General features: G+C 55.3%; 1 protein-coding gene and 2 long non-coding RNA genes across 12 annotated transcripts in view; 1 reads left to right on the forward strand and 2 right to left on the reverse strand.

The window, feature by feature from the left end:
* The window catches only part of LOC106034313 (protocadherin gamma-C5-like), a 184,988-nt gene extending 159,972 nt beyond the window's left edge, over positions 1–25,016 (forward strand). For 5 of the 9 annotated variants that reach the window (XM_066977057.1, XM_066977063.1, XM_066977062.1 and 2 more), the window contains exons 2-4: positions 8,416–8,474; positions 18,279–18,367; positions 22,751–25,016. In XM_066977057.1, the coding sequence (XP_066833158.1) occupies positions 8,416–8,474; positions 18,279–18,367; positions 22,751–22,983 (381 nt within the window). In that variant the 3' untranslated portion in view covers positions 22,984–25,016. The other 4 variants (XM_066977058.1, XM_066977065.1, XM_066977061.1 and 1 more) reach the window with 4 other exon arrangements.
* A 2,715-nt stretch (positions 25,017–27,731) lies between these two features.
* Positions 27,732–59,548, reverse strand: LOC106034431 (uncharacterized). Its single transcript, XR_007163617.2, has 4 exons — positions 59,031–59,548; positions 56,557–56,833; positions 29,937–30,125; positions 27,732–28,065 (listed from the first exon to the last, which is right to left on the reverse strand). It is a non-coding gene; the product is annotated as an uncharacterized lncRNA (long non-coding RNA).
* LOC106034430 (uncharacterized) lies at positions 41,802–49,979 on the reverse strand. Of its 2 annotated transcripts, none has more exons than XR_001206059.3 (4): positions 49,352–49,979; positions 43,733–43,794; positions 43,412–43,601; positions 41,802–41,975 (listed from the first exon to the last, which is right to left on the reverse strand). It is a non-coding gene; the product is annotated as an uncharacterized lncRNA (long non-coding RNA). The 2 variants fall into 2 exon arrangements; XR_001206058.3 differs by having other exon boundaries at positions 41,802–41,980; positions 49,352–49,972.
* Positions 59,549–61,650: the final 2,102 nt, after the last annotated feature.

Below are 61,650 nucleotides of genomic sequence, written 5' to 3' on the forward strand. Positions count from 1 at the left end.
TCCACCACCGTCACCATCAGCGTGGCCCTGGAGGAGGAGGCCTTGGAGGAGAGCTACAAGCCTCGGGATTTCCTGGCTGGTGCCAAGGAGAAACCGGACCTGACCCTCTACCTGATCATCGCACTGGCAGCCGTTAGCACCGTGGCACTTGCCACCGTCACCCTCCTCGCCGCCCGGTGCCTGCGGCGCAGGGGCCGTGCTGCCGCCTCACCCTGCTGCTGCTGGCTGAGCGAGTCGCCGTCCCGGGACTTCTTCAAGCACTCCAGCCCGAAGCTGCAGCTCAGCTCCGACGGCACCCTCAAGTACATGGAGGTCACCCTGCGGCCCACCGACTCCCAGACCCAGTGCTACGGCACCTGCTTCTCGCCCGGCTCCGACCGGAGCGACTTCACCTTCCTACGCCCCTGCCCGCCCCCCGGCACCCTCCCGAGGGAAACCGGGGCTTTCCTCTCCGCTACCGGCACCCTGCAGGACCCCGGCCAGGTGAGCGCCCCGGGGCCGGGGGAAGGCGGTGCCGGGCCGGGGCCGGACGGCGCCGACCCCCGGGGCCGCTCCCCCGGGGCTCGGCGGGGCGGGGGCCGCCTTTGTCCCCCCGCCCCGACGTGAGGGGCGCGGGGGGGGGCGGCGGCCGCCGTCGCTCGGGTTCGCGCCGCTCGGCAGCCGTTGCGCGCCGCGATTGGTGCCGGTGTTGCTGTCCTGGGGAAAGAGCGCGGCGATTGGCGGAGCGCCGAGGCACTCGGAGCCAATGGCGGGGCGGCTGCGCGGCGCCCCCCCCGTCGAGCCGCGGCCGCCCCAAACAATGAATGGGAGCGGTGAGCGCTGAGCACGGCGCCGCAGCGCGGGCGGCCTCCGCCGAGGGCATCGCTCCCCGGCCGCCGGCCAGGATGCTGGGGGCAGGGAAGGCCGGCCGGTGCCTGGGGCTGCCCCGCGTCTTCTCTTTCTGTTTGTTCTTGCACAGCTCCTCTGCCCAGATCCGCTACACCATCCCGGAGGAGCTCACCCGGGGCGCCTTCGTGGGCAATGTCGCGAAGGACCTGGGCACCGATGTGGCGAAACTGGCGGCAGCTAATCTGCAGGTACTGTCCGATTCGGATTCCCAGTACTTCTCGGTCAATGTGAACACCGGGGTTATAATGGTCAGTGAGCGGATAGACCGGGAGCAGCTCTGCGGGCAGAACGCCCGCTGCTTCCTCCACCTGAAACTCGCCATTGAGAACCCAGTGGAGTTTTACCGCATCGAGGTGGAGATCCTGGATATCAACGACAACCCGCCGGAGTTCCCCAGCGATGACGTGTCCTTGCGCATCTACGAGCTGGCGTCCCTGGGTGCCCGCTTCCCCATCCAACCTGCCCAGGACCCTGACGTGGGCACCAACACCTTGCAGACCTACCACCTGAGCGCCAACGAGAATTTCAACCTCAATGTGAAGGCGCGCACAGACGGTGGGAAGTTCCCCGAGCTAGTGCTGGAGAGAGCCCTGGACCGGGAACTCAGAGCTTTCCACCACCTTGTCCTGACCGCTGAGGACGGGGGCTCCCCTCCCAAGTCCAGTAAGATGCACATCACTATTCAGGTCCTGGATGCCAATGACAACCACCCGGTCTTTGACAGACCATCATATGGAGCCCGCTTGGTGGAGAACTCGCCGCTCGGCACCCTCGTGGTGAAGCTAAATGCCACCGATGTGGATGAAGGGCCCAATGGAGACATCCGCTACTCCCTCAGCAGCCACAACTCAGCTGCCTTACGCCAGATCTTTGCCATTGATGAGCAAACTGGGGAGATCCGTGTCCAGGGCAATCTGGACTTTGAGGAGGCAACGGTGTATGAGATCGAAGTGGAAGCCAAGGACATGGGGTCGCCTACAATGGAAGAGCACTGCAGCGTGGTGGTGGAAATCACTGATGTGAACGACAATGCCCCCGAGGTCATTCTTACCTCCTTCTCCAGCTCCCTGAGTGAGGATGCACCACCAGGCACAGTGGTGGCTGTCATACACGTCAGAGACAGGGACTCCGGTGAGCAGGGCAAGGTCCAATGTCATGTGTCTCCAGATCTTCCCTTCCAGCTGCGCAAGGACTACGAGCACCAGTACTCACTGCTAACCAGCAGCCGGTTGGACCGGGAGCACGTTGCCTACTACAACGTCACTGTCTCAGCCTCGGATCTGGGCAGTCCCCCACTCTCCCGACACACCATCTTGCCCATTGCCCTGGCAGATGTCAATGACAACGCGCCCCATTTTGAGCAAGCGTCCTATGAAGTGCTGGTGGCAGAAAACAACCCGGTGGGCAGCGTGCTGGTTACCATTTCTGCTGTTGACCCTGACTCAGAGCAGAACTCCCGCCTCTCCTACTCCATCCTGCGAGCTGGTGGGACAGATCCAGGCCTGGATCCAACTCGCTACCTCTCCATACACCCCACAAGTGGCCAGGTCTCCGCTAAACTCCCCTTTGACTATGAGCAAACCACCTATCTCCAGTTCCACGTAGAGGTCTCTGATGGTGGCTCCCCGGCCCTGAGGAACAGGACACTGGTTCACGTTTTTATTGCGGACCAGAATGACAACGCCCCGCGGGTGCATTTCCCCAGGGTCGGGGAGGACTCCACCACCCAGTTGCGAATCTCCCCCTCCACTGCCCCTCCTGCTCTCATCACCAAGGTGGTGGCCATAGATGCGGACTCGGGGCGCAATGCCTGGCTCTCCTACCACCTCGTGGAAGCCACTGAGCCGGGGCTCTTCAGCGTGGCCCTGCGTTCTGGGGAGATCCGGATCACCCGGGCCCTGCAGGAGACGGATGCTTCTGCACACGAACTGCTGGTGGTGGTCCGGGACGCCGGGGAGCCCCCACTCTCCACAGCCGTCACACTGGTGGTGGTGGTGGAGGAGCGGGGTCCTGAGGCCCTGCAGGGCTCTGAGGCTCAGGGCGCAGACGGTGGGGGCTTGCCCACCATCACGCTTTATCTGATTGTTTCCCTGGTGCTCATCTCCACTGTCTCACTGGTGGGACTGGCGGTGCTGGGCGTGCGGTGTCTGCGGCGGGGCCCTGCGCCCACTGCCCAGGGCTGCTACGTGGAGAGCGTGGCCACGCTTCAGCCCCCTCCCAGCCACGTTTTTGGGCACTTGCACTACGAGCCCAAGCAGGGGGACACGGTGATGGGCGTCCAGGTGACAGCCACGGCACCTCCAGCCCCGCGTTACCGCTCCTGCTTTTCGCCCGTCTCTGACATCAGCGAATTCGTGTTTGTGAAACCCTCCGTGGGTGCAGCCGGTGCGAACCCGCCGGAGCCCAGCGAGGTGAGCTCGGGAGCGGGCAGCGCCGTCCCCAGCCCCACGGCAGCCCCGGCACCTGCGGGGCTTGGATCTCCCCCCACCCCCCAGCTCGGGACGCGGCCCCCCCGGCCGCCTGGGGCGGGGGGGGGGGAGCTTTGCCGGCCGGTGCCCGCTCTCAGCTGCCGGGAGTCCCCGGTTCCCGGTGCCGGGAATCCCCGGCGCCCTCCCGGCGCGGCGGGGGCGGAGTGGAGGCGGCGGCGGGAGCGGGCGGGGGGGGGAGGCAGCTCCGTGCGTATTTTGGGGAAGGCGGTGGAGGAGGGAGAGGAGGAGGGAGAGAGGGAGGAGGAGGAGGAGGGGGCTGTTGAAAGACGTAGAATTGTCACTCGGTCCATCCCCTCCGCTCGCCGACTTTGTGCGCCTTCTGTGTGCCGGGGAGCCGCTCAGCCGGCCGGGCTGCAGCCGCCCCCCCCGTCCCCTTCCTCCCCCCCTTCCTCCCTTCCTCCCTCTCTCCCTCCCTTCCTCCCTTCCTCCCTCCCTGCCCCGCTCCCGTGGCTCCGGCGGCGGCTTCGCCCCGGCGCAGCGCGCTCGGATCCAGCCCGGGCGCGGGGGGCTCCGCGGCGGCGGCGGCGGCTCCCGGGACCGGCAGCGGGGGGAGGCTGCTCGGAGCCGCTTCCTGCCGGCTCGCACAGCCGGCTCGGCATGCCGAGGGGCCGGGCTCTGCCATGGCAGCTCCCGCTGCTGCTCGCAGCCTTCTCCAGCCTGCAGCCGCCCGGCAGCGCCCAGCTCCGTTACTCCGTGCCCGAGGACCGAGAGCCGGGCTCGCCGGTGGGCGACGTGGCCAAGGACCTGGGGGTGGAGGTGCGGAGTCTGGCAGCCCGCAACCTGCGCCTGGTGAGCGAGGGTGAGCGGCGGCACTTCCAGGTGGACCTGGCGGCGGGCGTGCTGCTCCTCGACAGCCGGCTGGACCGCGAGGCGTTGTGCGGGCAGAACCCCGCGTGCTCGCTGCACCTCCAGATCGTCCTGGAGAACCCCCTCCAGCTCCACCGCGTCGAGGTGGACGTCCTCGATGTGAACGACAACGCGCCGCAGTTCCCCAAGCCGGTGGTGGCCTTGGAGATCACTGAGGTGGCCAACCCCGGGACTCGGCTGCCGCTGGAGGTGGCGGAAGACCCGGATATGGGCTCCAACTCTATCTCCACCTATGAGCTCAGCCCCAGCGAGCATTTTGCCCTGAGTATCAACGTGAGAGGGGATGGCGTTAAAATGCCCGAGATCGTACTCGAAAAAGCACTGGATAGAGAGAAAGTGGCTGTTCATCACCTAACACTGACAGCCCTGGATGGAGGGAATCCGGTGAAATCTGGCACTGCTAAGGTCACCATCCACGTCCTGGATGCAAATGACAATCCTCCTGTTTGTGACCCGCCCATATCCAAGGTATATCTGGAGGAGAATGTGCCGGTGGGCACTCTGGTCACCAAGCTGAATGTCACCGACCTGGATGAGGGTCCCAACGGGGATGTGGAGTATTCTTTCAAAACCAGCAATAACGCACCTGGTAAATTCACCAGGCTGTTCACCTTAGATGCCCGGACAGGGGAGATCAGAACCAAAGCCCCGCTGGATTACGAGGAATCCAGTGCTTACGAGATTGCGGTTCGAGCCCGGGACAAGGGGTCCCCGGCCATGGAAGGACACTGCCACCTGCGAGTGGAATTAATTGATATCAATGATAACAGCCCAGAGATTGTCCTGACCTCGCTCTCCAGCCCAGTGCAGGAGGACGCAACCCCAGGGACGGTCATAGCCCTTATTGGTGTCAAGGACAGTGATTCTGGTGACAACGGGCAGGTCCGTCTGCAGATAGCAAAAGAGCTCCCATTTAAACTGGTGTCGTCTTTCAAAGAGCATTTCTCACTGGTCACAAATGGTCCCCTTGATCGGGAGAAGGCCAGTGGATACAACATCACTGTGAGGGCTACAGATTCAGGGTCCCCACCCAGGGCCACACAAAAAACCTTCTATCTCCAAATTGCTGACATTAATGATAATGCACCAAACTTCTCCACCCCTTTTGATACAGCTCATGTTCAGGAAAACTCTCTTCCTGGAACATCTGTCTTTTCAGTGTCGGCATCTGATCCTGACGAGGGTAGTAATGCCAGGCTGTCTTACTCCATCCTGGACAGTGGCATGCAAGACATACCTATCTCGAGCTATTTTCGAATAGACCCAGACAACGGTACCATCTACACCGTGCGGGCTCTGGACTATGAGCAGGACAAGATGTTCCAGGTGCCCGTGGAGGTGAAAGATGCTGGGTCTCCTGCTCTGAGCAGCACTGCTGTGGTCCATGTGTTCATCCTGGATCAGAATGACAACGCCCCCACCATTGTCTACCCGTCTGTTCCCAAGGGCTCTGCCTTTCACCAAACCATCCCCTCTTTGGCAGAACCCGGCTATCTGGTTACCAAAATTGTAGCTGTGGATGCCGATAGTGGCCATAATGCCTGGCTGTCCTACCAGCTGCAAGAGACCGCTGAAGCTGTGCCTTTCCTCGTGGAACGCCGCTCAGGAGAGATAAGGGTTGCAGAGGCTCTCAGGGAGACAGAAGTCCCCCACCGGCTGGTGGTCGAAGTGAGGGACAATGGGACACCGTCCCTCTCGGCCTCTGTGGTGATAGTCATTTCTCCAGAGGAAGACGGAGTGCAGGACTTTGCCAAGTCCTTGGACCTCCCCAAAACATCTCCTAAGGATACCAACCTAACACTTTACCTCATCATCTCCCTGGTGTCCATTTCCCTCGTGTCCTGTGTGATGTTCGCCGTGGCGGCTGCCCGGTGTCTGAGAGCGGGCTCTGCCGGCTGGACCCTTGTGGGCTGCTGCCGAGGGTCTGCCCGCAAGCCCACCTCCCATTTCCGTGGGCAGCTGAAGCCAGATGGCTTCATCAAGTACCTGGACGTGGGAGGAGCGGGCCTGACCTCCCAGGCACAGAATTACACCTCTTGTTTCTCCCCCATGTCTGAGCAGAGCGATTTCCTCTTTGTGAAACCTTTCAGCCATTCTAGCACTGCGGAGACCATGGCTGCCTACGAGCAGGTGGCCAGCACCTTAGCAAGTCCCTGTGATGGGGTAAGAGGTGGGGGGGTTCTCACTGTTCTTGCTACATGCAGCCATCAGCGTGATGCGAGCTGCCTGGCTGCTCTCTGGCTATCCTGCTGCTGCAGGAGGTGGCTGCAGGGCACGAGTGTGACTGTCCCCTCCTGGGAGGTGGCAGGGGAAAGGTTTGGCTCTGCTGGAGGTGGGGGAAGGGGCTGGGTATCGCCGTGAAATCAAAGCCTGAGAGCTTTGTCTTGGCCCCGTCCATGCTCTTTTCTTTTTAAAGTGATTCCTGGCACGTTTGGGAAAGTGGGGCTGTGGGTGCTTAACTCCCTTATTCTGTTTAAGCCCTTTATTCTCTCCACTGTATGGAAGTAGAGCCAGGAAGAGGTGACCTGAAAGCAAAGTTGCTCGGTGTTTCTTTTGCTCTGTTTTAGAGGTGCTTTGTGGATGTTTCTCACTTCTTGACTCTCAAATGTTATTAATTACTGATGGTGCTCTGGCGAGGGATTACTTTCCAGCCTGGTAGTTTCAAGCGAGAGGTTGAATTCCCTGCTCGGCACTGAAATCAGTGTCATTTTTTGCAAAGATCCTGGTGACCTTACATGCCCTTGGACTTGCAGAGACCTGGGCAGCGGCGTGCTGTGAAAACTTTAGCTCTGTGTATTCGGATGTCTAAATACAGATATAAGTGACTGCATTTAGCTGTAGCTTTTTTAACTTTGGGATATAAAAAGTAAAGTCACTTTGTGTCGTAAATGCCTGCCCTAAATTTGAAAGTAGTAATTGTAACAGGAATTCAAAAAATAGATTGGGAAGGGCTTATCTAGTGTGTGGGGGGGTGTGTGTCAGTGTGTGCAAAAACATGTGGATCTAAAATCTGGAGGGCAAGTGTTCAAACAGGGTGATTTGCATGCAGCACGGGTAGCGGTGGAGCCTTTATTCTAGGGGACTCAGTAATTTATTCTAATGTATTCTTTCATGAGAATCATCAAAGCTGTGGCAAAATTAGTAAAATCACATCTGCTGAAGAAAAATCTAGGTCAGCTGTACCCGTTTTCACTTTGCCTTAGTAATTGCATGTACAAGCAGAATAATCCTATAAAACTGATGTTCCACTTTATAGGCTGTGATCTGCTCCTTCCTAAGGTAACTGAGAGAAATGTTGTCCTTTCCAGGTAGTGTATTATCATTCTGGAGTTAATTAAGAAGATTACGATTTTCGGAAGTATGCGTCTTCCAGACAGCAAACAGTTCTGCTATTTAGTGCTCTTCACAAAGGCGTGATTCAAACAAGAATATGCAGGCCTGCTTCGTGTCCTTCCTTATTTACAAAATGCCCATTGTCTGATGCTAAAATAACAGGAGCAGTAAGTGATACAAGGCTTACTAATGAAGTTGCAAAGTATGCTGCTGTGTCTGAAGTTTATTGTGCCTCCTAAACAAATAATGTCATTTTTTTTGCTGTCGGAAGTTCATTCTTTTCTCTGAGGACAGAAAAATATTGTAATGCTCCAAGGCTACAGCATCTAGGAAAAGTCATTCAAATACAATGTGTGAAATCAAGATCTCAGGCAGGCCTTGTTAAGGACAGAAGAAGGACAGATTAGGAAGGTCTGTTATCATTTCACCTTCTGGCATTAAAAGCATCTTTCTAGATATCAATTAGCTCTGCCTCCCCCACTCCTCCAAGCTCATTACTTTGGTATGATTCCTCCTGCTGGATTGATGCCCTTATCAGTTTATTTCATGCTTCATTTCTTTCACAGCCTGGTTTCCTGAGCTGCTCCGGAAGATTATTTGCTGAATAGTTTTTGTCATGCTTTTTTAGAATTCATGCTGGTTCAGAAATACTCAGAAGAAAAAGGTGGGGGGGGGAGGGGGGGAGAAGCAGCTTTTTTTTTTCCTGTTGTTCTAATTGATTTGTTTTACTTCAAAAGAATACGCTGATATTCCAGGCTGAAATAATCCAGGATTGGTTCCCTTTCATTTTCAAAGGCAAGAATAGACGTATTAAAACTCTTTTCTATTTTCTCTGCAGCAAGCTCAGCCTAACACAGACTGGCGCTTCTCTCAGACCCAGAGACCTGGAACGAGTGGGTAAGTGCATCTTTCTCCATGTATGTGTTGGGCGAAGGTTTTGTTCCTTTCCGTGTTGCTCTCAGTGCTGGGAAGTCCTCATCGGGCAGCTCTGAGGATGGGGTTTCCCTGTTGCTGGTAGAATTGCCCAGCCAAAGGGCCAGAAATAAGGGATGTTTCTGTGTCAGCTCTGTTTGATGGTGATGTGAAAGCTCTTTGCAAAGGAGTCTTGTGTTGGTGTTTACAAGAACAGTTAGGAATGGTGGGGAGATGGAGCTGTGAGAAGGTTAAAGGACTGGAAAACATGCTTCACATAGACAGGCTTGTTATCTGAAGCACATTTTTGAGCATTTGGTCTTGATTTCTGCAGATTCAGAGTCCAGTATCATGATTTCTACCCCTGCTTGGAGGCCAGGGGAAATCACTGTGAGTCCTTTTACCAGCCGAGCTGCTGAAGTGTGTTGCTTGCTCTGGCTTGAGCATCTCATGTCCTACTGCTGCGTGAGCCTCTATGGCAGCCAGAGATTGTGTGGATAGGCCCTAGGTCCCCAAAGGCCCTGCTAGAGAAAAGTGCCCCTGCCCCATCTAACTGAGCTTCATTTTGTTTGGGTGTTTGGAACCTGTCCTGCATTCCTTGGGAAGCACCATCCCCAGCACAGGGTGGTTCCTTGCTTTGTCTGGGTGCAGAGCCATTTGCGCTCTTCCCCCTAGAGCTGGGCAATGGGGCAGAGTCACTAAGGAAGGCGAAATTAAATCTAAGGGGTCAGGAGACTAACAGGAAGGAGCCTGGAAGGAGACCCGAGCTCTGGTCTCACTCTCAAAACCGTGGCTGAGTTTTTGCTGATTTGTGCATAATGTCAAAAAGATAACAAGCCCTGGCAGTAGAGCAGAGACTGGCCTCCCAAATGAGCACCCGTCCCCCGATCTCTTTCTCTTGCCTCTGGCCCAGAAAAGTTTGCTCTTTGTGGTCCACGGGGAGAAAGCAATGATGGAAAATGTTGAGCAGGTGCCCTTCACCTCTCATGTCTTCCCTCCTAGTGCTTAGGCATGGGCAGAGGTCCTCCTCAAGGAGGGAGCTTCCTGGAGGGCCGTCAGGGTAGGAAAGGACTTACCTTGGGGGACCACCTTCCTCTGCAAATCCCCCAGCCACAGATTATTGCGTATGAGGAGACTGGCTCCAGGATAACTCCTATGCTAAAAGGTTACAGCAGCAGGAAGAAATTTGGGTGCTGTGCTGCCTTGGCTGGCTGGCTCAGGCCCCATGTGGCTGCAGAGGAGTCACCACATCCCCGTGCTCCGTGGTTCCTGGTGGCCTCCTGGGCAGCTCCCAGGGAGGATGTGACCATGCCATAGTGCCATCCGTCGGGTCCTAGATTTCGGTGTCGGAGCTTGCAGTTAAACACTGGCAGCAGCTGGTTGTGTCTGAGTCTTTCCCTGGCTCGGCTCGATCTTTTAGCTTAGCAGAAAGTTAAGAGACTGCTGATAGTTGTAATGAGCATTGCAGCAATTAAACTTTGTCATTAGCCTCTCCTGGCCGACAAAGGTAAAATGGATTGAGGATTTGATGTAAAGCTAAATGTATTCCTACTAGAAACTGAGCATGGGCTTTAAAACAAGGCTATTGCTAGTAAAGTTTTCTCAGAGCTCTGTTGAATCCCCAGCACTGAAAACTTTTTAATCAAGAAAAATCTTCCTAGCCATTTATGCTCTAGTTCAAATGACAATTAACTGGAAAACCCTGTTAACACAGAAGCACCCAAGAGCCACTGTAATAGTTTTGCTGTGAGAAGAGGGCAAATGAGCCCTGTCAGAACAGCATTACTGCTCCCCTTTCCAGCATCACGTCAGAGCTCAAGGCACGGCACTGGTGCAGTGCAGACCTACCTGTATCAGGGACCTTTTCTCAGGTCATGGGACAGTGGCCTTCACCCCCCAGACTTAAATCAGAAGAGCTGTTCTTAGTCTAAACCTGTGTTAAAACGTCAAACAGTAGGAGAAAAATTATCCTACGCTCAGTGCCCAGGCTGATCAAATAGTCACATCCTAGGGAGCAGGCTGCTCCCCCCGTGCCGTTCCCATGCTCTGCCATGCATTTCCATGTCTGGTGTGTGAACCCCCAGCTACTGAGGAGAGTGCAAGGGCAGCTGCCCCATCCCTGCCCACTGTTGCTGTCCCTGGTGTCAGCCTGTGTGCAGGCAGGTCACCTCCTGCTGACACATGTCCCTCTCTGACACCCATTTGCTTGGGGAGCACAGGCAGCTGGAAAAAAAAAAAAAGAAAAAAAAAAGAGAAAAAAAAAGAGATGTGCTCTTAGCTGCATTTGCCTGCTCCAAATTAAATAGCAATAAAGGCGAGGCAGCTTAGGCTGAAGTTTGAATTGGTCCCGGCGGGAGCCCGGCACTGACCCTAAGCTGGAAAGCAGGCTAAAAACCCATGTTGTGATTTCTCCTGTGCTGTCTCCATGTCAGTTGGAAGAGGGAACAATGCTGTCTTTTCTCAGCATAGCCTTGCCACCAAAACAAATCCCATGTGCCTCCGAGCACCTGGAATCAGCTGAAGCTCAGGGTGAGGTCAGTAAAGCAGGGACCATCTCCTGATCTCGTACATCACTGCATTCAGAACACATCGTTATGGGACAACAGAGAGGGATTGTTCCTTTGTGATCTGAAACATGGGCAAGCTCTGGTTGCACATGCTCAGAAAATAGAGGTCAGACAGCATCCTTTAAAAACGCGGTAAGGAGTCAGTCCTGTAGCTGAGTAGAGCAATTCTCTATTAATCTCATTTGGGAGAAAATGGAGGATAAATTGATTTGTATAATCATGTTTTTATTTTATTTTCTAAAAAAAAAAAAAAAAAAAGAAAGAAATGCACCTGTGCTGTCTCTGGGCAAATGTTAATGAATACAGAATAATACTGAGCAGCAAAAGCAATTCCCAAACAAATCAGACCAGTGGCTGTAGTGGGGATTACAGTGCTGAACGGTCCAAGCAGTGCAGGCGTGGAGCCTGGCAGCACCGCAGGGCATCCCCTGGGGCTGGCAGCGCGGGATGTCCCTGAGCATGGAGTGTGGGGGACAGCACAAGGGCTGGGACTGGTACAGGGGTAAGAAAAATCAGCCCTGTGCATCCGTGGTACTTTCCCAACAAGCATCTTTGTTGGCTGGATCTCTGTGCACCAGTGCGTTCAGCAAAGCACTGGCCTCTGGTCAGGGTCTGCCACCTGCAGCAGGGGAAGGCTCTGGGTTGCAGAAGAGGTGGGGAATCCTCCTGTGATGGGACGATGGGGACAAGCCCAGAGAGACCATGGGGGGGCCTCGCCAGGGGGTGGGGGGCAGTGTGAGAGCCCTGCGTGGTGCTGGGGAAGGGAGAAGCAAAGCTGCAAAGGAGAGTGGAGGGCTTTAACCCTGAATCTCCCCGTGCCACTGGTTTCCAGTGCTCCCCCTCCCAGGCTGGACATGAAATGTGGATGCTTGCTTCACTTGCCTGTTAAACAGCACCAGCAGCACCTCAGCTGCCCCTAGGGGGGTTTGCAGCTGGCTGTGGAGATGCTGCAGCAGTGCTGATGGCAGAGCTGCAAAGGATAGGAGGGGCTCTTTCTTTCTTTCTTTCTTTCTTTCTTTCTTTCTTTCTTTCTTTCTTTCTTTCTTTCTTTCTTTCTTTCTTTCTTTCTTTTTCTTTCTTTCTTTCTTTCTTTCTTTCTTTCTTTTTCTTTTTCTTTCTTTCTTTCTTCCTTCCTTCCTTCTTTCTCTCTCTCTCTCTCTCTTTCTCTTTCTCTTTCTCTTTCTCTCTTTCTCTCTTTCTCTTTCTCTTTCTCTCTCTCTCTCTCTCTCTCTCTCTCTCTCTCTCTTTCTCTCTCTCTTTCTCTCTTTCTCTCTTTCTCTCTTTTGACTAAAGGGAGCCTGCCTGGGAAAGGTGGGGGGACCACAATGGAAAAAAAGTGTCCCAAGAATATTCCCTAAAGCTCACAGAAGCTCACTTTCCCCAGTGTCTGCAGAGCCTGCAGGTGCTGCCAAAGGCTGGCAACAGAAGGAGGGAGCTTCTGGTGTGTGGTCAGGGTGTGCCTTCATCACCCCAGCACGGCAGGACAGGGAGGTGACACGCACGTTGTCCCACAAACAGAAGGACAGCGATAGGCAAGCTGGTGGGGTGGCACAGCCAGTAACTGAGCCCTTCTCCATCAGAAGACAACAGCGAGGGGCTTGCTTTGCTGATTTCCATGCAAGTGGCAGAAGAGTAGCATATCGGAAACTTCCACCTGGCCTTTGGATCTGGTTGAAACCACGCAGCAGGTTCCAGAAGCTGGGGTGGTGGAATGAGCGGATGGACAGCATGGGGGAAGCAAGCTGAAAAAGCAAGCAGGACATGGTGTTTGAGGCGGTATCGTCCAGAGAACGTGTGCCTAACGGGCATGGGTGTCACAGCGGTTTCTGGGGGTGGCCTCTGGCACTTTTAGGAAGTTTTAGGAAACTGGGTCTGATCTGCGGGTATCTATCCTGAAGGCACCCAGGGGTTGAGGCCACCAGCTGTGACAGTGGTGTTCACTTCTGGGTAGGAGGTTTCACAGGTCCTGCAGGTGAATCAAAGATGTGTGGCAGCCTTGGGGCCAGATTTGCTGCTGCTTCTGGCTGTTTTTCATCCTTCTGCCTGTGCAGACACTGGAGCCTTGAGTGATTCCTCAGCGCCTCCTGCAGCACGCAGACCATGGGGCTGCTCTCGGCCTCTTGGCTGCTAGGGCCGGCATGGGGCTGCAGAGCTCAGACACCAGCTTGTGCCACATCCTGGGCTGCCCAGGAGAGGAGCTGCATTTTGGTGACTGTTTGAGGTTGCTGTGCAGTCCTTGCCCCCCACCCCTGGCTGTCTGTTGCTCAGCAAACACCTGGGAGGAAGCCACGTAAGCCCAGCAGGGGCCGGGCAGTTGTGTTTGCGAAGTGAGGTGTTGCTCTGGTGGGTGTTGAAGCAGGAACGGTTGAAGACCACGGAGCTGCTCCCAGCTTTACATGGGACTGTGGTTTCCTATTGATTGCCATGGTGACAACGCTGCTTTAATGCATTACAAGGCTGCTCAGAGCCTGTCTTGGCTCCAAGCGGTCTGTGATGCTGCTGGGTGCTGGGATGGGGATGGGAGGGAGAGACCCCGCAGGAGCTGGCCTGGTGCTGGGGGCAGGAGTGGTCCTGCCAGGTGGGACAGGAGGTGGGGAGCCCTGCGTGGGGACAGGGACATATCGCATTAATGGGACGTGTTCCTCTCTCTGGACAGTCCCCAGCGCATCAGGAGTTACGTCATCACAGCGTTATGTATAGAAATGTTATTTTAGGGAATTTAGCAGGTGTGACATGTATTAGTTTAATTTTTCTCTCTCCATCTGCTTCCTGCGCAGCTGAGCACGTGCCACGCTTGGCTGCAGAGGCTCCGGGATCCGACAAACAGGCGCAAGAACATTTCCAAAGAATTTCTCTAAATAGCTTCCCCAGCATCTTTGTGGCACGGGGTGGGGTGACAGGACAGGGGGGGTGATGGGCTGCGTAGCATGGGCACTGCTCTCGGGGGGGGGGTCTGGAAGAGCCGTCATGGTGAGGGGCTCCCCCTGTCCCCCATTCTCCACTCGCAGAGACATCGTGGCCTTTGTTCTGCCCCCACAAAGCAGAGCAGCATCCCAGCGCCTTGGCCAGCATCCCCCTCGCTCCGTCAGGCTGCGAGCCTCCCCCCCACCTTACTGCTAAAATTTGGCGAGCCCCTTTGCAAAGTCAGGGTCTGAAATCTGTGCCTTGCTCAAGCCCTCCCCAGCGCCTGTAATTGCATTACGGAAGAGGCAGGGAATGTGCAGAGCATGGGGGAAGGGCGGGCGGCATCCTCTGCTAGAGGAGAAGGAAAAAAGGAATTGCAGCAAGTTTTGAGCTGGTGCTGTAATTTGGGAGGGCTCTGGCTCGGGCAGTGGGACCGCTGGAGGACTGGGCTGCAGGGAGGGGGATGCTGGCCCTGGGGCACAGCCGTGTCCCCAGCACACCTCCAGAGCTGGCTGTGACAGATCCTTTCCCTGCTGCTTGTCACTGTGCCAGCGTGAAAACGCTGGAGGCTGAGATTTTATTTCTGGTGCTGCCTCTGGCTGGGGCTGGGTGTGGGAGGCAGCTTGGGGGGTGGGGGGCTGGAAGGGAGACAGACGGAGCGGGGAAAGCCAGCAGTGCAAGGGGAGGGGGACAGGCTGGGGTGCAGGCTGGGAGCATCAGGGCTGCTTGGGAATGGGGCTGGGGGAAGGGGCTTGGAGAAACTGCCCAGCCCTGGAGGCAGGGAGAGGGATGCTGCAGCTGGTCCTGCCCCTGCAGGGAGGTGATGGGAGGCTAGGGAAGCACCCAGAGACAGGGAGTGAAAGGGGAAGGGGCTGGGGAGTGAGGTGGACCCCAGTCATGTTCTCCCCCCCCCCCCAGCAGGGAAGCCTGGGGGTGGCTGGGGCTGTGGGGTGGGACCAGCACTGGCACGGGGGCTGCTGCTGGGAGAGCTGGAAAACCCCAAAGGTGAGAGGTGGCTGAGGGTGGCACCATCCTGCCAGGCACCCCCGGGGAGACAGAGCCTCATCCTTGGGATATGGGGCACCCAGCGGCCGCTTGAGCCTTGGCAGCACCCTTCTGGCACAAATCAACTTCTCCATTTTCCTGTGGCACTGCTACAGCCTGGCTTTCCAGCTGCAGAATGAGGAAAACAGTTTTTTTTTCAGAATTTCACTGGGCAGTTGTGCAAATAAATGTTTGTGAGGCATTTGGATGCCATAGTAACAAGCTCCATAGAAACCCTGCAAGGAAATGAATAATTCTGTACTGGAAGTGAAAGTTAAATGGGGACAACATGTTGGTCAGGGGAAGCAGAAAACAGCCGGTCAGCAAAGCACCCGGGTCCACCCCATGCATGGCTTGGACAGATGCTTGTGGAAAGCCCCTGCCCTGCTGTGTAATTAGCCAGCCGTGTGATGTGGAGCCGTATCAAAGGCTGCAGGAGAGACCTTTCATTTTGGCATTTTGTAACATCCACGCGTCTCGTTTGGCCGGGTTTGATGATGGCCGGATCGACCTGGCTGTGTACGCGCACCTGTGGGCGCCCACGTCCCCATGTGCTTCCCGTGCTCCATGTGTCCACTACGCTCTGATCCCCCTCGGATGCAGCATCAATGGGTTCCTCTTTGTCTCAAATGCAGGCTTGCTTCCTTCCCTCCAGTCCTAGTGCTGGATGCCTTCCCAAAAACAAAAGCCAGCTATTTTCTGAGCTTTGAAGCGTGGAATAGAATTAAACAGGAAAAAAAAAAATCTGTCCTCTGTAGGATGGGTTTTTATAAAAAGCCTATTGAGTCAACACCATTTGTATTAAAAACTGCAAGTCCTTGCAGTCATTTCCATAGGAACCAGGCTCCAGTTCCGGGCAGCGTCCCTGCGGCAGGCGGGGGGAGCGGGATGCTCGCTGCTGAGCTGTGCACCAGCCATTCACGGCCCCGTCCTATAGCCCTGGCAGACGGCCAGCTGTGGTCATCAGCTGTGTGCCTGGCTGGTTGGTTTGTTTTTTTTTTCAGTGCGAGAAGTTATTTTAGGGTGTTTTTAGATTACTGCATTTATTTCTCCTCTGCTTCTGAATTCTGAATGATTGCGCTCATAAGTAATTCGGCACTTGAATTTCCTGCTTACAGAGATGAGCTCAATACCATTTCTGCAACTCTGGCATTTCTAAAATAGCTTTTCTGCATGACACCACGGGGAGCAGGGACATGCTTTGGGCCTGTTTGTGCACTTAGGGAGTGCTGGGTGCAGCAGGCTTGGGGAAAAGGACCTTGGGACACCAGATTGAACAGGAGAACAACTGGATACTGGTTTGTACTGGCAAGGCCATGATGTCACGTCAAAGAGGTGTCAAACCTCAGTCTCTGACTTCAAAACAGAGGTCAAACCACCAGAATGCTACAATTTAAAAAAATTGTCACTTTCTTCTGCTTTTCCTTTCCTCCGTCCCCAGATCCCATCGTTGTTCAGGGGCTGCCCTGAGGGGCAGCACCAGGAGGGATGTGCGGGGCTGCCCGCACCCAGCATTTCGGGACAGGGTTCTTGCAGCACTGGGAAAGCTGGGACTGCCATCCGGGGAGGGGGCAGGGAGCACTGGGGTTAAATGGTGACTGCATGGGCTGTGGTTTGACACGGGGTTTAGGTTCCTAAGCCCTTTATAGGATCTAGCCTGGGGCTCTGTTCCCAGCCCGGACATGGAGCAGGTCAGCACCTGGTCCTCGCCTGCGGAGTCAGGGCACGGCCCTGGTACGAGCACTGAGATCAGCCGGCAAGGCGGGCAGACCTCGCTGCTGGCCGTCTTGAAACCGTGCCACCGTACGCACAGCGGGGGATCGATATAAATAGGCTTTGGGATGCCCTGGGTTGCAACAGATGGCAGGTATTTCGGCAGCCTAGCAGGGCAGCCTCTGCTACATCGGGGACTGCTCGCATCCCACGCAGACAAAGCCGGGCTGTGAGAGCGGTAACGTTTGTGCTGCTTTGTGCAGCAAGGAGCCGCAGGAAGGGTGATTGTGTGGGGCTGCACAGGTCCTGCGTCTCTTCAGGCACCTTGCTTAAGACCAGCTCTACAGCTGGGTACCCAGGAGGGTCCATGTGTACACCTCTGTTACGCTCACCGCTCCTTGAGTTTCGGAGGGACTTTGCATGTATATACCTGTCACTGGGTCTGTACCAGCTGCGTGATAGAGCAGTGCTACCTGGGGTGCAATCAGAGCTCTCCAACACACTTAGCCAAGCATCTGCTTTTTTAAAATTCTTATGTACAGGACACTTGTACACCAGGGAAAGCTGGTGTGCATTTGGGACTTCCCTCCTTGAAAAGCTTTGATGCAGCTGGGGCAGGGACCCAGGCACCAGACCCAGGTCCCCATGGTGGATCTGTGCCGTGGTCACCTGGCTGGTGGGATTTTGAGGTCTCCATGCTGGAAGCAGGGCTCTGGGAAAACATCCCTGGCCTCTCCGGAGGGAAAGTGAGGCCGCGAGTGAAGGGTGGCTGAGCACAGCTGCCGGGCACCTGGCAGGCATCAATGCAGAGCTTGTTAGGCAGCGCACAGAGCGCTGATTGTAACCTCACCACAAAATCTCCTCCTGGACCAAAGCCTGGTCGCACCCCCAGAGCTTTCCCAGGCAGACCCGTGGTGCTCAGCCCCTATCAGCCTGCCCCAGGGAACCACGGTGGTCACCCACCTCGTCTCGTGGCTCTTGGTGGCTGCTCCTGGCCTCCCTTCACGGCAGGAGCCGCAGAGATGGGCAGCTGCCTCCCTGCTGATCCCCAATCCCCTGGCTCCGTGGGATTTTCTCACCCTCAATCCCATGAATGAAGCTGCAGAGTGGAGTCGTAGCTTGAAATAACTTGAAAGGACAGCCACCTCATGTGGCCTGCAAAAGGAGCTTGGTCATACAGGGGCATATGCTGCTCTGTGGCTCTAGGACTGGCATTCTTTGTGGTCATTAACTGGTGGGAAGGCATCTATGGGGTTTTCAAGGTCTTTAGGTGCTGGCTGTCTCAACCAGCAGGAGTTAGGAAGGCATTCCTGGAAGTGCCACTCAGCCTCAAGTACTTTTGGTATTGGTGGTTATTCTTCAAAAGCCTTGGAGAGGGATGGAGACCTCTGAAAGTGTTTAGACTCTGGAGGGCTATTTAATAGAGGGATTTAAAGCCCACAGCCTCCTCTCTGCCAGCGCTGCCCTCAGAGCTGCTCAATGCATCCACAGCCTTGGCTTCTGAAGCCCACTCCTTCTCACCCAGCCGGGGTAACTTGCTGCTTCCTTTCTTTTCCCGTAGCTCCCAGAATGGAGAGGAAGGTGGAGCCTGGCCGAACAACCAGTTTGACACGGAGATGCTGCAAGCCATGATCCTGGCATCGGCAAACGGTCAGTGTCCTTTGTGTGCGGGGAAACCACGGCACTTGCCCTCATAGGGGCTTCTCAGACGCATGCCATGAAGTCAGATGCTTGTGGGATTGACGTGAGCGGGTTAGCTGGAGTGGCTTTGGATGGATGAGCTGAACAGAGGAGAGGACATCTGCGTTACCCTGTTGGGGGGCGGGCAGGGGAGGTGCCATCGGCAGAGTGCAGACAGGGCACCCAAACTGTGCTGCCTGTGCACCGGACAGTGTCGTCTGCCCCACGATGGAATTGTGGTGTACGAATGAGCTGGTCTTGGGATGTATTACGAGCTGTTTTATTCCAGAAGGCTGCAGTAGACAAAATATCTGCCGTGTTCCATTGGCCGCCGGTGGCCAGAAGCAGGCATTCAGGCAAAGCTTGGGAGCAGGAGGCTGCTGTAGAGAAGCAGCTCTCTTACATCCCCACGGTGAGGGGGAGCTCGCTGCAGCAGGGATGCTCCAAGGGTAGACCTGGAGGTCGTCAGAGCGGGACCCCCAGCACGGCTTTTGTCCAGCACCCCACCGGGGCTCACCGGGGTCAGCCTGGGGCTGCGGCTGGGCCTCCGGGCTGCAGTCGCTGGGCTTCCTTTGGGGGTAATTCCCGTGTTTCCTTGGGTTGTCCTGCTTTACGGCTGCATTGTGTGAAAGCAGCAGACGGGGAGGAGTGTTCTGTGCGCCCGCGATCTCCCTGGCTTTGTGTAAGTGCAATTACCACTCTACGCAACGCTCTGGATAAAGAGCCCGGTTTTCATAAAGCCTTTATTTATAAATACCTCCAGGCTTTTTCCCCCCCTCGGTTTAAAAATAGAAACAACAGCACAGCCATAAAACCCTGGGTAAAATGCTTCGGATGTTTTCTCTGAGCTCTTGGGAGAGAAGGAATCTGGGGGAGGAGGGATGTGCTTGATGCTGCTTTCTTGGAAAGCCGCTGCAGCCCTCTGCAGCCACCAGGCAGCCCTGAGCCACAGCTGCCGGGGAAGGGGACGAAGGAATTGGGCAATGGAGTTGTTTACGCTCAGGAGAAAAAAGAAACGATGTGAAAATGTGGCTCTGCTCTGAACAACGGCCCTGGAAAAAACAGCCTGCGGGGGCCCATGTGGTTATCATTCCTGATGCCTCCTGATCCGGTTTCCTTGCTCACAAATAACCTGGTTTTCTGGCTGCGTCAGGACCTGAGAGCTGTGCAGGTCCCTTCCAGGTCAGGCTCTGGCTCCTGCGTAGCCCCAGGCCCTATTCAGGCAAATCTCCCCCAGTCCACATGTCTCTGAGGGCCCTAACCTCTCCCCAGGGGGCTGAATTACAGCAGAGCCCCCCAGGAGAGGAGGATGAGTGGCTTTCCCTGCTGCAGCACAGGGAGAGGCATCTCGGAGGTGTCTCCTTCCCTTGAGACACAGCCCCAACCCCATCTCTCCACCTTCAGTGCAGCATAAGCTCTCAAAAGTGTCGTCCCCCCCCCCCCCCCCCCCCACTGGAGCTGTATTTTCATCAGTCTCCTCTGCTCTCTGCTTTGCTGCTCTCGCTCAGTAAGTTAATAGTGCTGATTGGAGCAGGCTTTGATGAGGGGCAGGGCTAATTGCCCACTAAGCTTTGTGTTGCTCATCCTCGGGTAATGTTTCCTGGTTGTTTAATGGTTCTTGTCTCTTAATGTCCCCTGCTGGGCTCTGGTTGAGCTCCGGAGGGGAGGAAGCTCCTATGAGTCTGTGCTGCTCCATGCTGGAGACCTACAGGGGCAGAAGCTCCTCTGATGCTGCTCTGCTCCACCAGCTTCTGGAAAGGGCTGGTGCTGTCCTACCTGCATCCTTACCCTGTGCTATCTTTGTCCTTCGTTTCAAACCCTCTGGCTCCTCTGCCCTCGGAGCTGGGAGCCTGGGAAATTTGAAAATCCAGTGTTTTTTAGCAGTCTGCAGGGGCAGAGGCAGCTGCTGGGACAGACCAAGGAGCAGGGATGCTCCAGGAAACCAGATACTGAAGGGCAGGCGTATGAGGCACACTGTCCTTAAAATACTTCATCTTTTGTCAAGAATTTATAGGGGTACTGTGAGACAGCAAGGGAGCCCGCAGACAGCGAGGCGGCCTGGGCAGCCTCGCTATATTGGGTCTCCAAAAGCCCCAGCAGCAGCTGCAGCAGCAAGTGCTCCAGAGCTGCCTCCCCCGGCCTCCTGTCCCCTCTGCTTATGGGGGAAGTGGAGCCAGAAGGTGGTTATTTTTGCCAAAGCCTTGTTTTCCTCCTCACCATGTGGCTGCAGGGGCCTCAGGGCTTTTTTTGGATAACGGCTGGCCACTGGTGAAGGCTGAGCATAACCTTTCCAGCAAGAAGAAGCGAAGTGCCCTGCTTGGCAAGAGCAGCTCGGTGCTGAGTTATAAACCTCTATTGTCCCTGTTCCCTCTTCTTTTCAGCCCTAATGGCAATGTTACCTAGAAACAGCCCTTTGCTCTTGTGCTGGACCAACTGGCGGGCTGGGAACCTCACAGGAGGCATTTTCTCCTGGAAAGCTGTGCTGTGACTGCAAACGAGTTTGTGGGGACCGGTTGTGCTGGGTGCTGCCGGGAGCCCCCCAGACCCCTCCTGCACAAAGCATCTGGGACACTCCTTGGGCATGGGACACTGTTCCCAACACCCCAGGCCCCCACCCAGGCTGTCACAGGCTAAATTGCAGCAATGGACAAGACCACAAAAAAGATCTGCCCAGCTGCAGCCTGGCCTGGGCACAGCTCCAGGCGTCCCAGCCCAGCTCAGAACCCCCCAGCGGGTGTGGGGCTGGGCTGGATTTAATGAAATGAGATTCTGCTGGGACCAGCAGTCACAAACCTCTGATAGCCATTTTAAAATGAGAAGGTAGCGAGCAGTAAAACCCTGAAATGGAGAGTGAGCACTGAACGTTTGCAGTAAATGTAATCGCCTGGCCCTGCACATCTTCCCCAGCCCATCTGCCTGCCCTCCTCCAGCCCCAGGTCCCCAGAGCCCCCAGATTCTGGGACCCTTCCAGGAAGAGCTGTCCCCAGCCTGTTACCGAGCTCGCGCTGTTTTCCTCCCTCTGCTCCAGCGGAGCAGCTGTAATTTTTCAAGCTGTGATTGCTTAATGCTCCTGACCTCTCCGAGGGGGCACGCACACAGGAATATTTCGGGGCACTGGGGAGCTCGGTGCCCTGACAGAAGGATGGATCAGCTGCCTCTGCCCGCTGGGGGCAAAGCCAAGGCAACGCGGAGGCATGTGTGGGTCTGATCCAGAGACAGGCGATGCGCGAGGGGACCAGCCCCTGACTTCTGCTGGTGGTTTGCCTCTACTCCTGCAGGCTGGGGGAGGAGGGGCAAGCAGTCCTGGGCTCTGCCTTGGGCCCTTCAGGCGCCCAGGGTTTCCCACAGGGAAATGTACGGGGATGCTGGCTGGGGCCACACATGTTGGAGCTGAGGGTGCGGGGCTGCTGGAGGAGCGCTGCTTGTGCTCTGCCCTCCCTCCCCGCTCGTGGTCTGCCCTCCCTCCCCCCTCCTGTGGTCTCCCCCTGTTTCCATCTGATCTCTGCCTCCAGCATCCTAGGGGAGCCCTGCTCTCTGCAGCAGGCCAGCAGTGAATTCCCTTCTTCCCTTCCCTTCCCTTCCCTTCCCTTCCCTTCCCTTCCCTTCCCTTCCCTTCCCTTCCCTTCCCTTCCCTTCCCTTCCCTTCCCTTCCCTTCCCTTCCCTTCCCTTCCCTTCCCTTCCCTTCCCTTCCCTTCCCTTCCCTTCCCTTCCCTTCCCTTCCCTTCCCTTCCCTTCCCTTCCCTTCCCTTCCCTTCCCTTCCCTTCCCTTCCCTTCCCTTCCCTTCCCTTCCCTTCCCTTCCCTTCCCTTCCCTTCCCTTCCCTTCCCTTCCCTTCCCTTCCCTTCCCCCACTCCCAGATCTGCGCTAGCGCTGGGATCGCTTTGTGCTCGGCTTCCTGGAGCCATTTTGCAGTACTGCAAGGGAGGGATTTTCTTTATCGATTTGTCTGCTCCCGGAATAAACCTGGCTGGGAAAAAGCTGGAGTCAGGGGTTTAGATGCAGGGGCAGGGAACAAAACAAACAAACAGCTGTAGAGCTCGGTATTGGATTTGCCGTAATGCACTGCTAATGGTTGGGGCTGCTCGGTGTGTACATTGGGCTGCGGGGGGAAGGGGGGGGGGGGGGGGCGTTGGTCTCCGGGGATCGGGGCAGAGCAGGAGAGGTTGTATCCTGCCCTGGCATCCCCCATCCCCAAACCCCAAGGGCTCAGCCTGGCCTTCCTCCTGGGAGACGCCAGGAGGGAGGAGGAGGATGCTCGGTGGCATCTCGCCCGTGTGATAACGGTGAAGGCAGGTTTGGGGAGCAGGCTGACCACCCGCGCTAACGCCCTGCTCTTCTCTCTGCCCCCGCAGAGGCCGCTGACGGCAACTCGACGCTCGGGGGGGGCACGGGCACCATGGGCCTGAGCGCCCGCTACGGCCCCCAGTTCACCCTGCAGCACGTCCCCGATTACCGGCAGAACGTCTACATCCCGGGCAGCACCGCCACCCTCACCAACGCCGCCGGCAAGCGCGACGCCAAGGGCGCCGGGTCCTCGGGCGGCAACAAGAAGAAATCCGGGAAGAAGGAGAAGGAGAAGAAGTAGAGAGGAGACCTCAGAGCGTCAGGGCAGCGCGCTCCAGCACTCCCCCAAAACACAGGAGGACGAATGTGGATTTTATTTTATTTTTTAATGATTTTTTTTTTTTTGGTGATGCAAAAGTTAGGAAGCGCTGCGAATGTATCATCATCATCAGAGCTAGGAGCAGGGTGTCTCTGCTGTTAGATCTCATGATGAAAACCAATCCGGAAAATGAAAGCTAACGCAAACAAGTGCCCTGTTAATACTAGCCAACGTTTTATACGACCCCTCGGGTATTAGAATATGCAAGGTGGAAGGGCTTCTGCCATGTCTTCGGACTTGATTTGCTCCCAGATTGTCCGAGAAAGGCACAAGGCTTGTGCTCGGCTTTGTCCAGTGTAAATAATTTTAACAACGATCTTTTAATTTATAGACCTTTGATCATTTTTGGAAAGAAAAAGCAACTTCCTAGCCTAGAACCCATGCTCCAGATTTTTTGCTCTTTAACTTTCCTTTAGCGAAATTCACCCTGAGCTAGTCATAGCAGTGGATTTGTTGGTAGGGAGTGCTTCGGTTCCTGTTTACCTGTTACCCCCCCCCCCAAAAAAAAGAAAAAAAACAAGTGTTTATGTTGCATGAATCAAAGGGAACAGTGCAGAGCTGCATCCTAAACATTTATTTTTTTTTTTAAGTTCAACCAGCGATGGCCTGAAAAATGAGATAAAAACTCCTGGTGTCTGAGCAGGAGGGAATTCAGCGCGGGGCTCCTGAGGTGCGCACAGCTGCCCCGGCGGTTCTGGGGGTCTCTGAAGAGCAAACACATCTCATCCCTCTTTTGCAGTAAATATTTATATGTACAGTAAATGTCCTTTTGGAATTAAAGCTAAGGGAGTCACAGCCCCCCCGCGGCGGGCTCCTTCCACCCATGAGGGGGGGCCGGGGGCCTGCCCACGTCTCCCCCCGTCGCTCCTGCATGCCCGTCACTGGCGTCACGCCTGCAGCAGCACACTGTGCTCCACAGACCCCGGGGTGTCCTCGCATGCCCACGCAGCTCGGGGTGAAGGCGCCGGTGGAGGCGCCGTGTCTGTCTGGGGCTGGGGGGGTCACCGTTTTGTACTGGGGTGGGGGTGTTGGGTACTGAGTAAGTGACAGTTGGCGCAGTGGCACCAGGGGACACAACCCAGGCCAGGGACCAGCAAGCTGGGGGTGAGTGCATGGTGTCCCTGCAAAGGGGGGTGCAGCTGGCACCAGGAGGGCGGAGGCGGCGCTGGCTTTGGGATTGCCAACCCGCAGAGGAAGCAGGAGGATGAGGAATAGGATTTCTCCACACTGCGCACATTTCAAGCAAACCCAGCCCGAAGAAGGGTCCCGGTGGCTTCAGCAGCACTGCCCGTGCCACCCACTGCTCGGGGCACCCCAAGCTTCCCATTTCAGAGCAGTCATGGGCACCCATGCGGGCAGAGAGGGGCTTCTGGTACCCAGAGGTGGGGAGGCAGTAGCCACCTCGGGGTCTGCTCAGTTTCCTGCGGGTTCCTTTTTCTCTTTTTAATCACTAACACGTAACTCACCCGAGCAGGTCCAGCCCCGCACAGGATGCTCACGGCGCCCCGTCCACCTCCACGGCTGCAGGGAGCAGCCCCCACCCCTAGTGCCGCTTCCACAGGCCCACGTAGCTGCCACGTCCCCTCTAGAAACGCTGTAGATGAATCGTAGTCTTTATATTTCTTTTTAATCTGCAAGCTGAAGGTAGTGTAGTGAGTGTCGTGTATTTAGTGGCGTGTTATTTTTATCTCGGTAACTAACTTGTGGACACCAGTATTTTCGATTTCTCTGTATCTTCTTTCCATGTGGTCTGTGCTCCGAGTGTACGTGAGATGAAACACGTTTGCCCTCTCAATGTGTCTAATATTGAATTATACTTATATATTATATATATGCTTATATCCTTCTTATACCCATATAGACCAACGTCAATGTGTTACACGCAAGTTTTATACTCTAATATTTATATTGCTTTTTTTCTTTGGGAAAAAAAAATAATAAAATGGTTTCTTCTGGATGGTGGTCATTACTGTGGGAAGGGACAGGGGGGACAGGACCAGGTGCCGGGGCTGCTGGCCGGAGGTGGCCAAGCGTGGTCCGGGGATGCTCTCGGGTCCCCCCAGTCCTCGGGTCCCCTCCACCTCTGGTGGCACAGAATGCTCCCCATGGAGCAGCCCCCGGGGTCCACTGCTGCAGCCCCTTCCCCAGCACCGGGGGGGGTCACTCCCCGGCCCCGGGCTCCCCGCCTGCGATGGGGGGAGGCGGAATGGGGGGGGGGGGGGGGCAGGGGCTGGGTCCTGCGGGGGGGCAGCGCCCCGTGGCTCGGGGTGTCGCAACCGCTGAGGGACAAACAGGCGGCTGCCTATTGATCGGGGGTGGGGGGGACAGAACAGCCCCGGCAGGCATCAAGCCCCCCCCACCCCCTTCCTGCGTCCGCGGGGGCTGTGACCGCCCCCCCCATCCTTTAGCAGCACGCGGGAGGCTCCAGGCACAGCCCCGTCCCCCCCCCCCCATCCCCCCCCCTCCATCCCCGCCGTGCCGCGGGCGCCCCCGCAGGAGCGCGGCCGCACAGCACGGGAAGGGGGAGAGGAAGCTTTTTTTGGGGGGGGGGGGAGCCGGGGGCAGCCCCGCTGCACCACCACCGGACTCTGCCCTCGCACACAGCCCCCCAGCACCTCCCTGCAGCACACAAGACCCCAAGCCCCCCGGCGCCCCACAGGGACCCCCCCCCCCCCCGAAATCCTGTTACCCCACACCGAGACCACCCCCTCCAAATCCGCCTGCACCCCCCCCCCCAGAGCCCCCCCGGCGTGAGGACGCTCCTTTAGTTCCCATTTCTTTCTCTTTTCTGCTGCACGGAAATTTCCTACGGGCGACGGGAGGACGGGAAGGACAAAGGCGCTGAGACGCAAGTTGGACCCGACTGGCCCCGGCTAATTAGCGCTGATGAAGGAAAGGCGCTCAGGGTTAATTGCCGGGGGGGGTGGGAATGAGCCAGCGGGGCTCGCTGCTGGAGGAGGGGAGGGGAGAGGAGAAAAGGGCGGACGAGGAGTCCCAGCGGGCAGCGCCCGCAGCCGGGACCTCGCCCTGCAAAAGATACAGAATAAAAGCTGAGGGGAGGAAAAAAAAAAAAAAGGAAAAAAAAGCGGTTTCGAGCATTGGCCTCTGGCCGGCTGCAGCCCCTTCCCACGGGCTCCAGCACGCCCCGGCAGTTTATTTCCCATCCCCCGAATAACGGAGCCGGCTCCTTTTACAGCCTCGCATACCCGGGGGGTTCGAGAGGCATTTACTGATCCTCCGCATCTCTTCCTGCTCCATAAATCCGCTTCCTGACGCTTTATTTATTTATTTTTACTATTTTTTTTAGAGCTTAAGCCTGGTGTTGGGAGGCAGAACGGATTCGCCTTCTCATTGCCTAAACCCTGTGAGCGCCGTGTTGGGGGTGCCAGGGCTTGGGGCACGCAGGGGGTCCCTGACCCTGTCCCCTCCCTGGGGACACGAGCTGCTTTAGCTTGGGCTTTGCAATATGCACAAAATGCATCGCTGTACACGTGCATAAATAAAAAATATACATGCATGGGGGCTGTGGGCTCCAAAATGTTTTAACTAGAAGGGAAGCGAGATCAAAAAGGTTTGGAGGCCGCTGCTTTAGCCAATGCTGCGGGCTGCCCTGTGTTGTTGGAGGATGGAAAGGGGAAATGGAATGGAAGTTGGAGGATGGAAAGTGGAGGATGGGCCCAGCAGCCCCCCAGGACATGCTGCCCCCCCGCCAGTACCCAGTTTTGGGGCATCATGCTCCCCAAATAGCAATTTGTCCTTGCCTAGCTAATCAAAAAAAAAACCACCTAGGGAGAGTTGAGTCAAACTGGGGCAGTAATGAGGTCTCTGCCCTCATTTTAAAAATTATCCTGGCTGTCCCCTGTGTCTGTGCCTGCGGGGAGCAGCGCCCCGGCTCGTCCCTCCCGCTGCAGCAGCGGGGACACCTCGAGCAGGAAGGGGGCTGGGGACGAGGCAGGGGCAGCTGGTGGCTGCGTGCCCCCAAGCAGGGAACAGGGGAGGTGAGGAGGACAGCGTTGGGGAGATGCTGATGGCAGTGTGCTGCAGCAGGAAAGGCTGAAGCATCCTCAGGAGGCACCAAGGACCCCCTTGGTGATGGCCCCCCCAGCACATTCTCACCCCCTGCCATCTCTGTTCTGCTTCAGGAGATTGTTTCATCACTTTGCACCCAGAGAGGAGCCTGGAGCTGCCACGCTCAAGCTGCTCAAGGCTCCTCCAACAACCCCCTGTATGTGTCCCCACCTGGGACACGGAAGTGGCTTTGGGATCCTTTCATCCCAGCTCATTTGGTCCCCGATGCCCTGACCTCCCCGTGGCTTCTCCTCCTCCTCCATCCACCAGTGGATGCCATTGGGACATCAGCAGCTGCCGAAAGACGTGCTTGGCCCCGCGATGGGTGGCCACGCATGATGGAGCCCTGCACCATTGTCCCCTTGCCCCACGTACAGAACTGCTCGCAAGGACAAACAGCTCCCGTGACAAGAAGCCAGGGACACCAGCACGTGGCAAAGCATTTGCCCAACTATAGCGGCCATCTGGCCACGACAGTCGTGCAGCCAGCAGGGAGCTGCAGCTTGCCCGATTTCTGGCAGCCTCTAGGCTCACCCAAATCCTGCCCAGACAGAGCCATGCTGGTACACGGACACCTTTGGGGACAAGAAAGGCTCGGTCTGCGTGGCCAGGGCCATGCCTACCAGTTTATCCCCAGGGGATGGGTGGATGTCAAGGAATTCTTTGGCGCAGGGAACGGGAGGGTGGCAGCACCCAGCCCGCCGCCGGCAGCAGTGCCCAGCAGCCCACCCGCAGGGACGGCTCCAGCCTGGGTGAGGCCCCGTGACTCAGTGCCACGAGGCTCCAGGCTGGTCTGTACATGAAAGTTACGATATGGAGGCAAAGACACTCAAGATCACGTTTATTTTGTACCAAAAATAATGTTTATTTCTCCATATGCTGCACTTGCAAACCCTGATAGTATCACGATGCTGCCACAGCATCGCTTGTCCACAGCTGCAAAGCCACAAAAAAAAGACTTTATATAGAGGGAACCATTACAATTAAATGAAAGCCTTTGGGCAAGACTCCAGCTCACATATCCTGATTTATCTCTCATTCTGCAACTTCCTGGAGCTGCCGAATGCAGCCACTGGCATTTAGCTGTACAAGGGCAACTCCTCCCTGCCCACGCAGTCACCAGCCCGGCAGCGCCTGCTGCTGCCCTGACCCTAGGGTGACACGTCTGGCAGCCTTGCAATGCCCCAAACACCGAGAAAACAGAGCACAATGCCTGAGCTGCCCTACCCGCAATCTTTGACCCCCTCATCCCTCCCCGGGGGCAGTGGCTGGCAAGGGAAGGGTCCAAGCCTTGCTTCTAGCAGGCTCGCGGAGCGCCCAGCCCTGAGCGTGATGGTGCCACAGCCTCTGGTCAGCACCCTGCTGCCCCTCCGCTGCCGGGGGATGAGCAGGAGCCCTTCCTCCCCCCTCTGCAATCAGCATGTCCCTCTATCAAGTGAAAACCTCTTGCGTGCAGGCACGTCTCTCTCTTCCCAAGGGCCCATCCGCAGCGCACCAGCTCCCCAGCTGTTATTGTCTCTGGTTCACGCACCGCTGGGTTTGTACACCAGAGCTGGGACCTGGACAGGGACAGAGCTAATGGACACGAAGCGAAGCAGCGAGCAGACGTCAGGCCCTGCACAAAGCGCCCGACTAAGCGTACCTGCTGCTGCACGGGCTGACCTGGCTCAGGGACACGTGCTTGCCCGTGCTGTCCCGAATCTTTATTAGCATTTGCAGCCCATAATGGGCTAACAAGCCCCAGGAAGACCCAGAACAACCCAAAAACAGAGTTTTCCTTTACTAAGTGTACTAAAATTAGAGTCAAATGAAAAAACTGTGAGGCTCGGTGTGACCTGAGCCAGAAGCACTGTGAGGGGACAAGCTTTGCGGACCCACAGCCTGGAGTGGAAAGTGCCCCGTGGGCAGCCTGAGTCACCACACAGCACTTGCCCAGTGCCTGACCCCACGCTGCACATGCCTGCCAAGCCCCGTCCACGCAGGATGGAATATTTCTGCTCTTGGGTGTGACAGCAGCCAGGCTGTTATGGATGGCTCCATTACCTCACCGCTACAAATATGCTGAGTTAAAGCAACAACAAAACGCAGTGCCTGGGAGCTGCGGAGCTGCACCGGGTGTGCAGTGCACAGCAGGTGCTGATGAGGGGGATATAAGCAGGGCAGAGCCTGGCCACTGTGCTGGGATGGACAGCCCCTGCAGGGCGGCTTCTCCAGCCGTGGGGCTGAGGGTCTGGACAGGCAGCCCCCTGCTGCCCACGCAGCTGAGCACAGCACGGTGCTCCAGCCCCAGCTTCCTTCCCTGCACGAGGGGAATGAGGCACACCAGAAGGTGCTGGTGCAGCAAAGCTCCAGCATTTGGAGGAGAGCAAGCCTAGATTAACTGACCCGTGGGTTTCTCCCCACAGGGAGGCAAGGATGGAAGAGGGCAGGAGCCACCAGCACTGCTGGAGGAGCTGCCTGCAGCAGCAGAGCTGGGGCTGGCCCGGCTCAGCAGCACATCCTGAAGTACCCGAACTGGTCAGGGTTGAGGCAGCTTCCAGCACCCCTGCTCCGCACCCCAAAAAGAGCTGGGGGTGCCGGGCTGAGTCTCTACCCTCTGCCCTATTTGCTCACTCCAAGAACAGGAGGGCTGCAGACAATGTCCCTGCCCTTGGATACAGCTGTTGGCCCTTCAGTCCTTTTCAGGGGCACACTGAAGGTTGGCCATGGGAGCTGGAACACAAGAACTTGCCCCAAGAGCAAGTAGAACAATAAATTACCCTTCCTAGCAAAGCACAGATCCCAGAGTGAAGCTCTGTTTTACTTACTCTGGCAGTCCAACTGGCTTCTGCCTTTTCCCAGGCATAACGTCCTGCTTGAGCAGCTGACGATCTCCGTGGTCTCCTCAATGATGCCTCCGTCTCTTGTTTTCTCACTGCCCTTGCAGACCTCTCTTGGTTCTGAAAACAAGGCCACATCTTTCAGCTGCTCAGAAGCCAGCAAAAGTCTTCATTTTGCTGCAAGAAGAGAAATTGTTAGAAAAAGTGGAGAGAACCCCCTGCAGGCCAGCTCTGGTGGAGCCCACCTTCCCCTGGGCCAGCTGGATGGGGTCGCTGCTCGGCCTCAGGACACTGGGGAACAAGAAATTCCCTCCACAGGGCCAGGGCTGCAAAAGGCAGCAAATGTCCGGGAAGATCTGTCAAAGTCCTGCTTGGGGCTGTCAGGGCTGATAGGGTGGGATTGAGGAAAGGACAAGGCAAAAGGGACGTCTGGGAATGTCTCCCCACGTATGGGTTATGGTGTGCGGTGCGGTTCCCTGGAGGAGGATGTGGACGAGGTAGGCTAGAGCTTGGAACAAACTCCAAGGTCACAGTAGCCCTGAATTAGAGGAGGTGCTGTGCCCCTCGGAGCACCCATGGGCACACACCAAGCAAGGAAGAGGTAGCCCTGCATTTGGGAGGGGATGGCATAAGGGACGGGGGCTGAGGATTATAAAGCAGCAGCTGAATTGCTGCACAGAAACGAGGAATTAACTCTTTCAGGGCTGAAAGTCTTTTGTGAGCAATTTGTCACGCAGCCTTCTGGAGCAGACTTCTGAAATACCGAGGGGAGCAATGAAAAACCATGCGGGGGGGCAGGCAATAGGCTCCTGTACAGGATTTAGAGGCCTTTCAGAGACTCTGCCAACTAGGTATTGCGAGCCCAGCACCTCCTGCTGTGTGTCCTGGAGCTCCCCTCGCTGCAGGGGACACAGAGATGGGGCAGCAGCTCCGGGGCTGGCGCAGCCTCCTCCATGCCAGAGGGATAGGAGCCAGACCAGCAGAGGCTCACCAGGCAGACCGACAGCCTCTGAGCCCTGACATTTGCCACCTCCCTTCCACATCTGCCAGCAAGATGTCCTCTGCACAGCGTGGGCACCTTTGGGTGCTGGATGTGGGTGCCAGCTGTAGCCCACCCCGTGCAGATGCTGTCCTAGAGGGGTGCTGCTGCTGCTGGGCTGCCCGGGCGCTGCCCTCCCATCTTGAGTGGGGACCAAGCGCGTGGTCTGGGCAGACAACACAGGGAGCATTCACAGCTGCTGGGCTTTGTGTGCCGATCCCCTCGGGGCTATGGCAGAGGACTCTAGGGTGAGAGATGTCCCAGCAGCTGCCGGCTGGACCACAGCACAGCATGAGATCAGAAAGAAGGCAGGAGCCTGTATTCAATGGGCCTCTTGTCTCCATCTTCCCTCTGCTTCCTTCGCACAGTTTCCCCTCCCCGACAGCCTCCCCTCCCCAGCCCAACGCCTGTGAGCCCTCCCACATCCTGTCCTAACAGGTCCCAAATCCTCCCTCGCCCCCTCCGACACTCTCATCCTTCTCCACCAGTGAGTTTTCTCACATCCTCCCACCCTTTTCTTCCATAAATGTACTCTGTTGCTTTTTTAAGCCACATAACCCATAAGCACCCCCAAGCATCCTGTAAGGAGGAGTGCTGTGAAATTACAGCTTTGCATTTAAGCCTGCTCCTCCCAGCTTCATTCACGCCTCAAAGGGTCTGTGGCAGACACACAAACATCTCCAGTGAATGATTTCATGCAGGTCCTTCATGTCCCTCTGCTGGGTGAAGCAGCCCCAGGTCTCCCCAGTCATTCTTGTTGCATCTCTCTGCATCGTTTCAAGCTCATTACGTCCCCCCCTCAGGCAGGGGAAGCAGCACTGCAGGCAGCATCCAAGATGCAGTCACACGACACATTTAAAACCAAAAAAAGCCACTGCTGTGCCATGCTCTGATTGTTTTTCCTTCCTCTCCTTCCTTTCCCAGGGATTTCTAGATCTCAGATGGAGCTTTTGAGGTTTAGCCAGCACAAGTCACTCAGCTGACATTGTCACCCCATAAAAGTGGCAATGGTCAGCTCGGAGCATCACCGTCCATCAAAGGGTGAAAAGGCAGCAAGACGACCCCTTTGATACTGTATAAGCCACGGAGCACCTGTGTGAAGTCCTTTTTTTCCTACTCAAACACTAGAAATATTCCTACTATTCACTGTCTTCCCAAAGAATTTAATTCCCTGCCTTTTAGCCTGATAAATAGCGGGCTAACAGCTATGGATTACCTCTCCCCTCATCCCATGGGAGCTTCTTTAGGAGACCGGTGAGAGATCCCTTTGGAAATCCAGGTGGGATTCATCAGCTGGCTCCTCAAGCCTCTTCATCATCAGTATGACAAGAGGAAAACACTGAATATTAATGCTGCTTGAGTATTTACGGCTGGGCTGAAGGATCAGGAGGCTGGAAAGCCAAGCTCAAAGCTGCATTTTTGGGCCTTTTCTGCTGACCTGATTCAAGATTACAGTGTCTCTGCAGGGGACTGGCAAAACATCTCAGGAGGACTTGGAAAGGGCTGCCCTGACCGCAGGGCACACCGCACTTTGCCGTGGCTCGACCGCACCTCCAGGGGAAGGCAGCACTGCCTGCCCCCGGCTCGGTGCGGGGCAAGCGGCACTGATCAGGCAACGCGGGGCACCTGTCTGCTTCATGCACCGCTGCTTCATCCCCTCTGAGGAAGAAGAGGCCCCTGCATGCAGCCCAGCCAAGCCCTTGCTCTCCTTCCTGCTGGGCCACAGCTCGGGGCGGGCCGGATGGATCCGCCATTGATTTGCTGTGTTCACTTTGCTGCGCCATGGGGAGCAGATGGCCCGTGCGTGATGTCGAGGTGACAGGAAAGGAGCCGGGTTGGGTCACTGCAACCAAAAACCAGCCCCGAATCACCGGGCTGAAGTCCTGACTGCGGGACAATCACAGCGCTGGACCGGAGGACACTGAGCTATTGTGTGCACACCCGCCGTGGTCTGCAGGCGATGAGCTGGCTCCAGCGATCCCCTTTTGTTGACCTCTTTATCCCACAATGAGCCCTTTAAGCCACTGAGCAGAGGCCCGCCAGCGTTTCCCATTCCTTTATGGGCTTACATGAAGCTGCTGGTGGCTGAGCAGAAGCAGCTGCCTGGGTGGGCAGGAGTCAGATCGGCGCTGACAAGTCTCGCGCCTTGCAGCCACCACCAGGCAGGTGAGCGTGGTGGGGAGGAGAACTGCTGGTGCTTGGCAGTGCAGCGATGGAGAGATGGTCACATCAGCATGATGTGACCGGCTGGGAGAGCTCCTGGGAACCACAGGGCATCGGACAGTGGGTTGTGGGAAAAGGGCTGCGAAGGGCAGCGCCTGCCCACTGCCCAGTCCACAGGAGAGCGTGGGGTCCAGCAGCAGCCTCCCAAAACACACGCTCTCCGTTGTACCCCGTGGCAATGCCAAAGCTGGCTTGGGACCATGTGGGTACTGCAGCCTGGAGCACTTGCCCTTAAAGCACCTTAAAAAGAACCAAAAAGGGAAAAAACCCCACCGGGCTGAAAGACAGCCCTTGGTAAAACAGAGTGCCTGGGACTTATCCGACCTCTACCCCATGGGCAAGGTGCAAAGGGAGCTGTGCTGCCCCAGCAGCCTGGTTAGTGCAGCAGAGGAGCCTGGTGTCACAGCTCTAAGGCAGCCTGGAGGCTTCTCTTACAGCGTCCCATCAATGCCCCTGCCCCTTCCATCCTTGTCCTGCCCAGGAGCACAACGACTGCCTGAGCCATGAGCTGCCCTGTGTCTGTGGCTTCTCCAGCAGTACGGTGCCTGGCACATGGGAGGCAGTGAGCAACAGCCTCTTGTTTGTACCGGTGTGCAAAGGGACCCCCACCCCCGGAGGGGAAACATCAGTCCCTGTCCTTCTTGCCACCTTGCAGCGCACCCTCTAACTGTAAATCCTTGCCCCTTGTTGCAAGTAAAAGAAGACCAAGCATCCCGCTGCTACTATGGACTGCTGAAACAGAATTGCAGGTTTCTCTCAATGCTCCTCCTGGATATGAGACAGGAGAGTTGTAGCTTTCTCTCCTACATCTCTATTCGGGTTTTCATTTTCCATAGGCTTGGCTTAGAGATCTCCCTCCCCCACTCTTCTGTCTGGCCACCAGCTTGCAGCCACTGCCGTGGCACAGATCCGGCACCACGTGCGTGTCCTCATTTCTGCTTTCCTGGGTCCTGTTCCTCTCTGCTTTCTTTCCCACTGAGTGCACCACACGCCCTGTACCCAGAATCTCCCACACTTTCAGTAGTGCATAAGCTGTGGGGACCATAACCACCTCTTTCACACTGTTCTCCTCAAACCCTGCCATTTCTGAACCTGCTTCCAAGCTTTCTCCATTTTCCCAACCCCCTTGATCTCTTTCCCTTCTGCCCTTAGCATGGCACCAGCTCCTTCTCACTATCTTCTCCCCTAGCTTCTGGCACCTGGGTGTACCTCCACACATCTCGACACAACCTCAACTCTTTCCACTTCTTTGAGAGTATTTCTGGCAGAAATGCGATAGTGGCTTGGCTACACTTTCACACGTAAAAGGCCCAACTCTACCTGCTCAGCCTGCAGGAACAACTCTGGTGTCCGGGCAGTCCATGATGCTGGGCAGGACAGATGCCAGCACGCAGTACGGAGTGCTGTGTAAGCCAGCACTAACAGAGTAGTGGAGAAGCTATTTTGGAAATGGATTAAAAGGATGTAATGCCTCAGCAGCTGCAGCAATACCAGCTGGGTATCTGAACCGTGCCATGGTTTCCTTGACAGCTGGTAGGAACAAACACCAGGCAATAATGGGAGGCACTGGTTCTCCTTCCCGGACCAGCCCCGAGATGCCCCGTGCCGGGCAGCCCCTGCCCTGTCCTGCTCCCCGGCTGTGACAGCTCCCAGGGACACGGCCATGCCGGTGTCATCGCCATCTGCAGAGAAAACACGGGACCCCATGAAATCCATGTGGCAGAAACAGGGAACAGGCCCCAGCATCTGGATTACCTGACAGACTTTCTGAACAAGAGCCTCACGCCCGGTTTTGGGGCAGAAAATAGCGCCTTTTTCCCTTGTGTCAGGGAAAAGAGAGAGCGAATACTTCACCTCCTGCTCCTCCATGTCTGGCAGGTGTGGGGCAGACCCCAGCCGCTTTGCTCTCCCCACTCCCCCCCTGCTCTTTGACTGTTGCCTTCATGCTCGTGGTGCAGCGGGGGCGAGAAGGACGGGTGGGGATGGATTAGGACCCAGACTGCCTGGCAACACCTTCCTCCCCAAGGAGAAGGGGGGCACGGCTCAGCCAGGATTTTTGGCGTGTTTTCTAAAGCATTTCTCTCCCTTGGAGATCCCAGCTGTTGGGTTATTTGCTGCCGACTGAGCCCCCTCAGGCTCCCCTGCTGATCTCCCTGGGCACTCTCCCTCCACGCCTGGCTCCGTTGCCTCCTTGGTCCTCGCCGATTGGAGTCCCCGGCTGCTAATGCATCCCCTGCCCTCTAATCTCCCTTTCTCTCCCCCGACGGTGCTCAGGCCACTAAGGAGATTAGCTGGGCCTCAGCTGCTCTCCTTCCCCAGCAACAGGGATGTCACCCCGCGGGGACACACGTGCGGTGGTGGCACATGTGTTGCCACCACCCTGGTGGAAGCAAAGCTCCGGTGCCCTCTCCTGTCCGGGCAGATGGGTCCAGAGCAGGACGGGAGCTGCCGGCTTAGGGCCATCAGGCAGGAGAGGTGCTGGGACAAGCGTGGGCACAGCACCTGCACCCTGCTGGGACCCGTCAGACCCGCACTGGTCCAGGGCTCCTGGGCAGGGGACGGAGCCCCCTGCACCCCACCGAGGCTCAGCCTTCTGCTCATCCAGCACCAGAGCAGATTTTAAAAGGCCACAAACTCCAGTCCTGCGCATCGTCCCTGGCCGCCAGCGAGGCACCGAAGCAGTTAATGCCGAATGCATGAGCGCTCTGCGGATTCCTGTTTCCAGGACAACAGCTCCCGATGAAACCCAGAGCTATAAAATCCCATTAAACATCTGCGAGCGCCTGCCTGCCTGCCTGCGGTGGGTGCCACCTGCCGGCGCAGCACCCGCCCAGCCGGGGCAGAGGCACGCAGCACCCCAAAACCACGGTGCTGGGGGACCAGGAGCCGCTGTGCTGCGGGGGAAAGCTGGGGTGTGAAAACTGTCTGCCAGCCCTGGCCTTGGGGCGCTGGAGGGGAGACTGCCGCGCTGCCCCGGGGCGCAGGCTCGCACCCCACAAGTCTCCAGGGCCAGGGGGTCTCCTGGGACAGACAGCACTGGTGGCTGTGGCTTTGCCACGTAAAGCTGGCAGAGCTGCTCCTCCCAGAGCAAAGCAGCCTGAATTCACCCGTGGGTGCTCTCATAAGGGGGGGTGCTGAGAGAGAGCAGTCCATTGGCATCTGGTACAGCCGGGGCTTTCTGGCTCCCTGCGCTTATGCCGAGCCCGAGCAGAGGGTCTAGGCTGCTGCGGAGGGTCTCTGAGGACAGGACAGGACAGGACAGGACAGGGGGGACTTCAGGCTGAACTCAGCCCAAGCCAGACACAGAGCAGAGGAAGGATGCTGGGATGCTGCTCGTTGGGGTCCCTGCCTCAGCTCGGGGTTTCACTTTCTCCTCTCCTCCTTCAGAGTATCAATGTAGTTCTAAGCATCCCTCATACTGATTACAGAATTTAAATCCTCTCCTCCCCTCTGTGCTTCCACCACTGCTTGCAATAAGAAAAGGCATCAGGAAAAAGTTGCTGGGAGTTAGTGAGGTGCTAAGTAAAATCACTCATGGTGATGCTCCTGACGGCAGAGCTCACCAGATGCCTTCCTGCTGCGGGCAAGAAAAGCAGTGCTGAGTTTAATCCAGGAACACACAACAGGCTCTCCAGATACCGGGCAAAGAGGGCCCTAACAATCAGAAGATGCTAAAGAGCTTCTGCTTTTGGGAGAAGCGGTATGGGCAAGAGCAGACACTGACCCTCAAGGGGAAACTCAGACCACAGCTCCAGGAGTAACCCATTCCCATGCATCTGTTGCCAGGGCTTAGCATCCTTAGATGTGAGACCTGGATCCACAAAAAATGTGTGGGCTCCTGCATCTGGAGCTGAGTGCAGCCACAGATATTTATTGACTTCCCCACATAAAACCCTGAGCTGTACCATAAGCTGTTCCCCTGTGCTCTTGCACGCAGAGGCGCAGAAGCTGCAGCTTTTTGTTCTGTTTGCAAATGCTGCAGAGTCACTCGGACCCTGGGAGAAAGCCTCCCCGCTGCCTGGGGAAGGACGGGGCAGGAGGAAAGCAGGGAGCAAGCAATGCCTTCTTAACTGCTCCCCCCCACCCTTCATCTAACTCCACCGCCGGGCATGGGAGGGAAAACATTCACTGGGACCAGCAGCAGCAGGAGCCCTGGAAACCCTGGCATCTGCAGGAGTCAGGGGAATCCAAAGGGGCCACGGATGAAAGCTGACACAGGATGAAAATACTCTTTGAGCTACAAATGTGATTGCTGGCACAGCTGCCGGCCAGACCCCCTTCTGAAAGCTGAAACACACCAGCGAGGGGATGGAAATCATTAACTTGCGCCTTTGCGTGTTTTAACCATTTCCATCTCCCTGTGCTCTTAAACAAGCTCCAATTTCAGATTTCAAGCACCCCGGAGCGGCAGCGCCTGGGCTCCCCAGGGCAGCACCACGGCGGACGTGCTGCTCTCCCCTCCTCCTCTAACGCTCCCAAGGGCAGAAGCCAGGGCCATGCAGCTTTTCTGGTGCAGGAGCAGAGGGCTGGGAACGAAGCCCACCAGCACCCAGGAGAAACCCGGAGCCGTGTGACACTCCATACGAAACACAGAGGCTACGAAAGGCCCTGGCCTCAGGGTGGAGCAGGAAACCCCAGCCTCGCAAGCAAAGAAAGCAGTGGGCGGAAAACCCACAGGGATCCGGGCACGCTGCTGGGGCAGGGGTCACCCAGCGCGCCGGCTGCTCTGCCCGTGGCAAGCCAAGCCCCGCGCTCAGCTCCAAGGCCAGCACAGGCGTGCAGCCTTCTCTCTTCGGGGCCTGGATCGGGCCCTCGTGGCTGCAGGAGGCAGGGAGGGACAGGAGAGCTTGTGGAGCGCGAGTGCAAACGGCCAGGAGGAGGGGATGCGCCTCAGGAAACCCGGAGACACAGGAAATCAACGGAGAGGGACTAATCGAGTCCAGATGTTGCAAGCAAAGAACGCCTCTGGTAGCAGGGAGCAGAGTGAGGAAGGCCACGCTGTGGGGACAGCACGGGGCACGGACAGCCAGGTTCACTTTCTGGAGCAAGCCGTGGCCTTTGAATTCAGACAAGTCACAACTGCTGATGAAATCTGGATGGGGCATTTGGCACCTGTGTGCCTCCAGGCTGGGCTCGCAGCTCCTTACCTCTAGTGCTGGTCAGCGGGCTTCCAGCCTCCAATTTAACAGGTAAATTGGCAAAAGGTGAAGGGAATGGTGGATGCATTACAAAGTGTCAGGGTTAGATCTACACCCACAGGAGTGAGGAGTCCAAGGCTGTGGCCACTCAATCTGGCCAGCACAATCACTGCACTGCTACCCCAGAGGGCTGCATCTGGTTCGGGGACCCCCCGCTTCATGCAGCAGCTCTGGGAAAGCTCATACGACTGCCCGTGACCTCTCCCCCCCTCTTTTCCTTTAAAATGCATTCGCAAGGAAATCTGAAACTCATGTGGCTGGAAAAGGGCAGTCTGATGCCAGACGCCTGCATTAACAGAGCCGAGCACAACGTGACTGTTTGCAAAGCAGGGAGGGAAGCGCTCCTAGCGCCAATACCCACCAGGCCTCCCAGAAAAACAGGGGAGGAGGAGATGGAGCACGGGGCTACAGCACGGAACGGCAGTACCGTTTGTCACATGGCTTTTAGCCTGTCATGTGAAGTGCTGCACTTTATTTAGATGATTTATTATTTGTTTAGATTAAGAAGGCCTTCAGGTTGGGCCAAGGCTCTGTCTCTTAATAGGCTCTGCGCATCGCAGGAGATGGGCTTGCTGTGGCTCACCCAGCACCTGTGGTCAAAGCTCCGCAGGCGAAGCCTCAAGTTGCTGCTGTCAGGACTTACCTCCCAGTGAAGGGAGCGACTCCGCTCGTGATATCCCCAGCCCTCCAGCCCTGGGACTCCTCATTTGTAGCTCCCCGCACACCTTATTAGCAGGGCTTTGCATCCAGGTTAAAACTTCCACTGTCCCGAACCCCCAGCTGCATCTGATGCCTGCATTTACCTCTACCTGCTGCTCTTCTGTCTTCTGCTCTCACCCTCTACCAAACTGTGCTGAGCCTTTTAAATCCCTTCTGCCACAGCTCCCATACACTTTGAAACACCTTTAGTCTTAAAAGCAAAATGATATTGTTGTTTTTTTCCACATATTTGTTGTTCTCTATGTCAGTTGGAAAGCTCTGAATGCTATATTCCACATTCAAAATCCATCCCTTTGTCATGTTTACGCTTTTGTTCGAGTTCTCAGAAATAAAAAAGACAAAAATAGAGAACGCATTCCTAAAATACTTGCCTCAACCAGGAGCATGGTTTCTGCCCTACAGTTGTCATCAGGACTCCAGATGTACCCCTGAAAACACCACTGCCAGCCGTGGGGCTCACCCCCAGCTCAGTCAGGCAAATCACCCCCACCTTGCTCAATTACACCCTGCCCAGACCAAGGCTCCATCCTTTTTTGCTTTGTTTTGTTTTATTCCTCAGTATTTTAGCAGCTCTCCACATTTCAACCTCTAAAAATGCAATAAAAGGTGGGTTCTTTGGAAAAGTTTGCTCCAAGCTGTTTAAGGACTGCTGGCTGTGGGATGCCCACGCAGGTGCCAGCCGGTGGCTCGGCTGCCCTGGGTCAGGGAGGGGATGGAGCTGTGCTGGCCGTGTGCTAGAGGGAGGTCTGGCAGCAGGAGCACAGACCAGAAGCAGGGAACACCAGCAGGTAAGACAAAGAGTGCAGTGTTCAGCAGCAGGAGCTGAGCAGGGTACTCATCCTGCCCGAAGGAAGGCTGCATCCGCAGGCTGCATCCTGCTGCTGGCTCCTGCTTTCCTTCCTCTCTGGACACTGACTCAGCACAACCGGCTTTTCATCACAGGAAAAAACACGAGGTATCCTTCCTTCCAGGCACCAGAACTGGTTGTTTCATTGATCCTTCTTTCCTTCGCTGCCCCACGCAGCTGGAGCAATCCGAGGAACAAAAAGAAGGCATTGGACTTGGCAGCCGTCCTCCACCAGCACCCCTGGCCTTGCCATTGCCCGGAGCAGCCACAATCCCAATCCCAATCCCAACCCCAGCCACTAGCATGGGCATGGGAATGGACGGAGCCCTGCAAACCCATAGAGGAAAGGGGAGGCAGAAATTGGAATAAAAGGGGCCAGTCAGTGCTTGTCTGGCTGAGCCCTGTGCCTGCTCAATGCAGTCTGCCCCATTTTCTTAATAAATCCTCTCTCAACTCCTTCTCTATGCATTCACAGCCCATCCCATGTGTGTGTGTTGCAGGGGCTCACTGCCAGCTCCTGGGCGCACACAAGGGGGGACTGGTGCCAGTCCCCAGGGGCAGCAGGGGCTCAGCACCAACTACAGGGGCTGGAACTTTAACTTTCAGCAGCGGGGTGGGAATGGTGTGTGCCCCCCAAACCAGCTCCTGGGGGACCAGCGTGAGTATAGGGCTGTGTGCTGGAGGCAGGGACACTGGGGGGCAAAGGGACTGTGCTGGTGCTCAGGGGACCACGAGTGTGTGTGCTGTGAACCTGGAGAGTGCTGTGTGTGTCCCTGTGCCCATGGCCTCTTGTCCCTGACAGCCCCAGAGGAGGGGACGTGGCTGTCACTGCTCGAGGAGCTCATGGCCTCAGCTGGGCAGGGGCAGCCTGGCCATGGCCGCACTCGGTACCTCGCTGAGTGGTGCTGAGCTCTCTGCCAAGCACAAAATCAAGCCTCAGTGAGAGGGGAAGCAGGAGGGGGCATGCACTAGGACAGGCAGCCTGAAATCTTTGTGCACAAGGCAGCCAGCTCCTCCCGACAGATCAGATGCAGGAAACGTTGAAGTGATGCCTCCGGTCCCGCAGACCTCAGACACACCGAGCTCCTGCTGGCCCCAGCTGAGTCCAACACGGCCACCAGCACAGAGAGCAGCAGGAGAAAAACGCAGGGGGTGGTGGTTAAACAGAGAGGAAGGGATGCTGCCCGAGACGGGCGCTGCCTGACCCAGTCTCAGGGGAGCATCCCCAGGCTCGGCCACGCCACAGGGCCTTAGGGCAGTGCAGGCAGGGCACTGACGCAGCTCGCAAGGCAAAGCTCTCTGATTTTTGGACTCGCAGCTCCCACATGACTGAAAAACAACTGCTTGTTCTTTGTGCTGCTTCCCAACTTGTGACAGCAACCAGAAAGATTTTCTGAGCAGCTGGGTGATGTCTCCAGAGCAATTTTGCATTCAGACATCATCCCTGGGCAAGCTCGCTGGAAAGGAAACAACCTCAGGGGAATGCACATTATCACAGCCAGGAGTGGGTTTATGAGGTCAGCCACGAGCGTGGGGAGGAGGAGGGAGACCAAGTCCAGACGGCGGGTATGGGGTTACGTACAGCTGGGCACAGCGAGGAGATGCTGGCAGAGGGCATCGGCAAGGGCTGAGCCACGGCAGAATTACTGTCGTGGAGAGAGTCACGAGTGCAGCTGAAGGGTCAGAATGCTATTTCTGATAAAAAAAAAAAAAGTTAAAAACAACAAAACAAAAACAAAAGAAAAAAATAGCAGCAAAAGAACACAAAAAATAGACAAGAAATAAGCAGTTCTGAGGTATTTAATCCTTTCTGTACTTTTCAAACTTTATAAAGGTTCTGGCATTGCTAACAAGGTCAGATTTATTTTCCACTCTGCTGTTTCAGAGAAGCTGCAGCACTCTCAGTTCAGGTCCCACTCTTAGCTCCCGGAGAGCCCGTCCTCCTCGGCACGGCACTCACACTGAGCTCTTGTCTGCGAGCCGGCAGCAAGCAGGGGTACCTGGACTGGGGAAAATTAGTGGCTTTGATAAAGGAGGCTTTGGGATCTGACAACACGAAAACTTCTTGCACTGAAGAAAGGAAAAAAAAAATCCTGATCCACTTTAACTACTGGCATTGCACAACCAAAGTTTTGGAATTAAATGCGTCAGGAAAGCATGACTTATCCTGCTGGAGTTTTACAGGACACCAGATTCTTTTGCACTTCAAACATTGGATTTTTCCTATGTGGAGAGCCCAAAGCTCTGCCTCAAAAATAGGACGCCTGAGATCCTCTCAAGATGTCTGGGGAAGACAAATGTAGAGCTCCTAGTTCTTCATTTTCCTCTTGCCTTAAAAAAAAAAAAAAAAAAAAATCCTGACGGGGTGAACCTAGGTACACACACACTTTATAAAAGCTTGTACTCTAGCAATAAGAGTAGGGAGAGCAGTGTTTTTTTTTTTTTTTTTTCCTCCCTAAAACCGATATAAGGACCTTTGATACAGCTTGGATCTTAAAAATGCATCAAGACCCAATTTGGCTCATCTAGACCCTCCCCACACCCAGGTGAGGCGATAGCTCCCCCTCTGCAGGCAGAGTCCTGCTTGGGAACTAAGGTAATAAATTTGGTACTGATTAAGTAGACCAAAGAGAATTACTTCTAAGCAGGCTGAAAACGTTAGTAGACAACAAATTGTTTAAGTTCATCACTGGCTGCTAAAAGGCAAGTCACGAAGCAAGATGAAGGAGACCACAGAAACAAAGTCCCTATCTGAAAGACGGGGTGTGTAGCATAAAGACCAGGAGGGGAAGAGACCTTCCAGGATCTTTTATTTACCTTGAAGGCATGTAAGGGCTCCCAAACCCACATGGAGACCCGTCCTGAACCCACACCGCGCCTCTGTAGCGCAAAGCTCCTCACATTCGCACCCCTGCAGCCCCGATCCCTTAGAGCCCTGCAGCCTCCCCCTGAAGCAAAATGCAAAGCTTAATGGGCAATTAGCGCTGCAAACATCAGCCCCTGATCAAAGCATGCTCCAATCAACACTATTAGCCTAATGAGAGACAATGGGGAGGCTGAGAAAGACCCGAAAAGGCCAAAAGTTACCGCAGGGAAAGTGTCTGGGGGACTCCCTGCTGCGTGGCAGAGACCCGAGCAGTTTCTCTTCCCAGGTGGCCGCTGGGCAGGTGTTCCCTTTTCTCTATTTCTTTTTATTGTCCCTCTGTCCAAAAGAACTTCTACTGCCGTCAGCAACAGATGCTCAGAATAAACCTGCGTGCAGGTCAGCCTGCCTTGCCAGCTTCGTGCACCACCGGGCAGAGATGCTGCAAGGAGGCTGAACCGGGAGGTGCAGTGGGACACCACACGGGGAACAAGACAGGGAAAAATGCAAGTTTCCTGTTAGGGGAAGATGCTGATGCGATCAATTTGTCTGACTATAAGAAAAGTCACTTACCATACCCCCAGGCTGCTCCCCCTGATCGGTGCATGCAGCCTGCATTGTTGCAGGCTTCACCAGCACACGTGGCTGCGGCAGCAGCTCGGTGGGGTCGCACAAACCAGTGGGACAGAGCTGCCTGGACCAGCACCCAGCACACGCAACCCAGGGAGAGGTCCAGGTGACACGGGGAGCTCCCCTGCCTCCCCTGTGCAAGAAAGGGAGGGCACGGAAACTTAGGAAAGCTCTGCAGTAAACGAGGTCACCCACGGTGCAAATTGCAAGGCAGCAGAAGTCAGGAAATGATTGCCCCCCATCTCCTGCCCAGTGTGTGCTCACCTGCACCGTGTTGTGGTTCAGCTCAGCCTCATCCAGCCCAGGGCTGCAGCCTTGATCTTTTCCTAGGAGATGAGGAGAGACCCAGAACATGACTGCCAGGACCCAGAGGGGAGCACAACTCAATTTTGGGGCATGACCGCCTGCTGACTGCCAGAGCGAAGCAGTTTCTGACCCGGTCACACTCGCATGGCATCTGCCCGAAGTCAAGACGTGCAGCTCCTTGCCTTTTTTACTCTGAGGTTCCTTCTCCTCTCCACCCTCCTGGTCTTTCTTTTCTGCCTCAGATAAGTTGTGGGGTGCTGCATGGGAACACCCCTCGGTAACACCCCAGCCTCTCCTTGTGCCGTGGTCGAGCAGAACCAAGTAACAACGCCCTGGCTGCCCCATGCCACAAACGGCCTTATGAAGGGGTAGGGAAAGGCCAGAGCCTCTCCCCAGTGCTCAGACAGGGACACGGCCTTGACGGTTCCACACAGAGCACAGTAACATGAAAACATTAAATTAAAGTGGAGACTTCAGGTCGAAGTGACAATATCCACCCGCACATCAGAGCTCGGTGTGAGACACCATGGCAAAGGACTTGTGCAGCCACGTCCCAGGTAGCCGTGGGAGCATTTCAGGGGACAGGTTTGCAGGGTTGGTGCTAGAATGACTGAGGTATGCCCAAAATCGCCAGGTCCCTGGACCTTGCTGCTGCATGTTCCCCCCTCCTTACATGTCAGGCTCCGACTGCCTCAGGAGCACCAGCAGCCCAAACACCACCCCCGTGCATGGAGGAACAGAGCGGGCTCAGACCTCATCCAGCAGGTGCAGGATGAGGTCTGAGCAGACCCCTGCTGCTGGGGTGCCCCAAAACACCAGGCACAGCCCAGGGTGGCTGCAGGAGCCAGGGTGCCAGGGCTGGGGGGATGAGCACCCCTCCTCAGAGCCAGCCTATGGCTGTGCTCCTGCTCCTGCCTCCTCCCGTGGAGGCACCCCCGGCACAGAGCTGCTGACCTATTTTCAGCTGTGTGGGCACGCACAAGATCACAAGCAAAGGGCGCTTTGGCTTAGGATATTTAAAGGAAAAGACACTGATGCAACTGTCTCCAGAAACCACAGTGGCTCTTAGGATGTTTATTATCTTCCTGAGAAGCATCTTTGTGCATGGCTGTGGGAAGGAAAAAAAAAAAAAGCACAAAGAGCAGTTGGATAAAAGCAGAACAAAAAGCTCCATTAAGCTGCAAAATCACTTTTCAAGCAAAGCAACAAAAGGGTAATCACTGAGGATGCAAGAACTTGCAGATAAACTGGGCCTAGGACTAAGAGCACCTAGGACTCACCGCTGAGGAATGAACACATTTATAGGGAAGGAAACGAGGTGTGACGGCGCGGTGCTGCGGACATCCCCAGCCTTTGTCACTGATGGAGCAGCTGCCTGTGCAGACGCATCCCAGCTGTGTTCAAACAAGGCACCTTCCCAGGGATTCCTGTCCAAGATTCCAGATGGACTTAGACCAAGCTGTGAGGTGTTTAATCCACACCGCAGGCAGGTTTTGGAGCTGGCAGCATCAGCTAGTTTGAAGTTAGCTATTTAAACCAGGTACAATCTCTGCACACAGATTGCTGAGGGTGAGGACCTTACTCCCTGGGTCTCAGGTACTGGAATAACAGATACCACAAAGGGAACCAAACCCTTCAACTGGGAAAAAACAAATAAAAAAAAACCCAGAAGCTGTACTGATGTTCACTAAACTTTCCTGCCAGCCACGGAAGGGGAAGATGTGCTGTGCTTGCTGCCCAGTGAGAGCCTGCAAACAGGCAGCTCCCGGTGAGCAGAGCAGACCCTGGGCTGCAGGGCGTGCGAGTCCGTCCCTGAGCCTGCAGCATCCTTGCTCGGTTGCTCCAGCGAAGGTCACTGTTGGAGAGGGCTCTAGCAGCTCGGTTTGCTGGCTTCATATCACGGATTGGGAAATGCCTGCTCACCCCCCCGCAGCTCTCCACTGCACAGCACGAAGGATGCAGCGATGAGTAAGATAAGAACCATTACTACAAACAGAGACATCCACAACAATTACTCAAATATCACATGCTGGCAGCTCTCCTGGGGCTCTCCACACAGCTGGGAAAGGTGACGCTGCCGGGATTTGTTGGTAACAAACCTGGGGCAACATCCCATCCCAACGTGCACGGGCAGGAAGAGAAAAAATAGAGCTCAGCATCCTGAACAACGAAAACAGGAAAGGGCCACTTGCCGGGGAACCTGGACAAGGCTCTGCAGAGAAGCCTCAGATGCTGCCCCCAGCTCCCACACAGCTGGTGGGGACCTGCCCAACCCAAACCAGAGATGTCAGGGGCAAAAAAGCACCCTGCGACAGCAGGAGAAGGGCTCGGTGCTGGCAGGGGGAAAGGGACTGCTGTGCAGCAGCTCAGCTCTGCAGACCCCAAGGTGGGGGCTCTCCCATTGGGGACCCCCTCACCATGCCCCCAGATGCAGCCCCACAGAGAGCCAACCCCCACCCCCCCCCGAGCTCTGCCCTGGCAGGCCTCACTCCCCCCTCCTCTCCCGAACCTGTTTTTTATTTTCTGCGTCAGAAACATAAAATGGAGACTGCAGGAAAGAAAAACACTTTGTCTAAAATGGCTGAGGGAGAGGATGGAGTTGCACAGCAGTGCACGAGCACCCTCTGCTGCTGGATGGTCTGGGGGGGGGGAATGACACTGCAGCCCTGCTCCAGCCAGAAAACAGACCCCAACCATCCTTCAGTGGGTCACATCACCTCTCATCACAGCCAAAAGATTTACCCCAAGCACCTCATTCACAGCCTGGGCACCTCCTGAGCTTTCCTGGTTGTCTCTCCCCTGCACCCCTTTCACATTCTGTTTTTCCTCACTGTGTCACATTCACAATCCTTAGGGAAAGGCTTAAAAACCAGGCACTTTTCACATAAACAAATCCCAACAGCTAAAGAGGTCACCCTCCAAATTTATGTATTTTTTCCAGGTTTGAGAAAAGCACTAAGTTTCACCTGTGTTAAATACCGCAGCAGGAAAGCTTCAGTGCAGGGTCTGTCCCGTGTGTTACCCCTCGTGGGAACGCACCCAGGCCCAGGGGTGGCAGAAAGGGACAAAGATGACACTGAACTGAGGTGACTGGGTGCTGCCCCTCAGCAAGGTCTAGTAGCCAAAGGGAACATGCAAAACCAGCCCAAGGACACCTTGCAAGCCGTTCCTTGATCCTCCAGCTTTCAAGCCAGGAATAAATCAGCCTAGGGACAAATCTAGCTGAATCTGAAGCTTAAATTCTCACGTGAACCTTATAGAAAGTTTTCCAGGGTCTGTTCAGAAAAGGCCAGAAGGCATCATTCAGCTAGGAGAGGAAAATCACAAAAAGATTCAGCATCCTATGTCCTTTGTGGCAATTGGAGCAAACACCAAGGACAATGAGAAAGCAAAGCAAGGATTTAAAAACATTAGAGAGAAAAAGACAGGTAAAGCACTTATATAGGTAATTGCGGGTAAAATTATAACACCAAAACATATTCGCCCAGGAGCAGGGGGCCCAGAACATATTTTGGCACCATAACCACACACATCCAGCCTGGCCAACACTGGTTCTGGAAGCACTGACGCTCTCACACTGTAAGGCTGCACGCAGAAAGTCACTCTGGCTATGTGACAAACTCAAAGAGCCACTGAGGGCCTTTTTTGGGAAGGGACAGTCCCTTTTGGGGGATCATGGCCAGGCTGAGCTGCAGCCAGAGCTCTGCAGTGATGCTCCTGCTGCAGGAGCATGCCTGGGTGCAGGACACCCAGACGGGACACCCAGACCTGACCTTACAGCCATGCTGCAGACATTACAGGCACAACCCCAGCACACAGGGGGACAAGCGAACCTGACTCCGGCACAGCAGACAGCTCCACAGGTCAGAGCTGGTCAAAAAGGGCAGGAGGGGCAGCAGCATCGGTGCACAGCACAGGTATTTCTGCCCAGGAAGGGGCATCGAAAGATAAAGTGCCAGAACATCTCACCCTGTGAGCAATGGGGGTATGAGTAACTGCAAAACATAGTTTTGTGGCTACTAACCACAGGGGCATTCCCAGCACGCCCAGGGTGACTCAGTATGGGAGTAGGCAACGTGTCAGGGTGGACCCCAGCCTGGTGGGATGGTGCCACAGGGCAGGAATGATGCTGGGAGCTGAGGATTGGGGTACGCTGGCTCCTGGACCCATACCAGCAGCTGGGGAGGGCACGGGGGGGCAGCTGGAAAAGGGGAACACCCCAACAGCACAGCAGCCATGGGCTCAGAGCACTGGGCTGGAGCGGGGCATACTGGAAGGCACTGGGAGCCCTGCAGTGGAGAGCAAGGGGATTGAGAGAAGGGCTTACATAACGCTCCCCAGGGATGCATTTTATTTAACAGCACAAAAGACTGCAGGTCCCTGCTCCTGCTCTGGAGAAGCTGCCTTTGTGTGCCAGGGCAGGAGATTCCCTGCGACCCCCCTGTGCCCCCCAGCAGCAGATGGGGACCCCCCCCCCCCCCATCTCCCAATCACAGCCTTGTCACTGGCAGAAAGGAGACAGAAATCTCCCGAGCCAGGCTGTCTGGCAGGACAAAGGCTCCTTGCAAGAGGCCGGGCGCAGGGAGGGTGCAGCGGGGGATGCTGCGTGCGCAGCCGGCTTTTCCCCTCTTTGTCTGGAAAAGGAGGTCACGGGGGGGGGCCGGGGGGATGCAGGGGAGGATGCTGGGGATGATGCTGAACAGCATCAGAGCCCCGTCAGCAACCAGCTGATTCCATCTCCCAATCCCCATCCCCTGACCTCATTTCCAGGCTCCGAGCCAACGTGGCTCAACTGCGCACATCTGGCGCATGAAAGTGGTACTGCAAGGAGCTCGAAAACTTCAACTCAGAGCAAGGGGACCACAGGTATTCCCAGAGAAAACCCCCCAGTTTTCCAGGCCAGAGGAGCTCCCGGACCCCTGTGAAGCCACAAAACCCTAGAGCACCCCTGGCACTCAGCTGGGGCTCACCCGGCTGCCTCTCACGCACCAAACCATGGCTCTGTGCCGGCATCCCTGTGCGACGAGCACTATGGGCACAGTCTGGGCCCCAGTGCCCCCCAGTAAGCACCCCACACCTGCACACAGCCCACCAGTATCCCCCAGGTGCTTCCCATGGTGGCAGCAGTTCCCCAGAGCTGCCCTGCAGCTGCCAGCAGGTTCCTGCAGTCGAACACCCCCTATGGTGCCAGCACCAGCAAGGAAAGCAGACACACCTTATCCTGAGGATGAAGCCCCCCAGCACAGCCCTTTCTCACTCCCACTCACTTTTCTACGTGTCCTCTGCCAGAAATGCCACGTCACCTGGCAAAGCAAGGCACAGACAAAGCATGGCAGCAGGCAAAGCACAGCACCAGGACATCTGCTGCTGCTGGACCAGCACCTGGAGGGCAGCGGGTGCCCCATGGGTGCTGCTGTAATGGGACAGGGAGCGTAAGGAAAGGTCAGTCCCAGGTGTACAGACCACACCAATGCCTGGTACAAGACAAAAACATCAGCTGCTAAAACACAAGGCTGTGTTACAGAAAGCTTCTGAGCTGGGACACGCAGGTGGGAAGCGGTGGTATTGTACACATACCTCCCAGCCCAGCCGGCACTTTGTGCACCTGTGCTTCTCGGTAGTGTACTTGCAATGAGAAGTGACTCCAGCTTCTGGGAAGTGCAGTTTCAGTGTACGGGCCCCAAACCCTTTCCTATGACATCACACAAGGATCAAGAACCTCACGTATCCCGTGGAGATGAAACAATGACAGGACCCTAAGAAGAAAGCCCTCCAAACAGGTTCTGCCTCCTTCGAGAAACAATATTTCAGTCTTCCTACAGTACTGTTCCCCAAACCCTGTCACAGTACAGTGATGCTGTTAGCATGTTTTATTGGGCTCATGTGGCAAGGTTTTGGTAGCGGGGGAACTGCAGGGGTGACTCTGTGAGCAGAGCCCAGCAGCTGCTCCATGTTAGATGAGAGCCAGATCCAAAAGGACCTGCTGCTGGGCAGAGCCGAGACGGGAGCAGTGCTGGTTGGGCCTTGGGGAAAGCAGAATGGAAAAAGGGAAGAAAGCTGAAAACAGCAGCGGGGAGAGAGGGGTGAGAAAGGAGAGAGAACCAGCCCTGCTGACACCAAGGTCAGTGCAGGAGGTGCTCCAGGCACGCAGCACAAGTTCCCCTGCAGCCTGTGGAGAGGCCCCTGGTGGAGCAGGCTGTCCCCCTGCACCCATGGGTCCCACACGGAGCAGATCTCCACGCTGCAGATGTGGAGGAGCCCCCGGTGGAGCAGGTGGATGTGGCCTGGAGGAGGCTGCGGCCCATGGAGAGCCCCCGCAGGAGCAGGCCCCGGGCCGGAGCTGCAGCCCGTGGAGAGGAGCCCACGCAGGAGCAGGGGGTCTGGGGCGAGCTGCCGCCCACCCGTGGGGGACCCGTGCTGGAGCAGTTTGCTCCTGGGGGATGGACCCCATGGTACGGTGCCGTGTGGGAGCAGTTCTTGAAAAGCTGCTGCCTGGGCGCAGCCCCCGCAGGCTCAGTTCGGGAAGGACGGCATCCCGTGGGAGGGACCCCACGGGGAGCAGGGGCAGAGAGGGACCGTGAGGGAATGGTGGAGATGAAGCGCCAGGGACTGACTGCAGCCCCCAGTGCCCGTTCCCCTGCACCATTTGGGGGGAAGGAGGGAGTGGAGGGTGAATGGAGGGAGGGTGTTTTTAGTTTCTCACTGCTCTGGCTTGTTAGCAATAGGTAATAAATTACATTAACCTCCCTATGCTGAGACTGCTTTGCATGGTAACTGGTGAGGAATGTCCCTGTCCTTATCCCAACCTTATTCTTGCTCCCCCCCCCCCCCCCCCCCCCATTTTCTTCCCCTATTCCTTTGAGGAGGGAGATTGAGAGAGAGGAGTGGCGGAGCTCAGCTAGCTGTCAGTGTGAAACCACCCCGCATGTTATCCAGCATCATGCCAGAAGAAAATTGGAAGCAAGAACAGGGAGATTTTTTAAGAGAGAATAGCCACCAGTTTCAACAAGGGAAATCCTGACAACATAAGCTGAATTATATTCACAAGGGTGGTTAAACACCAGGGAAGGCAGCCCAGGTAAGTCCAGAGTGAATCTGCATTACTCTGTGATGCTGTAAGGATGCCTGGTGAGTTCTCCCCACTTGCTCTCTTCAGCAGACAGTTTTGACCCAGACCTTACTAACTCACAGGCCTGGGGAGAGGGATTCCCGTTTTGTCCAGGAATGTTTTTAAGCAAGAGAGGAAGAGAAAAACTTCTGTTCTTGTTCAGTGCCACTTTTCAGCCAACAGCAGCACAAAATGCACATCTGCTAGAAGACAGAAGCAACAGCTTCAGGATCTTGAAGGCCTCTGCTTCACTAGATACAGAGGTCTGGGCTGAAAAGGGAGAAGGAAGGGAGGTTTTGATTAGGGCAGACATCATGCCAGGGCTACCTGCACTAAGGCACTTGTGAGCAAGGGAAGCAAAGCCTCCCAATGTCCTGCAAATCTGAGGATGTATGAAGAGTGTGTGGGGAAGCTTTACTGCATCTGTGAGCGCCTGGACAGACGACCAGCTAGCCTCTGCTTAAAAAACCATTTTGCCTGAAAGTACTGGGCAGCATTTTCAGAGAGAAACAGTTTCATTCTCAGAACAAACCTGGCTTTGGTATATGCACCAGGTATTCAGGGCCTTGCCCCCTTGCTGGGTGTTTAAAGTTCCTCCAATTGTAATGGGACATTACATTTCCATGTATTAGGAGCTGAATACCTTTGTGGATCTGGCCTTGGAGCTAAAGAGCCTCTGATTTCTAGCAAAGCTCTGGATCTTTCAGTATCACCGCCTCCTGCCTCTCTACATTACTCCTAGCAGAAAACAAAACAGATGAATACAGAAGGAACTTTCCCCACAAGCTTTTTAGCTCAGAAAACAGCCTAATACAGAAAGCGACTGCGTGCGCTTGAATGCATTATTTGGAGCAGTGTACCTGAGACTGAAGCCCCCAGCCCATACCTGAGACTGAAGCCCCCGGCCTGCGCTGTGTTACCAGTGCAGCCCGGACAAGCACAGCTCCCCATGGCTGGAGGATGTAAAAAAAAAATCACAAAGTAAGAAAAAGTGCCAATGTGGAAGGAACCTCTGGGTAACAGGGCTGCTCTGCCACACCTGAGGCAGAGCACCACGCTCCGGTGGCCGAGCTGGCCGCAGACATGTGCCAGGGTGTGAGGGGCTAGCACAGAAGTGACCCAGGAGGGGCACCTGTGTGCTTGGGGGAGCAAACTCTGCTCCTGTGTGGCCTGGTGACAGCAGAGCAAGAAACCTGCCTCTGACAGGCTGTGCAGGTGCCTCAGGGTGCTACAGCACCACCAGACCTCTCATATGGAGCACAGCCAGGGCTCTGCTCCCCCTAAAAATCCGCATCCAGGACTGGAAATTTGCCCTAAGTCTCTGTATTGTGTTTGTAAACAACATGCTGCAGCAGGCACACAAAGCCTCCATTGAAAGCAAGAGATCCATGTGCCACCTGGTGTCCAAAAGCAGATCTGCACTGTGACCTGAATTGCTAACCGATTTTTAAAGTTTAAAGCTTAAATAATATCACCACCAGGACAAGCACCCCCTGCTCAGCTGCAGTAACACAGGGTGCCACCCTACCCGTCCTAAAGACCTGTACATCAGAGTACAGATCATCAGAAAACACCTGTGTTGTCCTTCCTCCTGGTCACTTCTGACCTAATAGGCAACAGTTTGCCAGGCTTCCAAGTCCTATAGAATCAAACTATGAAACTTAATTTATTTTTTTTTAAAAAAAGGAAAAAGGAAAAAAATAGGACATTCAGAAAAGCAGCTCTCAGCTTATAAACCGAAAGAAGAGGGGAAACACGAAGTGGATGCTTCCAGTACGAGCAGCTGCTGTGACTGAAGTCTGGGGACACTGCAGAGCAACAGAACAAGTTGCTGCTGATGGAGAGGCAGCGTCAAGTGGCCTTACAGCAAAGTCTTGCTCTCCCTACAGCTGGTGGCATCACACAGGCAGGTGCTGGGCCATCAGCAGCCGGAGCAGCTAGGGCTGGCCCTGGGGCAAAGCACCAAACTGCTTCTGGAACTAGAGAGCAGACACAGCACACACGTGTCATTGTGCCTCCAGAACCGGGCAGGCCAGCCCCATTCCTGTGGCAGTTTTGCAGCAGAGGATCACCAGAACTCACCACTGCTCCCTGAAACTGTTCCAGGACATCTGCAGGGGATGCTCGGCCCTACTGGTCCCTACAGCCACTCTTCTCCTGAGAAAACTTCCAAGGAGACCATCTGCTCCCATTACATCCCTGTCACACCCAGCATGAGGGGAGATGACTGCTGAGCACTTTTCTGCTCCCCATACTCTCAGCCTTACAAGATCAGGGATGGGGAGAAGATGACACCACTGTGGCTAGCCTGCAAACGTGCCAGTCTTCTGGGCACTAACACAGCCCGGGCATGGCAGGCGATCCTGCTGGTCCCACCTCCTGCCAAGGGGTGGAGAAGGTGGGAAAGATGCTTTAGGGGGTAAAGGCCAGGTGTAGCTGGGCAGCATGCACCAAAACCAGCCCCTGGCAGCACCAGGGAGTGCTGACTACAGCTTCCCCTGCTCAGACAGGCTGGGTGCAGCCAGGCAGGGAGGGCACCCACAGCCATCCCGATAACGGGGCTGGAAACTTATCAGTGGCAGCATTGCCGGGTCTGTTTCTGAAGGCATGACAGCATATTTAGGCCAGAATGCTCTAATGTCCTCTGAAAAATTAGGTACAAGCTCCTGGCAGCAGCAAGGTGCGGGGTGACCCCGGCCACTGCTCTGCCCTGACCATGCAGGGTCCCAAATTCTGCTCCTGCAGAAGGGAGCTCCCTCAGTTTTGGAGGGCATCTCATCCCTACGCTTCATCTGTGGTCCCCTTCACAGGGCTTTCTCTCTATTCCCTTTCTGGCTAGGCTAGCTAGTTGTGCTTGCTCTGGGTAATTAGGAGGAAGGAAAACTAAGGCAGAGCAGAGATGCAAATGACCCATCCCAGCACAGCTGAAGAAAGGGCAAGGGTCCAAGTGAGGCAGTCCCATTAATTACCAGAATAAATGACAGGGTACAGACCTAAAACAATACGGATTTTCCCTCCAGGAGGATGCACAGACCTTCTCCCAGCTTGTACCACAGCTCCGGCTTAAGAGCCCAAGGGCTGTGAGCAACAGCAAGGTTGACAAACCCTGGTGTGCTGTGTTTTGGGGCCTGGCACAGCCCCCAGCATGGGGGACACAAGCCACCTCATTAATTTCCCATGCCACCCCCGGCTCCCAGTTGCTCAGCAGAGCAGAAGTGGTGCAGGGCCTGGGGCTAACTCTGGGCCCGATTAATTTAAGCTGTGCTCAGAAGCTAACAGGGTCCTTAACAGGCACCCAGAGCAATGGGAGCTCATGGAGGCTGTTAAGTATTGTGCTCCTTCAGCCTGTGGGAGCTGAGCAGACCCTGAGATCAGCATTCCAGAGATGCCCACGCTGCACAGGCAGTTAACCCCATATGCAGCCTGCCCTGCAGGTTTCAATAACTGCTTAGAGACCCGGCTACAGCCAGGCTGGATAAGGGATGAGGCACTGGACAGCAGAGGAAAGATGAGAAAGCACAGATGCTTCCAGAAGCACAGGCAGATGTCATTTCTGCCTGGGAATTTCCAGGTCCTCCCCTATCACTGTGAACTCCAGAATACTAAAGTAACCTGGAAGGTAAGCATCCACTTGCATCAATGCCAAAAGGCAAAGAGTGGATAGGATGTATAATGCCTTTGGTGTTACTGTGCAGACACAGAGTGGAAGACTGTCCCCAGGTGATGCTGCAGCCATTTAAGAGACTAAACACGAGCCTACACACAGCCCCAGCAAGGCACAGGTGGCACAACGAGCTGCCTGCTGTTCCCAGAAGCTTCCCCGGCCCTTCCCTCACCCTACTCCTGCCTGTGCATGTGGAGCAAAACAGTTGAGATGATGTGCCACAGCCTTACAGCACGTTTGTGTGCTCCGGATCTGATATTACAAGTTCCTGGAGATCAGAGCAAACATCACCGGCCCACAGAGGCTGAGATGTGCTGGGGAAGCCAGGAAATCATGGAAGGAAGCATTAGGAAAAGGGCTGCATCCAGGCTGCAAGCACCACCTGGTGGCCACTGCAAGGCAGCCTGTTCTCTGCTGAGGCCTGGCCTGTGGATGTCAGGATGTGTGTCTGGAGAAGAACAGGTCTCTGAGGAACATGCAGCTCCCTTCCCATGACCAAGGTCGTTTTAAGGCAGAAGGAGAGCTCAAAGGCAGGAGCCTCTTCCCCACTTCCACCTTGTGAGGAACATACGGGAGATGTCTATGCTCACCACCTTCCAGCCCTCATATTTATGCATCCCCTCTATCGCAGGGGCTCAGGGCCTGCCCGAAGCGTCAGGACATAACACAGCTACAAACCCTGTCTTGAGGACAGGGGCAAGCTCCCTGTAAAGGACAGGGCTGGAGCTCCAGGAGGAGCAGAGGGCAGGTGCACGGCAGGCTCCCTCTGCCCAGGCAGTGTGCTCGTGCAGCTGCCTGGGTCCTGCTGTTCTTCCCCATGCACAAAGGCAGGGAAATAGCAAAAGCCCAGGGGAGGCTCGTGGCAGACAGGGGACATTACTCAGTCACCTCTAGCTCAAAGCAGCACAAGGACCTCACTTCTCTCACCCATTTTCTGGCCGGTAAGCCCAGCTAGCGCAGCCTGGACCATCTCCAGCTACTGCACACACTCCTGAGGAAGGCTGACTGCTGTCTTCTCCTGCCATTGGTCCTGCCATGGAGTTCATCACTGCACAGCCTGCCCTCTGCCACCACCACGAACACTGCCTACAGCTGACTCCGGCTCTGCCTCACAAGCTGCCTGAGAGTCACACCAAGATGTGGGCACAGAGCCAAGAGACCCCTCGTGGCTGGAGAGGACCTAGCTGTCCTGAAGGGCTTCCAAAACCTTCTACAGATCTTACTAAGTACTGACAGCTCATTAAGCCAACTCTCACACAGGTGACACACCTCAGGTCAGTGATGAAGACCTTTGAGCCCACCAGAGCCTTCAAAGGTGGCAGAGGAAAGCACAAACCAGCAGGCTGCAAACCGGAGGGCCTGGAGATGGGAGGTGGGCACCTGGCTGCAGGTACAGAGCTAGCCCAGCCTCCCTCCAGGCAGGGGCTCCAAATCCCGACAAGGAGCTGGCAGAGTCCTAGCAAGAGACAGCCCAGAACCACACAACCAAATGCTGGGCTCTCTTTACCAGTACCATGTCATGTACTTTTATCAAGCAGTGTGGTTACCTGCCGCTTCCATATTCACACAGCTGGGATTATTGAATGTGGTGCTAATGCAAAGCCACCTCAGAACACTTTCTGCAGGACAGAGGGCTGAAAGCCTTCAGTTAACACCAGAAACAAACTTCATTAAATACCAGAGAGTGCATTCATCAGTGGCTACAGGCTAAGGAACAGTCTGTACCTCTCCTCTTGACACGTGGAAAGGGGCACGTCATGCTGCAAAGGGCATCTGGCCCACCAGCAACCCCCAGAGCCTCCAAGGATTTCTGCTCCCTGTGCTGCTCTGCCTCACCCTCTCTGCACACAGAAGTTGCAATGAAATCACCTCCCGTACAGAAAACAGACTTTTCTATAGACTATAGGAAGCAGTGCCATGAAAAGCCTTAAAAAGGGTGATGTGAGACACAAGGAAGGAGGAGTTTGCTTGAGTGAAAGGTGCAAGGCAGCCTTTACAGGCAGGTCTTACCTTGGTCCAGTTCGGTCTCTGCAGCTGTACTGCTGGCTCACGAACCCGCTGTGGGGACAATCCCCACGGACGCACCCGAGGTGCGGAGGCTGCCCTGAATCCGAAGCCAGCTGAAGGGGGGAGAACGGCCACTCCTGGTGGAGGCAGAGGGGTGCTGGAGCTCCCTGGCAGCGGAGGTGCTGGTGGTGGCTGGACGATCCCTGCAGTGCCCGGAAGCGCAGCAGCAGGAGCCATTTCTCTCTTGGTGTCCTCAAGCTCTTTTTTTCAGCCCATTGACCTGAAGCAGAAACATGCAGAACATGGTGAAGAGCTCAGTGTCACAGAGCAAATGGCACCAAACATGAGGCCAGATCACTTGGGAGATGCAATCTCAAATTCCTTTTCTTTCCATCACAAGATGCCGCCACATTCCCTTCTCAGTGACACATGAGAGCAGAAGGCAGCACTGTAGGTGACCTGCATGACCACTTAGGGGCTGGGAGTCCTCTTCCCAGGAGCTGGTGCAAGGAAAGATGCATCCCTGCAGCAGGGTGACCTCCGAAGAGGTCTGGCTGGCAGGCTACAGCAGGAAGCTAATAGTGCCCCCAGAAATCAGTGGTTGAAACAGGTCTCTATATACATGTAACAGGTAATATAGAAACAGGTCTATATATATATATATATGTAAATAAAAAAAAACCTAGCAACCCATGCCTATGAATGTCAAACAGCAGCCTGCTAGAGACATGCTCTGTAACACAGAGTGCAAACAGAATGGGGATTTCTCCCTATCTGCTGATCCTAATGTCAGTGAATATAAAAAGGGAAGAAATTCTATGCAGGTGTGAACAAAAAGGCTCCTGTAGAGACTCAGTAACTGCACTGAGGCTCTGAGTTATGAGCTGAAGCAGAAATAACAGTGATTAATAGCCCAGCACTTGTACTGACTTTTTGTGTACAGATGAGAAAAAATATCCAGAAAAAAAAGTCTTAGAGAGGAAATAACTCAAGGGGCATTTCTTTCCAAAGTCCCTGCTTTTCCCCAAAGCACCTGTCTTTGGACTGGGACAGGGGATCTGCAGGACAGCCAGAGTCTGTGCTCTTGTGCTCATGTCCACACCACTGCCAGCCTGTGGTCCTTGCTGTCTGACCTACCAGAGACCCTGCCAGGCCGCCTCCTGGACTGCTGGGCCCCTTTCCACCATCTCCCCTCCTGATCTCCCTCAGCTTTTGACCTGACCTAGGCATCAGCCAGCACAAGCCTGATGAAGCCTCTGTCCTGCAGTCCCCAGCCTCATCCAGGGCTGCCACAGCTCACCGCCAGTCCGAAGCAGCCCAAGCTGCAGCAAGCTGAACGCTGCCTTCACTCGGATCTGTTCTCTCATCTTCTCCAAGGTAAACAGCCAGAGTGAGGAAACCCAATAACAGAGATGTTTTTCTTCCTCTCCTCCAGCAGAACAGTCGCTTACAAAAGTGCGTTGTCACCAAGAAAGGGATTTCAATAAAGTTTCCATTTCAAGACTGCTTGCTTTAGATAAACAACTGCCAGGGGCTTTATCTTGCTCCCTGTTTCTCTTGCGGGTAAAGTCGATACATGTTCTAAAGAACAGCACGCATTTTGTATTTTATCAGACAAGGGATTTAGGAGGCAGAAGTGTCTGCATTGAAAGCAGAGAGCAAACTCAAGTCCGCACAGCCTGCCAGTGCTCCAGGCAAAGTGCAGCATTCGGTGCAGCCACAGGAGCTAAGGACACACCGAAACGTGGCACCTTGCCAGACACCCACCGCATTTCTGCTTTTTCCTCCTCACGCAGAGGAGGAAGGAGAGCATGGCAGTCTTAGGAGCAAGCCTCCCACGCTTTTTCTTTGATAATAGGGAGAGGAAAAAAAAGCACAACCCTTAGAACATGCTTAGCAACTTCTGGAGGAGGCTGGGTGTCTGTGGAAAAGCCAAGACACGAGGGCCAGTCCCACAGAAGCCAGGTCACTGCAGCACAGAGCTGCAAGATGCTGAGCTGGAATAAGCGTGTGAGGGGAATGCTCGACAAAATGCAAGATTCAAGACAGACAGCGTTATTCATGTTAAATGTAGGATTCAAACATTTTTAGCACACATCAAAACTCCAGAGCTGACTGTGGAGCAGAAGAGCAGGGCAAGACTCAACTCAGAATGCCTACCCAAAGACAACGTCTGGACAAGGGAGAAATGAAAAAGTAGTCATCTGTGGACTGATCCTTTTTGCCTCACCTCAGGTCTATGGCTACTGTTAAGAGAAAAGGGAAACAGCAAGCAGCTAGAAGCAGCCCAGCACCATTCAGCCTCTTCATCTTTCCCCTAAATCCACCTGCTAAAGCAGAGGTGGGTCACGGCATCTTGAGGGCACTCCATCAATATCACTGACCAGTGGACTCATCGTTATTTCTCCTCCTTTCATTGCCACCTCCCCCAAGAGAGGACCAGAGCTCGGTCTTGCTGTAACCCACTCCCAACTTACCAGCCCATGCCACAGCCCGTGGCGTACCTCCTCACTCAAACAGGAGAATTTCCTTTCCAGCTCCTGCTTCTCTGCAGCCACTTGCTGTTTCTCCACATCTGGGATCTCCTCACCATGCACATCAAGTACTTTCTCCTTGAAGTCCCTTTTCATCCTCTTCATTTTGATTTGCAGCTCTTGCTGTGCAGGCAGTCAGTTCTGTGTCCAGCTGCAGAGGCAATGAACAGATGGGCTGAGCAGGGATGTACAAGGAATATGTAGGGACAGGGAGGGGGGCATCCTATTTTTCCCCTCCAAAACCTCTAAAACTTCAACCACCTGGCCATCACACAGCACTCCAGTCACGCAACCAGAGATGACAATTCATGGCTCTGTCTAATCCAAGAGGCCAAAAAACCTCACAGCTGATCTCCACTCCAGTAGGAATGGACCCCAGGTTTCCCGTATCACATACACCGGGACAGGTGCGGTGACACCTTTCTTGATGGGAAGAAGCCAGATTTGGCACAGCCTGGAGACTGCTGCTCACCTGGCAGTGACGGGAACTGTATTTTTCAATTACATCCCATCACAGCTTCAGTTTCCTGTCAGACAAATTGCAGGTGACTGTCTGACCGGCTGGGAGCTCAGGAGGCAGGGAAGCCCCATGCCCACAGCTCAGATGTTGTTTTCCCCTCACTGTGACAGATGCAACATTTTTGTTAATTAAGATGCAAACACACGCTCTTCCTCTGTCAGAGGTCAAGCATAATGTGTACAGCAGTAATTAATTAGGCAGAAGTGACTGGCAGCACTTGTAGTCCAGCATCAGGTACAACAGGCTTTATTTTGATTCCTGCTGTCCTAGCTGTTACCCGGCCTCACCATCAGCCAAAACCCTTTCTCTCCAGTTTCACCACTCTGGCTTCATCTGGTTTATCAATCCAGTTATCTAAAAAGGAAAGGAAGGGAAAGACAATTAAAGAAAAACCACTGTTGTAGACACATTCCCCTTTTCTTTCCCCAGTATTGCCACAAGCCCCACGATGCCCCACACCACTCCCTGCAGGGCCGTGCTCTGCCCCTGCCAGCAAGCCCCATCTGCCCACTGTCGTACTGCTACTGCAGCACCTCTGCCTGCAGACTGACTTGCCCTTTCCATGGGAGGACACCACGAGATACTGGCTTCTTTTGGAAGCTGCTGTCAATAAAAACGCTGAACCCTGGCAGCGCTCCCAGCCCAGACACAGCAGCATTCTGGATCTGACACAAGTGGCATGGCTGTGCCCCAGGCCACGGGAGACATGCCCCAAAGAGGGTAGTGAACAGCAGCCTGGAGCCCTGTCCTACGTGCAGGGTAGGGGTGGGAGCAGAAAACTGAGCATCGCTCAGTATTCCAGCCCTGTGTTTTTGAAACTTACCTTCCCCTACTACGGATGTGATTTCGCAGAGCTGGGTTTTGGCTGGAAGAGGTGAGTTTGTTGTTTTCTTGATTCCAAAAACATGAACAGGAGGGAAACCTGCCTTCCAGCCCACACTGGGCAGTGGAGAGCAGAAACAGGAAAATCCTACCCACGGCGGGGGTGTGGATCACATCAAAGGCTGCCGAGTGAGACGAACAAGAAACAAGAAGGCATCATTAGTTTCTGTGCACCACTAGGAAAACTTGCTCTATAATTATCAAACATTGTCCAATCCAACATTTCCAGGAACTAGAAAATGAGATTTTATGAGCACAAAGCTCTTTTAATCAAGGGGAAAACAGCTCTTAAACTGCCTGATCAGAGCCTGAAGCTCCCCAGTTTTCTCACTAACGACCTGGAGGCTAAAGGCAGAGGTCAGCCAGTGACTTGCCTTCCCCTCCTCAGAGGACATGAAAATTTCTGTCAGTACCACCCGGGCACTCAGTCGCTTCTGAGAGAGCTCAGCAGCTCACAGAGCTGAACACCACGGGATGGCTGGACATGGCAGGGAGCAGGAACCAGCCACCAACCTGTCGTCATCATCCTCACAGAGCCAGGCCGGGGCTCTGCCTCCCCTCTCGGCATCACAGGCGAGCTCTGGAGAAGCTTCCGAGGCTGGGCTTGGGGCTTCCATGGATGGAAACCTGAAACAAAATGATAGCGAACAGCGTGGGTGCGGCAGTGCTCACGTATTTTGGTACTAGACAGGATCCTGAAGGCAAGGTAAAGAATAAAAATAGACCAGCTTAACTACGTGTTCTGAAGAAAATTACTTTAATTCTACTAATTATAATGTATGATTTTAATAATTATTTTTGATTATTATTTCTAACATCAAGTGGGCATTTCTTCCACACTAAGGGAAATGCAAATGTTAAAAATGCACAGCAGAGCTCAGCTTTTTGCACTGCCCATTGTTTCTTTACGAGGCAGCCTCAGGAGCTGAATTTGGGGTAGAAAAAATGAACAGGAGAGCCCAGGTGCTGCCATGGAGAGGCTGGGCCATGACAGGAGCAGGAAAGACTCACCTGAAAGCCTGAGTGCACAGCAGCAAACAGGCATCTAATGAAGAGGGGACAACGTGCAAGCTTGCAGCCAGTTAGTGCGTGCTTGCAAACAACGGCAATTGATTACATTGCATTTACAGTAATCATCAGCCACAATCAGACTGAGCAAAA

The sequence above is a fragment of the Anser cygnoides genome, chromosome 14 (assembly GCF_040182565.1).
Source record: "Anser cygnoides isolate HZ-2024a breed goose chromosome 14, Taihu_goose_T2T_genome, whole genome shotgun sequence".
Lineage (NCBI taxonomy): Eukaryota > Metazoa > Chordata > Aves > Anseriformes > Anatidae > Anser > Anser cygnoides.